Raw genomic sequence first — 71,796 nt, 5'->3', positions numbered from 1 at the left:
AAGGAAAGTAGAGTAAGCATTAAGTTCGTTAGTCTTAGTGCCCATATCTGTATTCGGTTCCTTTGCTCTTCTATAAGTGTTTCCTTCTTGTAGAAATGACGACAAAGTTTAACAAAGGTATGTACGAGAAGATGCGGTCCAAGAAGGACGAACCACTATCCAATATTGGAAAAAAGGTGGTTTGTGTCAAAGGGAAGGTTTCCTTCGTCACTTCGACTGCTTCAGCTACTCTAGTTGTTTCTAGCGCCGAGACGACGAGGACGACTTCTCTTGCCACCTCGGTTGAAGAGATCCTGACCCCTGCTTCTAAAAGGCCTCGCATGTCTTATAGGGGGAAGGACGATGCTTGCTCATCCATTATCTGGGATGACGAGAGGTTGGTGACGGACAGGGCTCATGAGGTTGCGACCGCAGAGGACCTGAAGGTGTTCTCAGGTTTTCCTCTAAATGAGCTGATGGGTCGTCATCTCCATATGCTCGTCCAGGTAACCCGCTGGTGCTAAGTTTCTTTTTTATTATATATAGGTGTACTAAGGTTAAATTCCTTTGTGTGTTTCCTTCTCTTTTTTTTTTTTTTTTTTTTTTTTAAGTGTTAGGGGAGACCATTCATCTTTCCTCGGAGTACCTTGCTCAGGGGGCTAAGGTTGAGTCCTCGCTCTCTCGGATTAAGGTCTTGGAGATGGAGAACTCGAAGTTGAAGAAGGATTTGGTAGCTTCGATGGAGGATGTTCATCATGCCAGGTAGGAGGTCAAGAAATTGAACTACGAGCTTAAGGTCGAGCAGCAGCTGGTTTTGGAGAAGGACGAGCAGCTTGCAACCGCTAAGGAGAAGATCAAGGTCGTCGCTTCTAGGGCCATTGAGGGTTTCCAACAGACTGAGGAGTACAACTCCATACTCTTCAGCTAGTATTTCAAGGGGTTCGAGCTTTTGAGGAGATACTATATCAAGCACCCTTCTGGAATAGATTTGGAAATGCTGGACATGGAGGAAGTGGACAAGGAGATTTCTGCTGACGAGGCTGCTCAAGCAACGACTACTGACGCTCCCGGAGACACTCCTACCGTTGATGTCCCAGTCGTTGAAGCTCATGCCCTTGGTGCCCCCGCTGACGAAGATGCTGCTCCGGACACTTGAACTTTTCACTTGTTCAAAATTCCCCCCCCCTTTTTTTTTTTGGTGTCTGACGTGTTTTAGGCTCAAATTCCAGAACATTTTTAATTTGCTTTTTGAGAAGAATATTTTTTGCCCAGTGTTTATGGGTTTTTAGATGTAAAAACAAAGGTAATTGCCCGTGGTTTTTGGGCTTTTATAACATCGTATTTACTTACATATGTTGTACTTGTGTGTGCTTCGAGACTCATTAACCTCTTTGACCCGTCAGCAACTTGTATTCGTCAAGGTTGGATCTCTTCTTTTTGACTCAGCCAGTAATGCACATCCGTCTAGGCGGAATCTTATTACTTTAGTGGTTTTTTTTTTTTTTAATCTTTTCGCCTTCTCCAGTAACACACATCCGTCTAGGCGGAATCTTATTACTTAGGCCTTTTTTTTTTTTTCGCCTTCGTCAGTAATACACATTCGTCTATGCAGAATCTTATTACTTAGGCTTTTTTTTTTTTCGCCTTCATCAGTAATGCACATCCGTCTACGCAGAATCTTATTACTTAGGCTTTTTTGTGTTTCGCCTTCGTCAGTAATGCACATCCGTCTACGTGGAATCTTAATACTTAGGTTTTCTCTTAGAGGTTTCCGAGACAATCTCTTGGCTTCGTCGACAATGTACATCCGTCTAGGTGGAATCTTATTGCTTAGCCATATAGGGTTTTCGGGGTTTACTACTGACGAGACCTGTATGAAGACATTAGTTGAATCTTTATTTCATTAATTTTCAGGAATGAGTACATTTTTGTGTTACATCTATTGATGGTATTCCTTCAATTGCTCAATGTTCCAGGGTTGTGGGAGTCTCTGCCCATCTAGAGTTTCCAAGTGATAGCTGCCTTACCAGGACTAATGGACGATTCTATAAGGTCCTTCCCATGTAGGATCGAGCTTTTCTTGGGTGGAATTTTTGGTCGCCGTGGTGACCTTGCGTAGGACGAGGTCGCCTATTTCAATTCGTTTGAGCTTGAACCTCTTGTTGTAGTACTCGGCCATCTTCCGTTGGTACTTCGCCGTCTTGCTGGAGGCCTTGTCTCTTATTTCGTCCAAGCAATCCAGATTGATTTGCAGTTGGTCGTCGTTGTCTTTCTCGCGGAATACTTCTCGCCTGACACTGGCCACTCCCACCTTGACTGGGATTACTGCCTCAGTGCCATAAGTGAGCCTGAACGGTGTCTCTCCCGTTGGGGTTCTTGCCATTGTTCTGTAGGCCCACAAGACATTGGGCAATTCTTCCGGCCAGGCGCCCTTCGCTTCGTCCAGTCTGACTTTGATAATTCTGAGCAGTGTTTAGTTAGTCACCTCTGTCTGTCCTTTCGCCTATGGATGTCCCGAGGACGAGAATTGGTTCCTCATGCTTAGTCCCGAGCAAAAGTCTTTGAATCCCTGGCTGTTGAACTGCCACCCGTTATCTGATATAATCGTCCTTGGAATTCCGAACTTGCAAATTATATTCTCCCATACGAAGCTACAGATCCAGGCCTTTGTGATAGTTCCTATTGCTTCTGCTTTGACCCACTTTGTGAAGTAATCAATAGCAATGAGTAGGAACCTTACTTATCCTTTTCCTAGGGGCAATGGGCCGACGATATCAATTCCCTATTGTGCGAACGGCCACGGGGAGGTTATCGTCGTCAGTTTCTCTGTCGGCAGCCTCTGGACATTCCCGAACCTCTAACACTTATCACACCTCTTAACGAGCTCCACTGCGTCTACCTACATGGTTGGCCAGAAACATCCTGTTCGAATGACTTTGCTTACCAGAGATCTAGACCCAGCATGGTTTCCACAAATTCCTTCGTGGACTTCTTGAAGGATGTACTTGGCTTCTTCTTCGTTGACACACTTCAAGTAGGGCATGGAGAAGCCCCTTTTGTATAAGGTGCCATTCAAAATAGTAAATCTAGCTGCTCTTGTTTTAATCCTCTTGGCCTCTAGGGTGTCGTGAGGGAGGTGCCCATCTTGGAGAAACGACATGATCGGTGCCATCCAGCTATTCACGCTCTAGATGGAAAATATTAGGACTTCTTCGATGCTGCGGCGTTTCTAAATCTCCATGAGTAATTCCCCATTCGTCGGTTTTTCTTCTAACAAGGCCATCTTCGCGATCTCATCTGCCGCCATATTCTGGTCTCTTAGGATCCGAAAGAACTCCAAGTTATCAAACTCCCGGGCTAGATGTTTCGTCAGCTTGAGGTATAACTGCATTCTCTCCTCTTTTGCCTCATACTTTTCCCTGATCTGCCCTATTGCCAATTTCGAGTCACTCTGGATGAGTAGGTTTTTAGCCCCAAGTGTTTTCCCGAGTCTCAATCTCGTCAGTATCCCTTCGTACTCGGCCTCATTGTTGGTTGCTGGGAATTTCAGTTGAACTCCATATCTGAGTTTTTCTCCATCAGGGGTGTTAATGATTACCCCTACTCCCCCCCCCCCTCTTTTGGAGACGAACCTATTAAGTGCAGCAATCCTCCCTGTGAGCTTTTGGACTTCTTTGACGGTCTTCGGCGATGTCATGTTGAGTATTGCTTGTACCTTCTCCGAATTTGCTTCTATCCCTCTTTGGGACACCATGAATCCCAAGAATTTTCCTGAGGCTACCCCGAAAAAACATTTACTAGGATTCAGCTTCATCTGATATTTTCTAAGGGTGCCAAACGTCTCTTCCAAATCATCCAGGTGCATCAATTCGTTTTTGCTCTTGACGAGCATATCGTCCACATACACCTCTATGTTTTTGCCAATCTGCTTTATGAACATCTTGTTTACTAATCTTTGGTATGTTGCCCCTGCATTCTTCAGTCCAAGGGGCATCACCTTATAGCAGTAGAGCCCTTGGCTCGTGATGAAAGCAGTTTTTTCCTGATCTTCCTTAGCCATCTTTATCTGGTTGTATCCTGAAAAAGAATCCATGAACGTCAGTAGCTTATGCCCGGCCGTAGAATCTACCAGCTGGTCTATCCTAGGTAGGAGGAAACTGTCCTTTCACTAGCACGACGTTGGCCAGCCACTCGGGATAATAAACCTCCCGAATGAAGCCTTCTTGCAACAACTTGTTAACTTCGTCGGTGATCGCTTGGCTTCGTTTAGGGGCAAAGACTCATCGCCTTTGTTGGACTGGCTTTCTCCCGGGATCCACGTTCAACTCGTGCTGGATAACCTGGTGTGATATGCCGGGCATATCCTCGTGACTCCATGCAAAGACATCCAGGTTTTCCTTGAGGAATTGAATGAGTTTCGTCCTTATCTCGAGGCTTAAGGTTGTTCCTATCCTCGTTATCTTGGCAGTCTCTCCCTCGACGAGTTCCACTGCTTCCAAAGCTTCTACTTTGTCTTCTTTTTCCTCCTCAATTGTCCACGTGTGGTCCTTCGCAGCTAGTACAGCCTGGTAGCATTCCCTAGCCAAGACTTGATCCCCTTTCACCTCGTCGACACCGTCCTCAGTGGGGAATTTCACCTTTAGGCAGTAGGTGGACGTAGCTGCCTTCCACCTGTTAAGCGTGGGTCTCCCAATGATTACATTATATGAAGAGGGGAAATCTACCACCAGGAAGTCCAATTGACGTGTCAGCTGCTTCGGGTAGGTCCCTACTGTGACTTTTAGCGTCACTAGGCCCTTGGGGTATACCCTATCCCCACTGAAGCTGACGAGGGGGGAGTCAAACAGGCGCATTCTCACAGGATCTAGTTTCAACTGTTGGAAGTCTGGTAAGTACATGATGTCTACGGAGCTACCGTTGTCTACGAGGATCCTCTTGGTGTTGAACCCTTCGATTGTGAGTGTTGTAACCAGGGGGTCATTATGTGGCTGCCTTACTCCTCGAGCATCCTATTCGTTGAAAAACATGTCCCGGTTTGTCCGTCTCTGCTTGAATAGGGGTTCCATATGGACGCTATAGCAGTAGAGCCCTTGGCTCGTGATGAAAGCAGTTTTTTCCTGATCTTCCTTAGCCATCTTTATCTGGTTGTATCTTGAAAAAGAATCCATGAACGTCAGTAGCTTATGCCCGGCCGTAGAATCTACCAGCTGGTCTATCCTAGGTAGGAGGAAACTGTCCTTTCACTAGCCCGACGTTGGCCAGCCACTCGAGATAATAAACCTCCCGAATGAAGCCTTCTTGCAACAACTTGTTAACTTCGTCGGTGATCGCTTGGCTTCGTTTAGGGGCAAAGACTCGTCGCCTTTGTTGGACTGGCTTTCTCCCGGGATCCACGTTCAACTCGTGCTGGATAACCTGGTGTGATATGCCGGGCATATCCTCGTGACTCCATGCAAAGACATCCAGGTTTTCCTTGAGGAATTGAACGAGTTTCGTCCTTATCTCGAGGCTTAAGGTTGTTCCTATCCTCGTTATCTTGGCAGTCTCTCCCTCGACGAGTTCCACTGCTTCCAAAGCTTCTACTTTGTCTTCTTTTTCCTCCTCAATTGTCCACGTGTGGTTTTCCTTCGCAGCTAGTACAGCCTGGTAGCATTCCCTAGCCAAGACCTGATCCCCTTTCACCTCGTCGACACCGTCCTCAGTTGGGAATTTCACCTTTAGGCAGTAGGTGGACGTAGCTGCCTTCCACCTATTAAGCGTGGGTCTCCCAATGATTACATTATATGAGGAGGGGCAATCTACCACCAAGAAGTCCAACTGACAGGTCAGCTGCTTCGGATAGGTCCCTACTATGACTTTTAGTGTCACTATGCCCTTGGGGTATACCCTGTCCCCGCTGAAGCTAACAAGGGGGGAGTCAAACGGGCGCAATCTCCTAGGATCTAGTTTCAACTGTTGGAAGTCCGGTAAGTACATGATGTCTGCGGAGCTACCGTTGTCTACGAGGATCCTCTTGGTGTTGAACCCTTCGATTGTGAGCGTTGTAACCAGGGGGTCATTATGTGGCTGCCTTACTCCCCGAGCATCCTCTTCGTTGAAAAACATGTCCCGGTTTGTCCGTCTCTGCTTGAATAGGGGTTCCATATGGACGCTATAGCAGTAGAGCCCTTGGCTTGTGATGAAAGCGGTTTTTTCCTGATCTTCCTCAGTCATCTTTATCTGGTTGTATCCTGAAAAAGAATCCATAAACGTTAGTAGCATATGCCCTGCCGTAGAATCTACCAGCTGGTCTATCCTAGGTAGGGGAAACTGTCCTTTCACTAGCACGACGTTGGCTAGCCACTCGGGATAATAAACCTCCCGAATGAAGCCTGCTTGCAACAACTTGTTAACTTCGTTGGTGATCGCTTGGCTTCGTTCGAGGGCAAAGACTTGTCGCCTTTGTTGGACGGGTATTCTCTTGGGATCCAAGTTCAACTCGTGCTAGATAACCTGGTGTGATATGCCGGGCATATCCTCGTGACTCCATGCAAAGACATCCAGGTTTTCCTCGAGGAATTGAACGAGTTTCGTCCTTATCTCGGGGCTTAAGGTTGTTCCTATCCTCGTTATCTTGGCAGTCTCTCCCTCGACGAGTTCCACTGCTTCCAAAGCTTCTACTTTGTCTTCTTTTTCCTCCTCAATTGTCCACGTGTGGTTTTCCTTCGCAGCTAGTACAACCTGGTAGCATTCCCTAGCCAAGACCTGATCCCCTTTCACCTCGTCGACACCGTCCTCAGTTGGGAATTTCACCTTTAGGCAGTAGGTGGACGTAGCTGCCTTCCACCTGTTAAGCGTGGGTCTCCCAATGATTACATTATATGAGGAGGGGTAATCTACCACCAGGAAGTCCAACTAACGGGTAAGCTGCTTCGGATAGGTCCCTACTATGACTTTTAGCGTCACTATGCCCTTGGGGTATACCCTGTCGCCGCTGAAGCTGACGAGGGGGGAGTCAAACGAGCACAATCTCCCGAGATCTAGTTTCAATTGTTGGAAGTCTGGTAAGTACATGATGTTTGCAGAGCTATCGTTGTCTACGAGGATCCTCTTGGTGTTAAGCCCTTCAATTGTGAGCGTTATAACTAGGGGGTCATTATGTGGCTGCCTTACTCCCCGAGCATCCTCTTCGTTGAAAAACATGTCCTGGTTTGTCCGTCTCTGCTTGAATAGGGGTTCCATATGGACACTATTTACTTGTCTCTAGCATGCTTTCTTGAGAGACTTGTATGATCCCCCCGTAAATGGCCCTCCTGCGATCGTACTTATCTCTCCGATCACATCCTGTGGTGGTTGGGATGGACAGATCTCATACTTGGACGAGGATTCGTGCTGGCTCTTGTTGCTATCTCTGAACCTACTAGACTCTCCCTTCTTCACATACTTCTGCAGTTTTCCTTTCTGTATCAACTCCTCTATCTGCCCTTTCAGGTCTCAGCAATCCTCCATGTAATGGCCGTGATCCTTGTGGAATCGGCAGTATTTTTTCTTGTCACGCACATTAGGGGACGAATGTAAAGGTTTCGGCCACTGAAGGTAATGTTGATCCTGAATCTGTGTCAAAATTTTGTCAACAAGCATAATTAGAGGGGTGAATTTTACCGTTCGTGGAGCTTTTTCGTCCTTCCGTTTATCTACGTCACTTCCTCGACGGCTTGGGCACTCCTTTTTTTGCCCCCTACGTTCGTCCTCCTTCCTTTACTCCTTTCTCGGCCTTTCCTCGTCCACTATAGCTGCCAATGTGTCCTCGGCATTCATGTACTTTTGGGCCTTTAAGAGCATCTCTGCCATCGTTCGAGGCGGATTCTTTGCCAGCGAGACGATGAATTCTCTAGACCTAAGCCCTGCTTTAAATGTTGACAGTTGTACCTTGTCGTCTGCATTGTCCACTTCTAGGGTCTCTCAAGTGAAGCGTTTCACGTATGACCATAAGGTCTCCCTCTCCCCTTGCTTAATAGTGAGTAGGTGATCCGCTGGTCTCTTAGGACGTTGCCCTCCGACGAAATGGCGCAGAAAGGCGCTATTTAACTACTCGAAGCTGTCAATGGATGAAGTGGGCAGTCTCGTGAAACATTCTCTTCCAGCTCCCTTCAACATAGTAGGGAAGGAACGATACATTATTTCATCAGGGGGCTGTTGAAGGCCCAGTGTCGTCTTGAAGGTATTAAGGTGATCTTGGGGATCCTTAAGCCCATCAAAAGGCTCAAGTTAAGGCAACCGAAACTTTGCTGGTACCGGTCGTTCTAAGACTGCTATGGTAAAGGGAGAATCCGTTGCCATGACCATTCTATCTAGGCTCCGATCCATCTTTTCCTTGATGGCATTTCTCAATTTGTCCATCTCCTTTCTCATTTCCTAGAGGAGATCAGAATGCTGTTCCTCTGGAGTAATGGTCCTTCGTCAGTCACTTCTCCCATGACTATTCCCTTCATCCTCTTGGACAGCTCTTGATCGGTTCTCCTCTTGCTGAAGCCTTTGTCTCATCTCCTGATTCTGTCTGGTGAGTTCTTCGACGGTGGCCCCAAGAGCTTGAACTTGCTGAGCCAAGGCCGTTGAATCCTGGTTGGATTCCATCTGGATATCAAAGTTGGTAGGAACTGCATTTTCGAACCATAGTACGAAAATTTCATTCCCATAGACGGCGCCAAACTGATGAAGCAAAAGTTTATCAGTCGTTATGAGTTCGTCCAGATAGGGCCGACCACACTCTTGCGTCACTACGGAATTAAGAGCTCATTCAAATGGTCACCGGTGTGGTGCCTGCCACAACGCCTCCGATGCCAAAGTTAGTGCGAAAGAGGGTTTATAACAATAAAAACCAAATAACTCAGTATATCTTGTGACTATGTCTGTACCTTGTATTGGCGTTGTGAGGGCTTTATATATCCTTCTGGATTCTAGCCATTGTGGATGGTATTGTGGTGTTAATGTCTTTCTTGATAATGTCTTCAACTGAGTAATGGGATTCAATACGTTTCCAACGGTTCGTCCAGCTAGTTTCATAACCGTCCGGGACATTATTGGCAGCATTGAATGGTCTTAACATCCTCATTAGTGATGCGGATAATCGGTCAGGTTTGTTTGTGGAGGCGATCTCGTCCGTGTTTGACTTCGTCAGTCCCATCAACAACTTTTTCAAATACTTTTTCAATTTTCCATAAAATGCTTTCAAAAATAGATGGCTTAACCAGACCCTATTTATAATATGATGTCGAGACTATTCTTTCCACGTGAGTAATGATGTGATAACTGATAACTGATAGTTTGGTAGATGGAAAATTATTGATAGGCGGAAAATTATTTCATATAATATCAAATACAACCAAAAAGAATGAGAAAAGAGAAATTAAGAAAACAATAGAAAAAAGGGGGACTACTCATTTCTGTAAAGATAAAAGTTAAAACTCATCTTTTATGATGAAAATTTTAAGTCTCGCTTTGTTTGTACACATGAGCTAAGTTACAAACGCCAAAAAAAAGAAAAAAACCCTTAGAAAAATTGAGTAGGCAAGGTTTTATTAGTTTTTATTTAGACTTATTACTAACATTACTTTTTTTATCTGCCATTGATAATCTACCAATTTTTTTCCTATAAATTCCTCTCTATCACCTATAGAGAATGAACAAGATCATATCAATCATTACACATGTGAAATCCCAATACAAGTTGAAATCGACCAAAACACACCAAAATAAACTGGAATTTAGAGGATTCATGGTTAATAGATGCTCTTAGGCCATTTGTGAATAAACTATTTTAGAAAAAAATTTATACCACTTTCATGGAAAATATAAAAAATTATTAAAAATAATTAGTTATTTTTTTTTAAACATTGACATTTAGGATATTTATTAGCTTTTTCCTATATATATATATATATATATATATATATATATATATATATATATATATATATATATATATATATATATAAAGAATAAAAGAAAGAAAGGGGCAACCGTGGCAGAGAAAACAAAGATTAATAAAAAGAACAAGAAAAATAAGAGGAGTGGGGCAGGGAAGAGGGAAGACTTGCGAAGTCTTGAGGAAGAAACCAAAATGATTGGAAAAGTGATAATGCACTCCAAATGTTTATGTTTTTGGTTTCTTTTATGGTCAATACAAAAAAAGCTACAAAGATAAGATCATAAACGAAGAAAAGAATACACGGACACAAAGAAGAAATTTGGTCTTCGGCAGAAAAGGCTCACTACGACTTAACATGTGTTCCACGCCCTCAAGAAAATTGCACTGGATAATAAAGTCCTTAGAGTCAAGCAAATTGTCTTGTGGAAGATTTTTGATATGATGGATATTTTATGCAATAATAATTCTATCTAGTTACAACAATTTTTTATAAAATTTTTCACAATTATGACACGGTATATTAAGATTTTTTTATTATTATTGAAGAATGAAGATATATTATGCTTGATGTATAATGAAAAAAAAAAAATCACATACCAACAGAGACGGACCTAGGATTTTAAGCTAGCGGGAGCCAGAATATAAAGAAAATAGAAAACTCCAAATAGACATACATATAGTATAAAAATTCATAAATACACAAAATCGTTGTCTTTAAATATATTAAGATGCAATCATCTACAAAAACAAAAAACAAAATAATGTTTCTTTAATATTAATCTAGCAAGGATTTTTATTTTTTGAAGTTAAAGCATTCACAGTAGTTGTGCTAAAAATTTTAGCTTTTAGTACGTCAAATAACTATTTTATCTATTTTACTACCTCACTTTACAATGCACCTAATATCAATTTTTTTTTTTTACTTCATTTCAAATAATATAAACAACTCATTAAAATAACAAGGAAGATAGAGAATTTGAGTTTTTTAATTAAAGGAAGAGATATAATCTTAATAAAATATTGTATTTTATTTTTAATAACTTGCTACAGCCAACTGGTATTTATACTATTTTACTATAGTTACAAAAAATTTAACTTTAGCTTCTCCAATAACACATGATTTTTTTGTTCTTTCGTGGTAAAATTATTTTTTTGCTAAAATACAATCACCATTGTGAATATTTTTATTGTTTTTGTTAAGTATTTGGGTTGGATAGTCGCTATTTGAGTTAGGATAGCTAGAATGATTGGAGAGAAGGGAGTCCCAACTACAAAAATGAAATATAGAATAACTATATAAAAAAATAAAATTGGACCCGGGGGGCCAAGCCCCCTTGGGCCCCCAGGTATAGACTGATTTTTTTATTTCTCGCCCCCACCCTTTTTCCCCCACACCTATCCCCTGCCCTCTCAAATTTCTACTTCTATCTACTAAATATATAAAAAGAGCCAATAGCTCTTGCTATAGTACTTTCGGTTTATTCAACTTTTGTTTTTTGTAATAAGCCAAAAAGGTGAGTTTGATGAGAAAGAAAAATTTTTAATATTAAAAAAATATTATACCTACAATATTTTCATAATAAATCTAAAGTAACAAGTTATTATTGACTCATTCTAAAAAAAAAAATGTTATTATTAACTATTATTGGTGGGCAAAGTAATTTTAGTGGCGAATTCAAATTAGAATCATTAATAACTTACAATCAAAGATTTGTTGTAACCCACCGCACACCCTTGGTGCGATGGTCACTCCATAAGTATAAGTGTCTGTGGGATGTGGGGGGCAAGGGTCGGGTTCAAGTCTTCAGTAGGAAGCTCCACACACGTATAAACTTAGATTAGACTAAAGTAGAAATTCTATCTTGTACAAAAAAAAAAAGATTTGTTGAAAAAGTATTTTAAAAATATTGTAAACGTAATACTTAGTATTTAATATTATTAGCACAACTAAAAATAAAGGTATTGTGAAAAAAAGTACTGCATTCACAACATTTTTCACAACATTTTCATAACAAATCTTTGGTGATAAATTGTTATTATAATTTAAACTTACCAATGAAATTACTTTTTTGACCACCAATAACAACATGTAACAACCTACTACTTATGATTTGTAACGAAAATGTTGTGGATATAGCAATTCTCTTGTAAAAAATGTTAAGGCATCTTGTTGTCGTCATAATATTTTCACAACTGTTCAAGTGTCAATTCTTTACAAGTCAAAGTAAAATATAAAAAATTTATAAAGGTATTATGAAAATGTTGTGTCATTCTTTGTGTTTCTAGAAATTATTTTTTATTAGTCAATTTTTGTTGAGCCAAAATTCACTATTACACATACTGTTTCTTAGGTTGATTTTTTGTATTTTTTTTTCTTTTATTTATGCACCATTTCACGTAAAAGCAAATAGTTTCACACACCCTCACACAAACACAAAAAAAAAAAGAAAAAGAAACAAACAAACAAATAGAAAAAAACAAAAACAAAAACTTAGGATTAAAACACTTTTCATCCTTTATGTTTTGGATAATTCACAATTCCTCCTTAAACTTTAAAAATTAAGAAATTTCCCCTTTGATATTTTGGAAAAAAGAAATATGTCATATTGTTGTTCTCTCAATTAATCCCTAATGGAAGCTTATGATTCTTAAAATATTTCATTGTGTAATGCCAAAAATTTTATTAATGTATTTTGAGTTTTAGATGGTAGTAATGCTTAGAAAGTTGGAATGGTAATATAAGATATTTTATTTCCTTGCCTTTTGTTATCTTTTTTTTTTTTTTTCCTCTCTCTCTTTTCTTGCCTAAAATGGGTGTTCATTAAAAACTAATGATGCTAAAGATTGCACCTAGACTCAAGTAGAATGATAAAGAAGAAAGTATGAGTGACAAAATTTTCATTGTGTATGGTTGAAGGTATTTGATGAAGAGTTTCAATTGTAGCAAATGATATCTTTCATTGCAAAAATTTAAATATTGTGACATGGTTTTAACAAAATGCAATTGCTTATTGTTGCAAGATGATAATACTTGTTATCATTTTTAGAAGTTTTTAATGAGTAGATATTGTCTTTAGCAAATAGGAATTAAAATTCTTATACGAATGAGATTAACTTTGTATGACATACATTTTTTATTTATATAGTTTTATACTTCTTTAAATAAAAATTCTATCTTAATTTTTTTTACTCAAGAGGTAGCATGTGTCTTGCACGTGCCACCCACACTAGTGTTTTTTAAACTCATAAACATAAATAAATAAATAAACAATTGAGTCCTAATATTATAAAAATTTCTAAAACATAGCAATACAATAATTCAAGTATTAAAAATCATAAATAATTAAAAAATAACAATACAGCAATAAAATTTTATAAAAAAATTTAAATATTTATCATAAAAATATTAATTTAATAATATAATACCAAAAGACTTCAATATTTAAAGTTTGAAAGTTAAAAAGTATATTTTTAGTATAAATAAAAACCTATAAAATTATTTTAAAAATAATATATTTTAATTTTTATATATAAATAGAGCAAGTTCTTCCAATACCCACTCCTACCCCTGAACCCATTTCGAGAGAAGGATTTAACCCCCATCCATGGTCCTATTTGCCATGCAAATGGGTAACACCAAGAGACATCATAAATTTAAAGTTTGTAAGTAAAAGAGTAATGTACATTCCCAACATTTTCGAAAAAAAATCCCTACATAGCAAGCTATAACTAGTAAGTAAAAAAATGATGTTAATAGTGGGTTCAAATTATAACCAGTAGCAACTTGCCTCAAAGGATTTGTTGTGAAATTGTTATAAAGATATTGTGGACGCAAAATTACTTAGGAGATATTTGATTCGCCGTAATGTGATACACATTTCAGTCATATTACTGTAATATTTCTGTAGGGACACGATTTTTAGACCAAGCCCAAAATGTAAGGGATCTTGGCCCAGCGAACCCAGTACAATAAATTTGTAGAGAGTGGGCCAAAGAGTTAGGCTTTAGTGTATGGATAACAGTTAATATGATTTTGGATGATGAGCCAACAAGAATTGAACCCGGTTTGTGTGAGAAAGTTTGTTCTCGGCACAGTCCGAGGAGCTCTATTCTAGTATATATTGGATGACAATGGTTACAAGAGTTGTTGAGATTGCTATAGTGCTTTCTCTTCTCCTTTTTTCATCCCCTTTTCATGAAGGGACTCTTCCATTATATAGTTCCTTTTAGATGATTTTAATCCTACACTTGTTGATCTTTAGAGCCACCACTTGAGTGCTTGTCCCATCAGACACCCTTTATGGCCTTTTGTGAGTTATGGTTGCCAATGTAGCACTATTCAGGGGTCTTTTCCATATAAATGCGGTCAGAAAGTTAGCTGTAGGGCATTCAATGCGGTATAGCAGCTTTCCCTTAGATATTTTTGAGTCCTTATCCCTCTTGTACGTTCATGATGCTCGTCCCTATCACTAGAACTTTTTGGAAGGTCACTTTGATCACTAGGATCTATACCTAATCTGCGTTTAGCTTATCCGATGAGATATTCTGATGTGCATTGATAATAGCTTAATTTTACATATTTATATCATTGTTAGAAAGCATTACCATACTTATTTTGAGGTAATTCATGCATTTTATAGTTGGTTTTGGAATAATGGTGAATAATCAATTTTGTGCTTAATTAAATATTATTGTGTGAATTTATCTTTTGTAGGAGAATGGAATTAAATAAGTGGATTTGTGCAAGAAGAAAGCTAAAGGACTTTACTTTTACAAGGGCTATGATGAATTTAAAGAAGACCAACCCAATTAAATTTAAGTCCAATTGGAGTAGGGAATCAAAGGAAATTTGCATCAAATCCAAGTTCAATTCGGATTAGGATTTCAGACTGCACATCAGTTAGTATTTTTGGCATAACTTTTGGCTCAGATGTCCAATCAAGATGATTCAAGTTGAGTTGGAAAGTTAAATTAAAGGGCTACAACTTTGTTGTTTACTTAAAGTCCTAATTATGGAGTTAAATGGGCCAAAATTGTCGGTTAAGTGAAGCCTAAAAATCTAGAATTTTCTCCAAACGGGAATTCAACTTGTAATAGGATTCCTTGACCTATTTAAAGACTCTTTAGGGCAAAATTCAAAGGGGGCCAGTGCTAGGACTGAGGGCTGAACATAGAGAGTGCGGCTACTTCTTTGCTTTTCTTCCATGACAGTTAGTTTTATTTTATTTGTCTAGTTTAATGTTTAGTATTTTATTCTTGTGTTTTATTTTAATTACTATGAGTAGCTAAATTTATAATTAGGGTTGAGGAACCTTGTTATGGATTATCAATAATATTTATGTGATTTGATTTTTTCCACAATAGTTGTTCTTTAATGATTTAAATTGTTCTTGCTTCATATCAATTGACTGAGATGAGATTCTAGATATGAGTTCAATCATGTTTTTCTTATGATTTAGGATTTTTCTTAATTAATTGAATGCTTGGTTTATTAATTCTTAATTATAAAATTGGATATCGCTTGTGATTTATCTGTCAATGGATACAATTTATGATCTGATTTTTAGAATTGGATATATCTTGTGATTTGTTTGGCTATAGATACAATTGATGATTTGATTTTATACTTAAGAAGTGAAGAAGAACATGCTTTTGATTTTTAAAATAAGGATTTTAATGAGAATATTTTCCATGATAGGAAGATTGATTTCTAGATTATCATGTAGTGAGTTGGGAAAAATTAATGATCATAAATATATGCTGATATGATTTACAAGGCAGATTCCAAAACCTTAATCCTTTCCCTTGATTGTTTGCATCTTTTTATTGCTTTATATCTTTTGCTTAGTTTAACTATTTGCTTAGTTTATTTAATTTCAAAACAACTAATTTTTATTAAACTAGATTAGGATTAATTTTGTTAAGATTTGATTAATTTTCCTACGTTCATTCAAGTCTCTGTGGGTTCGACATCGTTCTTGTCAAACTATACTTCGGTACGGTTCGTACACTTGCGAGTATTTTAAAATTTCACAACAAGTTTTTGGCGCCGTTGCCGGGGACTTGGTTAGGAAAATAAATTAAGTCTTAATTGAATTTTTTTCTTCTACTAGTTGTAGATAAATTTTATTTTATTTTAAAAAAAAATTATTTCTTTGTGCATGGTGTATGAGAACTTGGATACGTGATAAAGATAATCGTCTTGTTAGTTTTGATTATTCATCCACAATGGGAGAAACAGGAGATGATTCAAAAACTCTTAGGGAGTTGTTCTCACCCATAACCACCAACCCTCCATCTTGCATAGTATTACCTGCAACCACTGCTGCACATTTTAAGTTAAAGCCACAAATAATCCATCTTCTGCCTACTTTTCATGGATTGGATAGAGAAGATCCTTATATGCATGTGAAGGATTTTCTTGAGATTTGTGCTACTTGTGAGTTCCAGAATTTCACTGATGACTCTGTTCACTTGCGTTTATTCCCTTTTTCCTTGAAGGATAAGGCAAAAGCATGGCTTAATTCTTTGTCACCTGGATCTATCACTTCATGGGAACTATTGGTCACAAAATTCCTTTCTAAATTTTTCCCAATGGCCAAGACCAATGCTTTAAGGAGAGAAATTGCAGATTTTTATCAGGATGAACAAGAGAAATTTTATGAGAATTGGGAGAGATTTAAGGACTTGATCTTAAAGTGTCCCCATCATGGTTTTGAAACATGGAGACTAGTACAATATTTTTATAATGGTTTGACTCAAGCATATCGTAACATGATTGAGTCCATGAATGGTGGTGGATTTTTGAGTCTTGTAGATGATGAGGCATACAAATTTCTTGAGAATTTTTCTGAAAGTTCACAACAATGGGATTTTTCCAACCGTAAAGAGAGATCTGCCCTTGGAATTAAGAAAGGAGGATTGTATGAAGTTAGTGAAGATTTAGACATAAAAGCTAGGTTGGACAATCTCACTTGTAAGGTTGAGGCTTTAGCTTTAGGTAGAGGGATGAATTCTGTCAATCAAGTTCAAAGTAAAACATGCTCTATTTGTGCAAGTCCTATGCATACAACACAAATGTGTCCCTCTGTAGTTGGGTACCCTGATTTTTATACTGAGCAAGCAAATTCACTGAATAATTATGGAAAACCATTTGCTAGTCCATTTTCAGAGACATACAATCCAAATTGGAGGAACCATCCTAATTTCTCATGGAGGCAAAATCAGCCTCCCACAAATGTAGGTGCATCAACAAGTTCCACCCATTTGAATACTCAAGCTATTTCAAAGTTGGAAAATTAAGTTGGCTAGTTAGCAACCCAAGTTGGAGAGAGGGAAAAAGGAAAGTTTCCTAGTCAACCTGTACCTAACCCAAAAGGACAGTATGCCATCAATGGTTCTTCTAGTTCTACTCATGGACAAGAACATTTTCAGTCTATTACTACCCTTAGGTCTAGTAAGCAAGTTGATAATCAAGTGAAAATGCCAGAAGTGGAGGATGATGAAAATATTGTGTTAAAGGAAAAAGGTACTCATAGTTCACATGATGATCATGGAGAAAAGAAGGACAACCCACCCTCCATTCCAATTCAGGATCTTAGTTCTCCCTTTGATAAGAGGTTTGTTCCTAAAGCTCCATTTCCTCAAAAGTTAATCAGTCCTCAGAAAAGTGGACAATTTGGAGACATTTTAGAGGTTTTTAAGCAAGTGCAAATAAACATTCCGTTTCTTGATGCAATTCAGCAAGTTCCTGCTTATGCCAAGTTTCTAAAAGATCTTGTGACAATGAAGAGAAAGACAAATGTCCCTAAAAAGGCATTTTTGACAGAGCAAGTTAGTTCAATTATTCAGAATAAATATCTAGTGAAATGTAAGGACCTAGGATCTCCTACAATTTCATGCAAGATTGGGGATCATCTCATTGAGCGAGCTTTGCTAGATTTGGGGGCAAGTGTGAACTTATTGCCATATTCTATATACTTACAGCTAGGTTTGGGGGAGTTAAAACCAACGACCATGACACTTCAGTTAGCTGATAGGTCTGTGAAAATCCCTAGGGGTATTGTTAAGGATGTGCTAATTAAGGTGGATGCATTCTATTTTCCTGTTGATTTTGTTGTGTTAGACACTGAGCCTGCTCTAAATGCCAGTACACAAATCCATGTCATTTTGGGTCGCCCTTTCTTAGCCACATCCAATGCTTTGATCAATTGTCAGAGTGGTGTAATGAAGATTTCTTTTGGGAATATGACCGTTGAGCTTAATATCTTCCACATAAATAAACAAGTGCTAGACAATGAGGATATCTGTAAGGTTGACATGATTGAGAGTCTAATCCATGATACCTTCCTACAATCGAGTTATGGGGATCCTCTAGAGGCTTGCTTAAATATTTTTGGTTGCAATTTTGATATTGAACACTCAATTGAAGAGGTCAATGCATTGTTAAATTCTGTTCCTCTCTTAAGTACTGATAGCTGGCAACCAAAAGTGATCCTTCTTCCACTTTCTTCATCCCCACTCCCATCTGCTGTGGAACCACCAAAGTTGGAGTTGAAACCATTACCTGACACACTTAAGTATGCCTTTTTAGGTTCTTCTGAGACCTTACCTTTCATTATAGCTTCAGATTTGGATGACCTTAGGGAACGCCAATTGATAAGTGTACTTCAAGAGCATAAGGAAGCTATAGGTTGGTCAATTGCTGATATCAAAGGTATAAGTCCATCTGTGGTTATGCATAGAATTCACTTGGAAGAGAATGCCAAAACTTCACGTGAACCACAGAGATGTCTAAACCCTATTATGCAAGAGGTAGTGAGAGCTGAAGTTTTGCTTTTGGATGTGGGTATTATTTACCCAATTTCTGATAGTAATTGGGTGAGTCCAGTTCAAGTTGTACCAAAGAAATCTGGCATAACAGTTGTCAAGAATGAGGATGATCAGTTAGTCCCAACTCGTGTGCAAGCGGGATGGAGAGTATGCATTGATTATCGTAAGTTGAATGCCATGACAAGAAAAGATCATTTTCCTCTTCCTTTTATAGACCAAATGTTGGAAAGGTTAGCTGGTCATGCTTATTATTGTTTTCTTGATGGATATTCTGGATATAATCAAATTCCCACTACACCAGAAGATCAAGAAAAGACTACCTTCACCTGCTCCTTTGGGACATTTGCCTACCGTCGCATGCCATTTGGTTCATGTAATGCTCCTGGTACATTTTAGAGGTGCATGATTAGTACTTTTTCTAATATGGTGGGATGATTTTTGGAGGTATTTATGGATGACTTTTCAGTATTTGGGTCCACTTTTGAAGAATGTTTGCACCACCTATCCTTAGTGTTAGTGCGGTGTAAGGAGAAGAATCTTGTTCTTAATTGGGAGAAATGTCATTTTATGGTGAGAAAGGGAATTGTTCTTGGGCATGTCATATCAGAAAGTGGTATTGAGGTTGATAAGGCCAAAATAGATTTGATTTCTAACCTTCCACCTCTTCGATCTGTTAAGGAAATTAGATCATTTTTGGGTCATGCAGGATTCTATCGAAGGTTCATCAAGGATTTTAGTAAAATCTCAAGGCCCTTATGCAACTTACTTGCCAAAGATGCCCCATTTGTGTTTGATGATGAGTGTCTCCATGCATTTAAGAGACTAAAAATTGAGTTGACTTCTGCACCTATCATTCAACCACCTGATTGGAATGTGCCTTTTGAGATTATGTGTGATGCCTCTGATTATGCAATTGGTGCTGTTTTAGGACAGCGGGTTGGAAAGGTTCCCCATGTGATTTATTATGCTAGTAAGACTCTAAATGATGCTCAAATGAACTCCTCTACAACAGAAAAGGAGTTGTTGGCAATTGTTTTTGCCTTGGATAAATTTAGATCCTATTTGTTGGGGTCTAAGGTCTTAATTTATTCGGATCATGCTGCACTGAAGTATCTTTTCTCCAAAAAAGATGCTAAAGCTCGACTTATCCGATGGATTTTATTGTTACAAGAATTTGATCTTGAGATTCGGGACAAGAAGGGAACTGAAAATGTAGTAGCTGACCATTTGTCTAGATTAATCGCTGAGCACACTGATGACAGTTTACCTATTCTTGAATCTTTCCCTGATGAGCAGTTGCTGCATGTATCCCAAAGACCTTGGTATCCTGATATTGCAAACTATCTTGTCACTAATCAAATGCCTTCGCATTGGACTAAACAAGATAGGTCTAAATTTCTGGCTGAGGTAAGGTATTTCTTTTGGGATGATCCATACTTGTTTAAGTACTGTTCTGATCAAATAATTAGGAGATGCATATCTGAAAGTGACCAACAAAATGTTATATCCTTTTGTCATGATCATGCTTGTGGAGGTCACTTTAGTTCAAGAAAGACTGCTGCCAAGATTTTACAATGTGGATTTTATTGGCCTTCCATTTTTCATGATTCCCATGCATATTGTTCAGCTTGTGAGAGATGCCAAAAGTTGGGCAGTATTGGAAAAAGAAATATGATGCCATTGAACCTTATTTTGATTGTTGAGGTATTTGATGTTTGGGGTATTGATTTCATGGGTCCCTTTCCTAATTCTTTTGGTAACTTATACATCCTTGTTACTGTTGATTATGTTTCTAAGTGGGTTGAGGCCATTGCATGTAGAACTAATGACCACAAGGTTGTAGTCAAGTTTTTGAGAGAAAATGTGTTTGCACGGTTTGGTACACCATGTGCCATTATTAGTGATGGAGGAAAGCACTTTTGCAATAGAGTTTTTGAGCAACTAATGAAGAAATATGGTATCACTCATAAGGTTGCAACACCTTATCACCCACAGACAAGTGGTCAAGTAGAGATATCTAATAGGGAAATCAAGAGAATATTGGAGAAAACAGTTAACCCTACTCGAAAAGACTGGTCTTTAAGACTCAATGATGCACTGTGGGCATACCGTACAGCCTTGAAGACTCCCATTGGAATGTCTCCCTATCGAATTGTGTATGGTAAGGCTTGTCACCTCCTTGTTGAGTTAGAGCATAGAGCTTATTGGGCTATTAAGCGGTTAAATTTTGATCTTGACAAAGCAGGTGCTGAAAGGAAACTCCAAATCAATGAGTTAGAGGAAATTCGCAATGATGCATACAATTGTACCAAATCGTATAAGGACCGAATGAAAAGGGTTCATGATAAAAACATCTTGAGAAAATCATTTGAACCTGGTCAGAAAGTTCTTTTTTATAATTCTCATTTGCATCTCTTCCCAGGCAAGTTACGATCTCGATGGACTGGTCCATTCATAGTTCGCACTGTTTATCCCCATGGTGCTATTGAGATTGAGAATTCTAAAAATGGTGATATGTTTAAAGTTAATGGCCAACGTTTGAAACCATTTTTAGAACTTGAGCCTCCAGAAGTTGAAGAAGTCCTCTTGGATGATCCTGTTTATCAAGATTGATCCCAGTTATGTTTATTAGGTTTGCAATTTTTTTTCTTTCTTTCTTTCTTTTTCTTGTTCAATTTCTGTTTTTAGATTAATATTTTTGTTTATTTTCTTGTTTAGTTTAATTCTCTTTTGCTCTAGCTGATATTTGATAGAAATTAAAATTTATAACAATCAGCTTGATCAAGGTATGTCTCCTCCTTCTCCTTACCTTACTTGTTTCTACTTGGTTCTCATGTTGCCTATTAATTTTTTTTGCTCTCTTTTCATTCAAGACATATATTTGAGAGTATCATTTTTAACATGGAGGACAATGTTTGGTTTAGGTTTGGGGGGGATGTATATAGATTTCAATCTTTTTTTTTTTGTTTTGTTTAGTTGTGTTGAAAAAAAAAAAAAAAAATCTTTTGCCTAGCTTGAGATCTATGTTTTGAGTTTGTTATACTACTCCTGCTTAAATAATTTCAGTGCTTGCATGCTCAATTCATTGCACATGCACGTAGCCACTCAGACACAACTTGTTGTTGAAGGATAAAAATGATTAGAAAATCTTGATGATAACAGTGTGGAGATTGTAACCCTTGTGAGTTTTGAGCCAATCATTATTTTTTGAGGGCTATTTATTGTTTCTAATCTTAAAGTTCATTTGGAAGTGCATAACATGTTTCCCTTGTTGTAGTCTCATTGTTCTTTCTTTTGGCCAAGAAAAAAAATATAATTTTATGCCACACTTGAATCTTTTGAAGTCATTGATGTTGAATGAACTATACTAGTCTTTGAGAGATGAGATTAGGCCATTTTTGTGTACTTTGAGCCATATATGTGTTTTTCTTTTTCTTTCTTGATACATTATCGCTAGTCACCCCGTTGAGCCTTTTAATTAACCTTTCTTTCTTAAAGCCCTTATCCATAGTGTTTCAAGATAGAATTTGATCAGTTTGTTTCAATATGGTGGTTTGTGTGAGAATTTAAACAAGGAAGAAAAAAAGAAGTCAAAAGAAAAAAAAAATTCAAGAACAAGGAAAAAAAGAAAAGAAAAGAGGAAAAGTGTCAAAAAGAAGAAAATAAAAAGGGTTCTCATCAAATTTTGAGAAGTGAGATGTAAGGAAGGAGTACTACTTTGAAAAAGAAGAGTTAAAAAAAATGTTGAATGGAAATTCCAAAAAGTGTTGACATTCCAACTATCTTGAAAACACTTCTTATATTTACCTTCACCCAATTTTATTTCATTCCCTTTGCTTTTACCCTACATTACGTCCTAATAAAGTCCTTATTTGATCTTGAAGATTGTGTAGTTCAGATATTGATATGACTGAGAAGAAAAAGGTGTGGTAAAAATATTTTTGGCATCCTTTCATGAGACTACTTGTTCTTTCTTGATTAAACATTTTTCATGTGATTTATATGTGAGGTATTTGATTTTGCTTACATTATTCCGCTCACATATGTTTTTGAGAGTGTTACACCCCATTTCAGAGTGATTTCATTTGTTGAGTGATAACACCGGAAAGATTTGAGTTGAAGCATACTTTCAAATAGAGATTCGAGTCAAGTTTATTCTAAAACTAAGAGTATGTTTAGGTTGGCTACGACTTTTCACTCACATTGAGTTTTGATGGCATGAGAAATTTCTTTAGCATTTTTAGTATTTTTGAACTTGAACTAATCCTCTTTGCAAAAGGCAATTGAAAAAAAAAATGTTTGATTTTCTTTGTTCTGTTTATTTTAGTATTCATTCTCAGAATTTTGTGGGTATATTCCCTGCAAACCCTCACGAGACTACAACTCGTCCACTAGTGTAAGCTAGAGGTTTAAAGGCTTGTTGCATACGCTAAATGCAATCGAAATTTCCAGCGAAAGTGGATTAGTTAGTATTTTCTTTTTCTTTGTTTTTTATTTCTTTGTTTCGTTTTACTCTTTATCTGTTTTGCTCGAGGAGTAGCAAAATGTAGGTTTGGGGGTATTTGATGTGCATTGATAATAGCTTAATTTTATATATTTATATCATTGTTAGAAAGCATTATCATACTTATTTTGAGGTAATTCATGCATTTTATAGTTGGTTTTGGAATAATGGTGAATAATCAATTTTGTGCTTAATTAAATCTTATTGTGTGAATTTATCTTTTGTAGGAGAATGGAATTAAATAAGTGGATTTGTGCAAAGAAGAAAGCTAAAGGACTTTACTTTTACAAGGCCTATGATGAAGTTAAAGAAGACCAACCCAATTAAATTTAAGTCCAATTGGAGTAGGGAATCAAAGGAAATTTGCATCAAATCCAAGTTCAATTCGGATTAGGATTCCAGACTGCACATCAGTTAGTATTTTTGGTATAACTTTCGGCTCAGATGTCCAATCAAGATGATTCAAGTTATGCTGGAAAGTTAACTTAAAGGGCTACAACTTCTTTGTCTACCAAAAGTCCTTATTCTGGCGTTAAATGGGCCAAAATTGTCAGTTAAGTGAAACCTAAAAATCTGGAATTTTCTCCAAACGGGAATTCAACTTGTAATAGGATTCCTTGACCTATTTAAAGGCTCTTTAGGGCAAAATTCAAAGGGGGCCAGTGCTAGGGCTGAGGGCTGAACATAGAGAGTGCGGCTACTTCTTTGCTTTTCTTCCATGACAGTTAGTTTTATTTTATTTGTCTAGTTTAATGTTTAGTATTTTATTCTTGTGTTTTACTTTAATTACTATGAGTAGCTAAATTTATAATTAGGGTTGAGGATGAAACCTTGTTAAGAATTATCAATAATATTTATGTGATTTGATTTTTTCCACAATAGTTGTTCTTTAATGATTTAAATTGTTCTTGCTTCATATCAATTGACTGAGATGAGATTCTAGATATGAGTTCAATCATGTTTTTCTTATGATTTAGGATTTGTCTTAATTAATTGAATGCTTGGTTTATTAATTCTTGAATATAAAATTGGATATCGCTTGTGATTTATCTGTCAATGGATACAATTTACGATCCAATTTTTAGAATTGGATATATCTTGTGATTTGTTTGGCTATAGATACAATTGATGATTTGATTTTATACTTAAGAAGCGAAGAAGAACATGCTTTTGATTTTTAAAATAAGGATTTTAATGAGAATATTTTCCATGATAGCAAGATTGATTTCTAGATTATCATGTAGTGAGTTGGGAAAAATTAATGATCATAAATATATGCTGATATGATTTACAAGGCGGATTCCAAAACCTTAATTCATTTCCCTTGATTGTTTGCATATTTTTATTGCTTTATATCTTTTGCTTAGTTTATTTAATTTCAAAACAACCAAATTATTAAACTAGATTAGGATTAATTTTGTTAAGATTTGATTAATTTTCCTACGTTCATTTAAGTCCCTGTGGGTTCGACCTCGTTCTTGTCAAACTATACTTCGGTACGGTTCGTACACTTGCGAGTATTTTAAAATTTCACAACATATTCCTCCTCGGACTTAGACTACTCACGATCTCGGCCAAAGTCCCACGCTCTTGGCCGGAGCCCAAGACCCCACAATTTCCATATGATGTTTGCTTTGTTTATTTTACCTAACATTACCATAATCTAAGATTACCAAAAAAATTCACATTACAAAAACTTATAGAAAAAATTATACCTACCCATAGATTTTTAATTATAAAATTATCCTTGGATATAATTTCAATTTTCAAGAACAAAATTGAAATCTCGTATCCTAACCTATTGTTCTCTGTCTCTGTCTCTGTCTCTCTGTGAAGAAATTTTTTGTCTATGACTTTGTGTGTGAGTTATGTATTCTAGGGTTTGGAGCTTGATGTGATTCTTTTAAGGAGGCAAATTCAATGGGTTTTCATCATTTATTTGGTTCCTGAGTTAATTTTTTAGGACCATCAAGTGTGATTGTCAACATAACACGAAGATAACTTTGCTTTGATTTGTTGCAATTTTGCTCTAGAGGCAAATTCAATACCATTGTCCGAGAGAATGAAAGCAAAGCAATAAGCTACTAGAGCTCCAACCTCCAACAATGGAATAATTAAGGAATACTCATTACTTCTTTAGTAAAAAATATTTTTCCTTTTATGTCAAGGAGAATCCTTGTTTTCCACACCAAGTAAATTAATTTTCTTCTACAGTAAGGAAAAACCTTCCCTTTTACACCAAGGAAAAACCTTCCCTTCTACATCAAGGAAACCCAAACCAAAAATAATTAGGAATTTGAGGCAAATTCAACAAATCTCCTCATTGACTCGAATTACATCAAGCAATCTTCATTCTTTATCAAAAGAACTTTGCCTTAATCCAAGCAAGCTTTGCTTGAACAATTTGTTCATTGATTCCACATCTAAGCCAAAACTTGTGTGCACATCTACCTTGAAACAACGTCAAAGATGCACTAGACCTAATTTCCTCTTTAAATTCACCAATATCCAACCTTGAGTTTTGATACCAATTGTTATACAACAGCGGAAGCCATAACATCAATTATTGTGATTTGAGTCTTGCATAAGCATATTCACATAAACAATAAAATAAAACATCTACAAAAGACAACAATATTTAATGTGATTCATCCAACTCCATGCCCATATCCATAGGCAAGGCTAACCAAAATATTCACTATCAATGATATGGATTACAACAACATTAATCAACACTCACAAGCCCAAAGCCCAAATAACTCTCTTACACTCACAAAACAAACAAACTCTCTACACACAACCATGAGTAATCTTAATTTCAACCCCCCAAAAATCTACCAAATTACTCTGAGAAACCCACTTATATTCTTCTAGCAGTTTTTTCCCTCTTCCTATATGGGAGGAACATTGTCATAAGCCACCAAACCCTTTGCAATAGTACCTATTTATAAGGTTTCAAAAAACTCTATATACTACTTTTGTGTTCGTGTGTTCTAAGAAGTATTATTGTTTCCTTAAAAAAAATGATGTTTATCCCACATCGGTTGTGTGTATTAGAGTTTCAATTCTTATAACCTCAGGCTACTACTACAAAGGTTAGGTCATTTTGTAGTGGTACTCTGGTTATGTAATATATTATAAGCTTGTTTTAAAAACTCCATATACAACTTCCGTGTTCTTGTGTTCTAATAAGTAATATTGTTTTCTAAAATAAAAAAAAAACTCATTCCTTGATGGATAAGAAATACTCATTACTTTTTCAATACTGAATTTTTTTTTTCTAATATCAAGGAGAATCATTGTCTTCCACACCAAATAAACTCCTCGTTTTCTACACTAAGGAAAAACCTTCCCTTCTACTTCAATGAAATCCAAACCAAACTAATTAGGAATTTGAGGCAATATTGAACCATTGTTAATATTTTTTTGATAAATAATTAAATTGGTTATTACTTGTTAGTTGCAATGCATGAATTTATGAAGCAAGTTTGATTTACTATAATGTCTTTTACATTGTAATTGTAACTTTACTAACTGTGCCCCTCTTGATTCTAGGTTTGACGGGAATCAAATAAGAGGCTCACTGGTCATTTCTATGAATAAAGTTAACAACATCTGAAATAAGGTTCCATGTGGACTAAAATGCAAGGCAATGCAGATATGATATTTGGTGGCATTACAGTTATTTGTGGACTATTGAGAACAATAGTTGAAGGCTTTGTTCTTGATTTTGTGACTAACACCATTCTAAATGCTTTTTTTTTTTTTTTTTTTTTAAAGGTAGGTGCTTTCGAGTTTAGAGAATGATCTAGAATTACCTTCCTTGATACTTTTCTTAACCATTCATGTATTATTTTCTTTTTCTTGGGCTGTATGGCATAGAAGAGTCAAGAGTGAGATAATCAAATATTTGTTATAAGGCAAGTTTACTTAAATTGTACAAAAGCTTTGAACAGTTGAGCATGTTGCCAGGCTTTGTGGAGCTTAGTTATGTTTGATCTGGATTTTGACTTGACCCGAAATAATATTGTTATAGTTTTTAATGAGAGATTTTTTTAGGCTTATTCCATGGAGCAAAATCCTGGGCTGATAGGCCTAAGCCATAGAATAGAAAAAATGTTGTTTTGGAGATTAGGGTTTTATGTTGTTTTTGAGAGAGAAAACTGAATTGTCATATCTTATATTTTTTTCTGAAAATAATGAAATCCATGCAACTCCGTGGACGTAGACAAATTGTCAAACCACATAAATATTGTCTTGTTTGATTGTTTTCTTTGACGGATATTTTTTTCTCTATTTTTGCATCTCACAAATTTGAGAATTTCGTGAATATTCCCCTTCACATGCTGTGAATTTCATTGGCTTGTGTTGAAATAACTTTAATGTTACAAATTCTTCTTCTTCTTCTTCTTGGTTATATTTTCAAGTTTGATCTAGTGAAGTCGGACCAGATATAATATTGTGTCACTTACTATATAGATAAAGCTTTAGGGAATTAAGAAAACCTCTAAGAAGGCCTTATACAATTCAAATATTCATTATCGGTACAATCATCATGCCAAAAAAATTTCACCTTACCTTCACCACTAAAGTTTGTGATCTTATGTGATGCTTCATATGCGTGCTGTTAATTGGAAATGTAGATTATGTGTACTCATATATGGTTATTGGGCCTGAGAGGTATTTGGGCTCACAACCCATTTGTATGGTGGGCTTTTGGATTTCCTACAATGGGTGATGCTACGCTCATCGAACACGGTACCCTAATTCCCCTTGTTATCCTTGTCACTCTCCCTCTCCTTACAGGATGATCTCTCACTCCAATCTCACCTCTCCGGATTTGCCAACCCCCTTAACTGAATCTTCCTTGCCTATTTATAGCCAAACTTAGTGGAATGGCCATGATTATTCCCCTGGTGGGTGGAAGGAGGGGTCCAATACTGTTATCCCTAAATGGGGGTTTAGTTGGGAGTGGGAAGAGGTGAGAGTGGCATTGGAACTAGTTCCACCGCTGGCTGGACTGCTTAGCAGTGATATTTCCAAAGCTTTCACTGGACTCACGAGGACATGACTTTTCGGGCGATCAAATTCCCCGAAGAAACAAGGTTTTACATTTACAGTCTATCATCAGTGCTTTCCTAATTTCGAGTTGGGCGCCGAGGATCATCTAGACGGTGTTCGTGGGCTTCATGTACGTGGCATTGTTGTGATAGGCTTTGGGGAGTATTGGGCCCGTTAACAAATAGCGCCCCGTACATAGATAATTGAACTTTTTATGTGAAATTATCCAATGTTGTTACACATTATCTTGCAAAAAGATATTGTAATGATGGGTGTTTCATGGTTCTTTTGTACATGTTAATTTGATTTAATCATCTTCGATGCTCAACATTTCCAACAATTGTTTTCTAAATTGTTGCTTAGGTGGTTTGCCCTTTTTTAAATATGCTCTTAGAGTGATATTGAACATCGACTTGGTGCTATAACATTTTTCAAAGGGTCATGTGTACAGTATATCTTTATGCATAAGATTTCATGTCGGAGGTTTGGGCATGATCTTAATATGCTCATCCCTTTTATAAGTCTTGTAGTGAAATTGATATGTCATGTTGACAGTTGTTGGGGACGTTTTGCTACAAGGGCCAAAAATGCAAAAATAGCCTAAATCTCCCCTTAGGTTCCTTAGAAATGATTGTTTGTGGAGAGTATCCAAACAAAAATTCCAATATTTAGTGAGTAGAGGCTAATGGTGTTTTAACAAGTGAGAAATCAAAATGAGTTGAAATACAAGAAAATGTATAAAAAAGAAATACAGAGATCTAAAACTTTGACCCACAATCAGCCAAAAGAGGAAATTAAGAGAGGTTGTGGAGAAGAGAGGGAAGGTTCTCTATACCCATATTTCCACCCCCAAGTTTCGGAATTGTTAGAATGCATCTTGGTTGAATTGAGTTTTTGCTTTAAGGTTTAATAACAAAAGTGCAGAAAAATACTTGAAAACAATAGGTTTGAAACTTCGATCCATATTCAGCAAGAAGAGTAAATTGAGAGAGGTCCTGAGGAAGAGAGGGAAGGTTCTTCTGTGCCCATATTTTGCACCCCCAAGCTTCAGAATTATGAGAATGTTAGCTGACTAAATGAGCTTTTGCTCTAACGTTTCAGCTCCTGGGGTAAAACATGGTTGACCTATTTTGAATCTAATTGGGGCTTTTTATATTGAGTTTTAGGTGCGTGACTGGTTTTGGGCAGGGAGAGAGGCTTTGGACCTCCTAAGTGCTAAATTGATATTTGGTTCAGATTTGCTTTAATTGGGTTTAAGAATTAGCTTGCTTTATGCATAATTAAAAAAAGATTTGACTAAGGCCTCATTGGCTCCTCATTTTCAGTTGTTTCAAACTTTTGGGAGGCTCACCTAAGAAAGGGCTAGCAGCTAGAGTTAGCCAATGAGAACCAACTATGTTTTAAAGGCAAAAATGGATTAGGATAGAACCTTTGGGCCACAATCAGCCATAGTATAAAAACTCTTTTAGGGATGGAAATTTAGGGTACAAGATCTTCTCCATGAGCTTAAGGTGCTACCAACGTCCCTTGCCCACTTGGTATCATGCTTGAGTTGGGCTCATGCAAAAAGTTCAAAGGAAATCAACTCATACCTTCCAAACCACACTTCTTTAATTTCTCCAATAAGTTGCATGGATTTGAGGCTTTGAGCCATGCTTAAAATAAAAAAATAAAAATATGATACTTGAATTGAGCTTGTAGAAAAAATGTATCACTAAATTGGGTATCAACAATGATCTTACAGTATACTTTGCTTAGCCTTCTGCTTGAATTTTTTTCATCCCTAGTGACCATGATTTGGTCAAGTATACATACCACACGTGGCATATGAAAACATGGATTAATATATGATAATTGAAAATAATATGACAAAAATTCACCTCCAAATATCCATCCGGCTTAACCCTTTTGCATTGAACTCAAAGTTTATCTATCCAAATATAGTATCAATAAGCAATTTCAGATTTGATAATAAATTTTTCTTGTTTACCTTGATTAACTGCAATAACTTTCTTTTAAATATCAAATTGTCCTTTGCTCAAATATCGCATTCACTTTCAGGGCTTTTACCTGGATTTTCTTGGCTAGGTTTGCACTTCTTAGTGCTAGCTTGGCTTTTGCTTTTTATGAACTACGTACCGAATATTTTGTGTTTATTGAATAAATACATGCTAAAATTGATCAGAGATTGAAAGAGAGACCTAATGCTTCAGCACTATGGTTGAAACTGTTTGTCAAAATGCATTGTAGTATAGTACTTAAAACTAGCTTCAAATCAAATTGTCCATATATCTATATTTATACATAATACATGTAAGCTGTGCAGAGAACTCATAGTTCATGTCTATACTTTAGTCATTGAGATCGTTTGCGTGTGATTTTGATATGAAGTTTACGTTTGAATACACAAGTTGGGAGAGTATGACAAATTACTTGCAAGTATTTTTAGATGCACTTCAAAAGTTGGAAAATAATTTCCCATAACCTCTCTGTGGTAATATCGTTGCAAAGTATATTGACAATTTTAATGCTAAATACTCTCTCTCTCTCTCTCTCTCTCATGTTTGCGAGCTAGGTGGCTATTATTTGGTTGACTCACGTTAACCATGCACTATGGGTTTTTTTTTTTTTTTACCTCCATTCTGTATTGAGAGATTCAATATACAAGACTTTTGAGGTGGGAGTTGTCCAATGGGTTCTAAAGAACTTTTCAATTACATACATTCATCTCTTTGCAATGTAATTAAAAGATGTTTTGGAATTTAAAATGCACGACTTTCAATTTTATAAAATGATGGCTTATTATAGATCATGTCACCAAGGGAATGTAATGAGAACTTGTTGCACACTTCATAACTTCATTCAAATGGTAACAAGAAACAATCACTAGCTTGTTTACTAAATTCAATGCATATAGAGGGGCTCTATTTTATTTAATACAATTTTATTACTCATCAAAAAGGATGTTGAGCCCTATTATCGACATCGAATGTAGGAATAACATAAGTGAGTCATAACACACTATTACCATCTTCCCTCAGCTCCCCCTTTGCCCCTGGTTTAACGAGAGTCATTGCTCCAGTTTTGCCCTTATAGCCAAGCTCCATTAGATAAGTTTCATACATTACTAATTGGTTGAGAATGTGTGCTTAAGATACGAGTCCGGTAAAAAATAAAAAAATAAAACATGGGTTTATAATTAATTGTTTAATTATCTTGGAAATTATGATAGTGCTTTTAATATTTATTTGAAATTGTGGGTTCCAGTTAACTTAACTGGTATAATTTCAAATAATTGAATAAGAAATTAGGTGTTCAATCCCCCGCTAAAACTAAAAACTGGTTGGTGTCTTAATCTAATGATAAAAAACTATCATAACAAGAAACAACATTGGTTAAAACTCTCTCAAAAAAATATTTATACGAGACTAACACGTAAAATTTAAATTGTTACTATGCCAACAACAACCCAACTCTTTGTTTTGTTATTTGCATTATTGCTCTAAGGTTTAAAGATCAACTCCAGCGTCTTTGTGGCAATAATAAAGAACTTCTTTCACGTGCTGGTTAGTTTTCCACACTCTTTGTAACTTTAATTTTAGTGTGCTTTTGACTAATAATTAAAAATATTATACATGGAGTGCTTTTTGACGAATACTTTTACTAATCAACTGAGAAGTCCCACCTTTTGGCTCTCGTAGAGGACCAAGAGTCACCAATCTCCCATTTCCAAAGAATAATTGTAGCCATCTCTACATCCAAAAAGAAACCACACGGTTCTCTTGACCATCCACGCGGGCTTCCCCGCGCATTGCTCTGTACACTTCCACTCCGATGTACATGTTTTATATCGCTCGCAGTCGCAGCTTCGCATACACTTCTAAGTTTTGTCACAGTCTACCATGCAAAACTCTTGTAGATTTTACGTTTACCTATTCTCAGTGTCCTTCTTCAGTTACCTAACAATTTCAGTCACTGCTAAGCCCTCCCCTACATACTCCTCCATCAATGATATCATGCTTAACTGTGGCTCCTCCGGCATCTCAACTGACCCAGATGGCCGAGAGTGGACTGGAGATGTAGGTATTCACTCAAAATTTGTTTCCTTAGAACAATCTAATAACACCTCTATACTCTCCCATCCCCATGGCTCATCCATTGATCATGACCCTTACAAAACCGCTCGAATCTTTCATTCTCAATTCACCTACACATTTCGTGTTAGTCCTGGCCAAAAATTCATAAGATTGTACTTTAACCCTTCTACATACCATGATCATTACGATATGTCTAAGGCCTTTTTCACTGTTACTACTGGTCCCTTCACTCTACTTAGCAACTTCAGTATAGGATCAAAATCCCTTGTCAAAGAATTTTGCGTGAATGTGCTGCAGAATCAGACACTGAACATAACCTTCACTCCATCTATAAATACTTCATACGCATTTATAAATGGGATTGAAATTGTCTCGATGCCCACCAGCCTTTACTACAGTCAATTTGGGGATAAAGGTGTACGTCTTGTCGGCCATAACTCTCAGTTCCATATCCAAAACAACAGTGCTCTTGAGATGATTTACCGACTAAACGTAGGTGGGCACTCCATTTCACCAATAAATGACTCCGGCAAGCTTTTACGGAAATGGCTTAATGACACCGACTTCTTTCCTGCTTCAAATGTAAACTCTATTAGTAATGGGGCAATTCAGATCAACTACACAAGCATACCTCCTTACACAGCACCAAAGGAAGTCTATCAGACCGCCCGAACTACAAGAACATCCGAAGACAACAAACGGTACAATCTTACCTGGAGATTGCCAGTGGACTCGGGGTTCAAATACCTCGTGAGACTCCACTTCTGCAAAATCCAACCGGAGGTAAAGCAGAGAAGTAACAAAGGGTTCCGAATTTCCATAAGAAATAAGACAGTGGAGATTTCTGCTGATGTTATCACTTGGAGCGGTGGGCAAGGCATTCCGGTATATAGGGACTATGTTGTGATGATACCAAATAAAAAGAGTAATGTTAAGACCCCTCTCTTTATAGAGCTTCATCCTAATGCTAATTCAAGCTCTGGTTATTCTGATGCTATCCTCAATGGTCTCGAGTTGTTCAAATTGAATAACTCTGATGCCAATCTCGCGGCTCCCAATCCTGAAGTTCCACACCCTCCTTCCGCTTCCCCTTCACCATCTCCGCTCAAATCACCTGCCCCACAACCACTACCTTACAAGAATTCCAAGAGCGGCACAAAATCAGTAATCTTCATTGAAGCCACTGCAGGTGTTATATCTGTCATATTTTTCTTGGGCTTAACAATTATCTGGCGAAGGATGAGAACAAAGTCCGCCAAAAGTGAAACACCGCCAATTCTACAAGCTGTCGGCCGTCGCTTTACTCTCCAAGAAATCAAGACTGCCACAAACAACTTTGACCGGGACCTTATCATTGGAAAAGGCGGCTGTGGTTATGTATTGAGAGGTTACATCGATCATGAACATACCCCTGTTGCGATCAAGGTTTTCCGGCCAACTTCAAGTCAAGGGTTTCGCGAATTTCAGACAGAGGTCGAAATGCTTTCAATGCTTCGCCACCCCCACCTGGTCTCGTTGATCGGTTACTGCAACGATGAACGAGTCAAAATTATTGTATATGAGTTAATGGCTCACGGAGCACTTCGTGATCATCTTTACAAAACAGATAATCCTCCATTGTCATGGAAGCAGAGGTTGGAGATTTGCATTGGTGCCGCTCGGGGAATATTGTACCTTCATGAAGGTGAGGAGCACGCAATCATACACCGCGATGTCAAGACCAGCAACATTCTTTTGGACCAAAATTGGGTACCCAAAGTTTCAGACTTTGGGCTTTCACGATTGGGCCCTAAAGGACTGTCACATAGCCACGTCACCACTGAAGTGAAGGGTACATTCGGGTATATGGATCCAGAGTATTTTTATACTCATCGTCTATCTGTAAAGTCTGATGTTTATGGGTTTGGGGTGGTGTTGTTTGAGGTGCTGTGTGCTAGGCAAGCCGTGGATATGGGCCTAAATGATGAGCAACAAAGTTTGGCATATTGGGCTCATTCGTGCTTTGAAGAAGGTACACTTGACAAGATCATTGATCCTCATCTGATTGATCAAATATCACCAGAGTCTTTGAAGATGTATGCAAAAATCGCATATAAATGTGTGTGTGAAGTCAGAGATCAAAGACCCAAAATGGTTGAAGTGTTGAGGGCTCTTGAGTTTGCAAAGGAGTTGCAAGAAATTGCTGATGATGGAGGCCACGGGGTCATGATTAATGAGGAAGTTCCACTACGTTTGGGAGAAAATCAGGCGGTGTCAAGACCAAGGAAGAAAGGTGAGACGGGGCAATCGTGTCCAACATTTTGGAACAAAAGTACATCAAATAAAGAGCTTCTTAGATTTTTAAGTGAGAAGGTGGGGCTGAAGTGGGTCAAATCACCAAAGCTAGGTTGTTTTTTTGCAGCCTCCGAGTACAATGTCTTGCCACGTATTGAAGTGCAATTGCCGGATCTAAGTAGGTGCGGACCATATACCACACCTGAGAAGTTTGTAACTGAAATCTCGAAAGTTGAAGAACCATAATGCAACAAGTGCTTTCTTTGTTCAGTGCTTTCTTTTTTTTCTTTTTTGGGTAAACATGCAACAAGTGCTTTCACTTTCACTTTCTTTTCTTTTTTATTTTTTGCCAAATAGTGGTTGAATTAAAAAAGAAAGTAACTATAGGATCAATAATGCAAGCACTCTTTCCATCAAATATAAAAATAAATAAATAATACAAACACTCGTTGCTTTTTGGTTGACAAGGACGGTTTGAAGAAATGGACATGTTCTTGTACCTTATGCTCAAAGAAAGAACTATATTGAAAAACAAACCAGAAATAATATTCCCCTCCCAAAAAAAAAAAAAAAAAACCCTTAAGCAGGAAATTTACCTGGTATTTTTTTTTTAGAACAAAATTTACCTACAATTAAAATCCCATTAAAATTATATGTTGGTTAAACATGCGTAAGTCTTTTTTTTTTTTAATTTAGAAAAATGTGCAGACCATTGACCTAGGGTGAGCACGCTAAAAAGTGTTATGGGCTGAAGCAAATAAATTTAAGGCATTTCTTGTGTGACACTTCCCTACGCTAAATTTGGAAATTAGTTTTCTTTATTCCCTCTTTCTATTAAAAACCTACTAAAAATGATTTGCCACTTAACGTAGATTTAGGAAAATAACATGTTTCTTCTATATAAAAAAACGGAAAATAACATATTTAATAATATATATATATATATATATATATATATATATATATATATATATATATATATAAAAGAACATTCCCATCAAGTGTGTCAAATGTCAAATGTAAGGGCTAGACTTGGCTCCCTGAGCCCAAACGATTGGAGGACTCAGGCCTAAATAGCCCAACACAATGAATTTGTAGAGAATGAGCTATAAAACTAGGTTTCTATGGATTAGATAGCATTCACTATGGACCAAAAATAACAAGGAAGCAAGGAAAAGTAGGAGGCAACCACAATATTGTAAAAGAAGATTCTCCTCGGCCAAGTCTAAGGAGAATGGATTTTGAATATATCATTATAAGACCGGTTTACAATTCCAGTTCTTTGTGCTACAATGTTTTTCTCTGATGTTTTTCTGATCCTCTTTCTCTAGGGGACCTTCTATCTTATTTAGACCCTTTTAGATGACCTTGGCCTTCTATTTGTTGATCACACAGACCACCACTTAAGTGCTAGTCCCATCAGGCACCTTCCCTTAACCCCTGTGAGATGCGGCAACAAAGATAGCACTGTTCAAGGGTCTTCTCCACATAAATGTAGCCAAGAGGTTTGGTGGGATGCATTAAATATGATGGCAGCCTCTAGCTCTTCAATCACATCAGTGCTAGCCCCCTTCCCCAAGCTAATTCTGTACAGTAAGGCCTCCTTTGATGATGTATCGATGACATGATCATAAAATCCGAGGGTGTGGCCTCCTCAGCATAGTAATTTTCCTTCTTGGCTATGCTATGACACGTGGTGTGATTATTTTACTTGGAATTCTTGCACCCCACAATAACCCCTTAAAATTCCAATTTGTTTCCTCCTATCCGAGGAGAGAAATGGGGTTTTGACTTCAGGTAATTAATTTAATATGTGTCCCTGACCCCCATGTGTGGGAATGTCGTTTCGCGTGTCCCGTAACTGTGCTTGACGCTTCGGAGTCCGCAACGCTTCATTAAATGCTCCAAGTGGCGCTCTTTTCTCCATATCTAGTGGTGAGATAAAGACCCAATGGTTGACATTTCTCCTCGAATTTTGGGCAGGATAACTCCCACCCAAATTCTGCCTCCTATGAAAGGCGCCTAGAGAGTTTATTTCCCCCATTTTACAGATCTTCGAACTCTCCAAACTTCCCACACTCTCAAGCTTCCAAGACTTCCCAAATCATCTTGCCCTTGAGAAGCTCCTGAGGCGTTACTCACCCTTATTTTTGTAAGTTCTTCACTTTTAGGCTATTTTCTTCTCGGCCAGTCTTCTCAGCCTTCTATTTTTTACCTCCTTTTCTCAGATTTCTACTTTGTCTTTCTCTCTCTCTAGTCTGTTAGGATGGGTAGATTCACTCAACTTGTAGATTCTCCTGCCGGTATGGAAGGATTTAGGGCAAAATACCATATTCCACCTAGAGTCTTCCTATGGTACTGTGCTTCGGGGCAGTGGCACTCCGATAAAAAGGAAGGGGAGGTGGTCATTCTCATGATTGCCTTTATAGAAGGGGGAATGACACTTCCTATGGGTAGTCTAACTAGGGACTACCTGCTCACCCATAATCTGTGCTCCCACCAATGTGCGCCTAACCTATTTAGGGTATTGGGTAGCGTGGACACTCTCAATGTGCACATGGACTTGAACCTTACTTGGCATGACATTGTCTAGATGTCCAAGTGCCATTCGCTCGGTGACGCGGGGTATTACCTCAAGTCTAGGTCCTTTGCTGTTAGGCTTGTCTCGTGTCTTCCCAAGTCTAACAAGGGCATGAAGGATGACTATTTAATTGCCTCTAGAGATTGGCATGACGGTCTTCACTGCCCAACTCGGGAGAGGGAGCTAGGTGGGGTGCCTTAGTTTGACGGTTTTTCTCTTCTTCTTTTTTTAAAACCTAAGTGTTCACCTTTCTAACTGTGATTTTGCTTCTCAGCTGTGTTTGTAGATAAAAGATACGTAGCTCCTAACATCAGGTTTGTCAACGTTGATGATCTCAACAGGGTGTTAAGGGTCGAAGTATTCGTGAGCGAAGACAAGCAACTAAGGGCTGTCCACCTCATCCTTGATTTTGAGCCTTTATCTAATACCTTTTAGAAGGTTAGCAACACAATTTGAGTAGGCGATCCTTTGCTTAACCACATAGACGTCATGGTGCTAGGCTTTCTAGCTCGAGAAGATGTAGTGCAAGTCGTCCAACCTCCCCAACGTGCTCCCTCAGAAACAGCGGCTCCAAGGGAAGAGACTGCTTCCTCTTGTCTATCTCTTGAGGAGGAAATCGACCAATTCTGACTTGAGGAAGAAAAAGAGGAGCCGGGAGAGCTTGTCATCCACCTCTTGGACAAAGAGGACAAGTTGTATAAAACGTCGGGTGTTCATACCTTCGACTTCGTAGTCACATGCATAGATAGCAACACGGAGGAAGAGGAAGAAATGGCCCTAAACAGGAGGAAGAGTTTAAAAGACCTCCTTGCAGATAGGGCTAAGGGGCAGACATTTAAAGATGCTTTGGCGTCTCAGCCCCTTCCTGCTTTCCCCCTCCTCCTCCTCCTCCTCCAAGTAGTGTGCTCCCCATACCCAACTTATGGAAGAAAAGAAAAGAGAAGGACGAAACCAAGAAGGGGAGCTGGTTCGGCATAAGGAGCCTAAGTACAGAAAACGGCCAAGGGCCAGGTGAGGGCTTCTTTTATCGAAAGCCGAGAGGAGCATGAAGTGGCTAAGGTGCGCCACCACAACCCCAATTGGGCCCCTCAACTGGAGTTGGACGGGGCCGCTATTCCCCAAAGCTCCACCATAAGGGAGTTCCAGAAAGGGCATGCCCATTACCTGGCCGAAGTACTGGAGTAGCCTATCCTTCTGCCTAAGGACATGATTACTCTAAAGAAAATGAGGTAACAAGACCTTTTCTTATCTCTGAAGAGGGATCTTGCCTTGTTAAGTTCCTCGGCCATCATTATTGACACCCGGTTTGGTTATCCTTTTCTGCTTTTTCTTTCTTTTGAGTAACGTGTTTGTTTGCCGCCTTTGTACAGGCCATCCAGAAGGTGTTTACCACCGAGGAATGGGTAAATGACGCTTGAAATGTGGCTAAAGCCGAGGCCAGCCTTCAGGCCGATGCTGACAAGGCCCTATGTGCAGCTGAGTAGAAAATCCAGGAGCTTATTACAAAGCTGACAGTGGAGGAAAGGGAGAGATGAAGCACTGAGACCGGGCTTAAAAATGCTGAAGACCAAGCTGAGGAGCAATGCAAGAAGCTCCATTATGATGAAATAGAGCGAGCTACGGTGTAGCAGCAAGTCCTGGAGCTGAAGGCGGAGCTGGCCAAGGCCAAGGAAGCAGCTCGGAATATTAAGGACACCGCGGAGGCCTCAGCGCAGGCCTCCTAAAACCTTGAGGTAGAAGAGATTGAGATCCCACTGGCAGAGGAGCTCACCGAGGTCTGCAGGGACTACTGCTAGATGGTATGGACAAAAACCCTCAATATGGCAGGAGTCTCAGCTACCTCGGAATGGAGGAAGGCTGAGAACGTGTGGTTTGCCCCAGACATCCGTGCGGTTCCAGCTACCCTCCCACCTCCAACTGCTTTTGAGCCCATTCCCCCTGAGCAGCCTTCTGCCACCCAGAGCTCTCTCCCTCCTCCCAAGGTCTTCATAGGGCTTGGACAAGCTGGTGACCAAGGCTAGGGGGCTGAAATGGCCTAGAGCAAGGGGGTTGGTCAGGGTGGTCCTCGACCAGAAGAGAAGGGCAAGGGCAAGAAAGCTGAGTCCTTGCCAGAGGTCAAGGGTCTAGAGGCTGCCCTCAAGCTCAAGGAGGTTGCTCCCAAGATCAAGGATGCTAAGGCTAAGTCCAAGGAAGATTCCCCTCCCAAAGCCAAGGATGCAGAGGTAAGTCCAAGGAAGATCCTTCTCCCAAAGCCAAGATATAGTTATATGATCCCTTTCTTTTCTTCTTTTTTTATTGTAATTATAATTATTTTGTTTTACTTTCCTTTTTTTGTAATTTTCTTTCTTCTTGATAATCTACCTCTATTCGTAATGTAATTATTCCTTTATGTAATGAAAAGACTTTGACTTATATTATGAGATAATCTCTTTTTGTTCGCGATATTTATATTTGATTAACTATATTTTTCACTTCCCCCTTTGCCGAGGCTTCAGGTTAGTGCTGCCTTTAAGTGTGAATACCCTTGTTTCAACAACGATTAGTGTTGATGATTTATGGTTCACTCAGACAGAGTAGCATCATGTAAATGATAAGAAAGAATAGCTAAATGTTAATACTGAAAACTGCGTAATAAAAATGGGAGGCCTAAGTCCTCAAAAGCAAGCAGAATACTTAGTAGGGTATGAGTACCTTATCTTAAAAGCACCTTAAGGTATCCTTAGAGTAGCTTTGCTAAGGCCCATGCTAGGTCCTTGTTTTTATGTGATGATGCATAGGCTGGGGTTCCACCCTTGGTAGATTTACTAAGTATTAATTTCCTCAGGGCAGGTAATCTGAGGGTTCACATAAGTAGTGGATAGTGTTAATTCACCCAAGGCATGTGGTCTAAGGGGCCAGGCATAGCCAAAGTTCTATTTAACACTTAGAGGAATAATAAGAAGTATTAATTTACCCAAGGTATGTGGTCCAAGGAGCTAGGCATGACCAAGGTTCTATTTAATATTCGCACAAGTAATGAACTCAACACACAATGTTATAAATAGAATCATGGTAGAGCTGCCTTTCATTAATAGGAGTACCTTCGCAAGTTATTTACATTCTAGGGTTGTAAAAAAATCTTTCCGTCTAAGTCTTCTAAGAAGTATGCTACTATCCCAACCACCGAGGTGATGCAGTATGACTCTTCCCGATTGGGTCCTAACTTTCCCCACACTAGGTTCTTGGCCATACCCAAAACCTTCTGCAACACCAAATCTCTAGGGGCTAGTGGCCATAACTTCACATTTGAGTCATAACCTTGCTTAAGCTTTTGCTGATAATATGCTAACTGGACCATGGCATTTTCTCTCCGCTCCTCAATCAGATCCAAGCTTTTTTCTAGTAGGTTGTCATTGCTGTTTGGAGTGAACAAGCTTGTCCTCAATGTTAGGAATCTAGTCTCCAAAGGAATCATAGCCTTAGCCCTGTAAGTAATTAAGAAGGGGGTTTCCCCTGTGGACCTTCAAGGGGTGGTCCAATATGTCCAGAGGACATGTGGTAGCTCCTTTACCCACCTGCCATTTAAATTATCCAACCTCTTCTTAAGTCCACTCACTATAACTTTATTGACAGGCTTAACCTGGCCATTTCTTTGGGGATAAGCTAGGGTCGAGCACCTATTGGTGATACCTAACTCCTTACAATATCTTCTAAACGTTTTATTATCGAATTGAAGACCATTGTCCGAGATGAGGGTGTGAGGGATCCCAGACCAAGTAACAATGTTTTTCTATACAAATCTCTTGGCGCCCACATCCCTAATGTTTAACAGGGGCTCAACTTCAACCCATTTGGTAAAGTAATCAGTGTCTATCAGTAGCCATCTCCTATTTCCTGCAGCCTTGGGGAAGGGCCCCACGATGTCTAAGCCCTACTAAGCAAAGGGCCAAGGGCTGGATAAGGGATTAAGGACACCTCTTGGCTAATGGATTTTTGAGGCGTACCTTTGACATTGGTCGCACTTCTTCCTGTATTCGTGCATGTCCCTTTGCATATTTGGCCACCAATACCCTTGGGTTAGGGCCTTGTGAGACAATGACCTACCCCCTGTATGACTTCCATAGATTCCCTCATGCAACTCCTCCAGGAGGGGGTACACTGCTTGAGGATGAATGCACAACAAATACGACCCAGAGAAAGAGCATTTGTACAACTTTTGATCCTCGAATAGCCAGAACCGAGGGGTTTTCTCCGTACTTTATCAGCCTCCTCCTTTTCCTTAAGTAGGATGTCATCCTTAAGAAACACCACTATAGAATCCATCCAACTAGGCCCTACCCTAATTTGGTGAAGGAGGATCCTCTCCTCTTCCCTCTCAGTGAACTTGTACAGATCTTCGATTAAGATCACCCAAGGCAAACCTTGTGTCGAGGAGGTTGCAAGAGTGGCAAGGGAATCAGCATGAGTGTTTCTGCTCCTCGGGACTTACTGTAGGGAGAAAGGCTCAAAATCTGCCTACAATGGCTTGACTCGGCTCATGTAGTCCTGCATTCTTACATCTCGGGCTTCCAACTCTCCCTCCAGGACTCAAGGAGCAATTGTCCCCACAGCTCGACTCTTCAGCTCTGCCCTTGTTTATTCAAGTTTTGATTTGATCCAAGGGTGAATTTGCATTTTTCATCCAAGAAAGAAATTGCATCATCAAGACACTATTACATTGTACACCCTCGTGTCAAGTGCTAATTCAATAAGAATTCATCTCTTCGTGTTGAGATTTCTACAATTTGATATTAAGTAATGTTACAAATACAAAAAATTCCATTATAATTGAGTTTTTAAATTTTTATCACTTCTTATTTAAGTCCATCATTAATATCACTTTTTAATCAATCAATAACAACATGTGACGGCAGTAATTGTGAAATTTGTTGTAACCCTATTCTCTAGGGCTATTGTTTGATATTATATCTTAAATAACCATATTATGGACTGAACACGAGTGTTGAGCTGTAGAATTTGACTAATTGGGCTTACTGAATGGGGCCTCCTAAGGCTAGTAGTTGTCCTAACTAGCCCAAGTTTTATACATTTATGTGTAAGGCTTTTTTATTTTTTTTCTCAACAGTTAAAATATGTAGAAAATATCATTTTGGTCATTATAGTTTGATGTTATAGGTAATTTAGTCTTTATTATTTTCAATTTGCAGTCAATTTGATCTTTATTATTAATTCACTAATGGAAATGCTTACGTGATAAACGGTGTACTCTGCTACCATACTTGAAGCTTACATGGTTATTAAAATAAAATATTTTTGTAGAAAGTTTATATCTTATTCAACAATCAGAGATTTTACCAGTTGAGTTAAGTGGAATCCATAATAATTTTTTTTGATATTTTAAAATGTCACGTCAGCATCTAAATGAAAAAAGAAAAACATAAAAAAATAACAATTTTTATTCCAAATTGAAAAGAGTAAACACTAAAGAAGTGGGTGAGTACTGTTTGGTGAGAACTGAAAGTATTGTTTGGTGAGAACTGAAATAATAACACCAAATAAAACGTATCACATTACACTAGAAAAGAGGACATCAATTATTAGAAAATTTGCAAGTGGAAAAGAATTTATATAGTCATAATAGAATTTATATAGTATATGACTGATTTCTTTATAGCAAAAAAAGAAAAGAAAAAAAGAAATCGACTTCGATCGATATAATATATATCCTTAGTTATTTCATACTAATTAGCATTCTCTAATCTCTACTCTTTTGCTTTTTGTTTTTGTTTTTGTATTACTAAAGATAGAAGGTTCGTTGTACATAAAGCTTAGTTAATTCATACCAATCAGCATTCTCTAATCGCAACACTTTTGTATTTTGGTTTACTAAACACAGAATGTTCATCGTAATTGGTTACAGCTAGTTAGAGAGTGAAACCTAGTATCTAACTCAAATATATAAACATCGAGTGAAAGGAAAATTACATTTTTAATTTGCTGACAGTTTTCCATTGGTTTTTCATCTAAAAGGCACTCACCAGAGACTACAAGAAAAACGATCTATTGTGGCGGGTGCTAAAACTGCCGCTATATGTCGCCTATTGCGGCGTGTTTCTGGCCCACTGTTGTACATGAAATCTATTGTGGAGGGTCATTGGCCCGCCGCAATAGTTCTAGTATTTTGCGGTGTACTACTGCGGCAGGCCAATGACCCGTCGCAATAGATTTGTTTTAATGGCATTGAGCTTAGATATAGCCGTAATAGATCCTTAAATTGTCCCCACCTAGTCCTAAATTTTCTCTCTGTTTTTTTCCCCCTTTTCATTTTTAGGTCCTTTTTCGTTTTTAGCCCTTTCATTAGTCCCCCATACACACACTCTCTCTTAGACACACACACACGCACACACACACACACACACTCTCTCTCTCTCTCTCTCTCTCTCTCTCTCTCTCTCTCTCTCTCTCTCTCTCTCTCTCTCTCTGACACTTCGAAAATATCTTCACTGTCTCATCTTTACCACTACCCACAAACCCACAGCCACAGCCACCACCACCACCCAACCCCAACCACCACATCACAAACAAAAACAAACCACTGTAAACCCACAGTCACCACTAGCCAACCCAACCCATAGCCAACCCAACCTAGCAAACCCACAGTCACCACCAGCCACCATCACCCACCCACTTGCCACCACTGTAAACCCCAACCCAAAATCAACCCATCACTAGCCACCGCCACCACAAAACAACCACCAAATCACAAAAGCCAACCATCACAAATCACCAATTAAAAAACAATCACCAAAATCCATCCATTACAATTTACAAATCACCAATCACAAAAAAAAAAAAAAAAAAAAAAAAAAAACCCAGCCACCAAATCACAAATCACAAAACAACCATCATCACAAACACAAAATCCAGCCATCACAAAATTCACCCACCACTAAATCCGATCCACCACCAAACTGTGACCCACGACCCAGACCCACCATGACCAAGTGACCCACAGTGACCACACCCATGGGAAATCAGTGAGAGAGAGAGGGACGAGCAAGAGAAAGCAAGGGCAAGAGGGTTGAAGAGAGGAAGAAATAGAGAGAACTAGATCTGGTGGGCTGCTTGACTTCCAGCATGATATCGCCGCTCTCAATCCGGTGGGCTTCCTATTTTTTAAGAGGTAGCCAAACACGTCTTTTCTTCTTCTTCTCTCTTTCTCTCTCTCCTTCTATTCGATCGCTCTCAAGGTATCGTCTCCAAACCCTAGCTCAAATCCACTTTAGATTTAGATTTAGGTTTCTCTCTTTCTCTCTCTCAATCTGCGTATAGATTTATGAGTTTTTCTTCCTAGATTCGCTGATTTTTAGGTGCTGAATTGCTTTTTGTTTCGTTTTACTGTTTAATCAGCTTTTAGATTCTAGCTCTTTCTCTGTTTCTAGGTTTAAAGCTTTTTGTGTTTTTTGGAATTTATTGGTGAGAGAGAATCTGGATTGATTATGGTGGAAAAGTTTGGGTAGTTTGTTAGTTTTGGGATTGGATTGACGTTGATTCGATTACTTTCTTCAAGTAAAGTGTGTGTGTGTGTGTGTGTTTTTTTTTTTATGTGGTTCAAATAATGTAGATTTGTAATATATAATTTGATTATTCAGAGGAGGATTTGATTAATTGTTTGATATGCATTGAGTTGCTTTAGTGTGGTTTTTTTTTTATTTTTGATTATTCTATGTTGCATGTTTGTGTATGAAATTATTGTGTAATAGTGCATTTGGATTTGATTTGCTTTTGTTGTTGCTGAGATTATTGCTGCTTGTGTGATTGCTAGCTTGATTCTCAGTTGCTTAGGCTCGCCGGTGTTCATGATCTTAAGTGCCAAATGTTTTCACTTATGCATGTATTATGTTTTAATTGCTTTAAGATCATTAGAGAAAGTTTTTATTTTTATTTTTTACAAGATAGAATTTCTACTCTAACCTAATCTAAGTGTATATGTGTGTGAAGCTCCCTCCTGGAGATTTGAACCCCGGCCCTTGCTCCCCACACCCCATAAGTAATTATACTTGTGGAGTGGTCATCTCACCAAAGGTGTGCGGTGATCATTAGAGAAAGGTTTTAACTTGTTGGGAATGTTATTGATAACGGGGTTTATCTATTTTGTTTGGAGTTTTTCTTTCCTGGGTGATGATGTTTGTGTTGTTAGAAATTTTTTTGAAATTTCTCCATGTTTCTAAGTGTTTTTAATTGTTATAAATTAATGTATTCTGATTTGAGCAAAAAAGAGAGAAAAAAAAAAGGTATTCTTAATGTGACTCAGCTATGTTACTGTTCAGGTTTCTGTGTCCTTGCCACCTACCAGGCCAATTTTAAGTTATAAGTCGGTTTTTTATTTGTGAACATGAGTGTTGTCGATTTTGATTTTGGCAATGAGAGCTGCATTGTGGCCGTTGCAAGGCAGAGAGGAATTGATGTTGTGCTCAATGATGAGTCTAAGCGGGAGACTCATCATTCAAGTTTGACCCTTGATGTGTTTCTTTCGAAGCTGTTTTGACTCTTGATGCTAAATTTTGATTCTTGATGAATGAAACTTAATATGTGAATGGAAATATCATCTGGGTTTTGTTCAATTTGCTTGATTATTTGGGAACTAACTAATTTTGTAGTCAAGAAAGAATCTAATAAGAATATAGGAATGTGTTTTATTTTTGGGGAAATGAATGTCATGTGGGGGAATAGAAAGTCGATTTTTTTTGGTCAATGTTGTCTCTGCTGACTACTTTTTCCAGGCTTGGTTCCATAGATGTGAGTAAATAGCAGAGCTATGCATGTCTTCTTGTAGTGTCAGCGAGTCTGAGTGCCTATGCCTATGTTCTATCTAATGTAATTGTTGCTATTTCCCGTGAGTTACTCATTTTAAAACATAGATCAGATCAAATTTATGTGTTTTTATTCTTCCTCATTTTTGGCCCTTTTGTAGGGTCTCTTATAATTTGTATGCAGATTGAATAATCAAAATCAGTGCCTGGAAACTTAGGTGATGTTTGGTTAGTACAAAGTACTTTTTTCTGCTTCTTCTTAAGCAAGAATCAACATTTTTTTTTCCCTTCCAGAATGCTATATCTTAGGTTATTCTGTTTTCTGGAAGAAAAATAGAGAGGGCAGGGCAAGGTGTGTTCCAGCAGTTGCTCTCTCAACAACCTATTGCCACGATTAGGATGTCATTAATTAGCATATTTTTAAATTCTACCGATAAGGGGGTTGTTCTTTCTGAACATATCATGTTACATTTGCGGGTATAATCTATTAGTATTGAAACACTTTGTTGATATCAAGGAGCTGCTGAGAATGGTGAAGTGAAAACAATGTTGCTGTTGCAAGCACGCCAAGGTGGAAGACCAGAGTACAATACAATTGTATCTATTCTATAACTGATATATGTGCCGGTGTTCAAGTTCGTGGAGTAGCCAGAAAACAATGAAAAACCAGAAAAGGGGTAATAAGGCTGTCCATAAAAGGTTTTAGCCTATTAACCATAAGCTTGGAAATCACTTTATAAATGACATTACAGAAGCTAATAGGTCTAAACTGGGACACCTCTTCTAGAAAGGATACTTTGGGAATAAGGGTGATGTAGGTATGGTTTAGGGATTTTCAAGAGGAAACCAGAATGGAAGAAGGCATGTACAATTCTACAAACATCATTCCTGACTATATCCCGGAATTCTTGATAAAAGAAGGCAGAGATGCCATCAGGTCCAAGGGCTTTATGAGGTCGTAATTGGAATATAGTACATTCAATCTCCTCATTAGTGATAGGCTTATTTAGACATTGAAGCTATTGAGAAGACAGTTTAGGGATAGGCAGTGAGGCTAGGTCTTCTAGGATGGATTGGTAATCCCTGTCTATGAAATCTCCATAGGCAGACCTAAAATGGTTGGATATGGTATGTTCAATGAAAATGGGATCCTCAGTAAAACAATCTTCACTGGTTTTAAGCTGTAAAATTCTGCTTCTAGCCCTCCTATGTTTGACAAGAGTCTGGAAGTATTTAGTATTTCTATCCCCCAATACTATACCCTTGTTTCTAGCTTTTTGGGCCCATTTCATTTCCTCCATATTCATGTAAGTCATCTCTAAGAATACTTTCTCTCCTAACATCATCCTCACTTCAGATTGAATTATGAATATGCATTAATTCCTCCTGCTTCTGGAAAATTTCCTTTTCAACCCTCCCAAAGACATCCCTATTCCATTTAATCAAGTCTGATCTAAGCTTAGCATTTTTGTTACAGAGTTGAAAAGCCATGGAACCATCAAAATTGGAATTCCAAGCACCTCTGACCACCTCCTTACAAGAAGGATGTGTGAGCCACATTTGCTCAAAACGGAAAGGCCTGTTCCTAAAGGGTAGGGTTACATCAAAATCAAGTAAGATAGGCCCATGATCAGAGTGAAGGATTGGTTGATTCTTAAGACCATAATGGGGATATGCATGAATCCAATCAATGCTTGCAAAGGCTATATCCAGTTTTTCCATAACAAAACCCTCCTCTGTCCTATTATTAACCCAAGTGAATTTTTGCCCCATGGAAGCCAATTCACACAATTCTAAATAAAAAATAAGCTGTTGAAAGGCATCAATACCAGGAGATTTCCCCCAATTGAAGCATAACTTATCCTCAGAGGACAAAATTTGATCAAAATCTCCTATACACAGTCAATTTCGGTGAGACTGGAATTTAAGTTCTCTAAGCTTAGCCCAAACAGAATCTCATTTTGAGTGATCAGGTTGACCATGAACAAAAGTAATTGTTAAGGGGTTACCTTTGTTGTCCACCACTTCAGTATGCACCAGATTCTATGACTAAAAAATGATTTGAACCTTTTGTCTTGATCTCCAAGCGTGACCGTTTTTCTTAGGAAAAAAAAAGCATCAATTTATGATTGATATCAATGTATTAAAGATGATGAACTTACAAGAAGGCTCGCCGAATTAGACTTGTTATTTTTAGTAAAAAATAAAGAATAAAAACTTGTTTTTTTCCCCAACATACGAAACTATGTGACAAATATTTGTTATGTGCTTGCTTGGTAAGAGATTTTTAGTAACGTTGCTTGTATTTTTTGGAAATATGTGTGGGTGAAAAAATGTGTAATGTTATTTAAACACTGAAAACTGTTGTTTAACAAACGGGCCCTATATTAAATTGCCTTTCAAATTTATTTACAGTAAAGTTTATTTTATCACGTGACCGGCTTTCTTAGAAAAAAAAAGCATCAATTTATGATTGATATCAATGTGTTAAAGATGATGAACTTACTAGAAGGCTTGCCTAATTAGAAAACTTGTTATTTTTAAGAAAAAAATAAAAAATAAAAACTTTTTTTTTCTTCCCCCACATACGAAACAATGTGACAAATATTGAAAGCAGGGACAGACCCAGGAATTCAAGCTTGGGGGGAGGGGGGGGGGCGGAGATAAGCGGATTTTTTTTTTCAAATACACATCCATATAGTATTAATAAACTATCAACCAAGAAAAATACCTAAAAATCATTGTTTCTTAATATATTAAGATACAATCATCTACTAACAAAAACAAAAGACATGAAACACTATTGTTTTTTAATACAATCATCTATAAAAAGGGAATTCGAAACTTTTTCAAATCTTTGAAATCATCTACGATTGAATCCAAACTAAATGTCAAAGCTATATTCTTTTCAATGTATAACATCAAAGTGTCCATAAAAAAAAACATTTTTCATTTGCTTCAAAGGTTAGTTTTGACAACTTTTATAGCTAAAAATGCTCGTTCTGTAGTAGCAGTAGAAGCTGGAATAGTAAGCACAAGTCTCACCATTTTATAAACAAGTTTGTAGTGTTCTAAATTTCTAGTTCTCACTAACCATTGACACAATTCAAATAAACTTTTCAATTTTTTGAACTCTGGATCCTAGACTACATTATGCTTAAAATAATAAAGCTCTTTCTTCAACACTTGTTTGTCATAATCTGTGAAAACTTGTGGATAGAAATTCTTTACCAACAAACAAAGATCACTACTTCTGAAAGATTTTAATGCCTCTTGAGGTTCTAAAGCTGAGCTAAGCCTAAGTAACTCCATTGCATTTTCATTAAACCGATGATTTCGTTCCTGTAGTTGAGAATTTATTGCAGCATACAAAATATTTACTCGATAATGATGCTCAATTGTAACGTCATCTTGCTAATTACGAGCTCAACCTCGCCTCACAACATAACTAGCGTTCATATCTAGGACATCAATGCAATGCTTCTCACAAAATGATATCACAGTGGTGAGTAAGCCATCCCATCCATCATCTCTAAATTTTTGGATAAGTGCTTTTGTAGATGAAACTAAATGCATGGAATTTAAAATGTCTTGAGATTGGCTTTGCAAAGCTTGCCAAAGTTTATGAGTGATCTCCATAGTTTCCTTCTCAAGATGCAAGATGAAGACAAATTCAAATGAAGTTAAACCATCATAAGCTGACTCTGCTTCTGCCCAATGTTCTACATCAATTATATTTAGTAAAACTTCAACAGTTGAAGTAAACATCCTTAATAAGCTAGAAACTGATCTAAAATGTGAACTTCAACGTGTTTCTACAAGTCGTTGTAAAGTGCCAATTTAATTAAGTCCATTTCCAGTCTCAAGCTCTTTAAGATCAATCTAATGTGCTATTTCATTAGCATTGACAACTTTCAATTGCTCATTATGCTTGCATGAAGCATTAACAATTTTGATTAGAAAAGCAATTTAAGAAAAAACCCACTAATGGGAAAAACTTGTTTTGATGCTTTTACTAATGCCAATTGTAAGCGATGTGCAAAACAATGGATGTAGTAAGCATATGGGCAATCATTCAAAATCAAAGCTTGTAATCCATTCCACATACCTCGCATGTTGCTTGCTCTATTGTATCCTTGTCCTCGAATATTTTCTATATCTAAGCAATGTTGAGATAACAAAGAATATGTCCTCTTCTTTAGAGTCAAAGCTGCAGTGTCAACAACATGTATAAGCCCAAAAAAACATTCTTTCACAAAACTTTCTGTATCAACATATCTAAAAACCACAGCCATTTGCTCTTTCATAGACTCATCATGAGCTTCATCAACGATTATGCAAAACTTTGCATCACCAATTTCTTCCCCAATGGCCTTCTTCACTTTGGTTGAGAAAACATGTAGAGTTTCCTTTTGAATCCTAGGTGATGTGTAGGTTGCATTTTTGGGAGCTTTTTCTATTATTTCAGCAACCTTCTCATTCCAAAAAGTCACAATACCCAATGATTCAAGAAAGTTCCCACGATTTAATGAACGAAAACTTTCATCTTGACCTCTAAAAGCTACAGCTTGAAAGGTAAGATATAGGACAATAAAAACTGAGGCTTTCAGTTGCAACTGATTATTTGCAATTTTTTTAGTAGTGAAATGATCATCTACCCTTTGTAAATGTTGCCATTGGTTCATCAAATCCTTACACATTTGCTCGGCAACTCTATGAGTTGAGTTAGGATATTTTCCTACATGACCTTGAAAATAACAATCTTTGCCCCCAATTTTTTTTCCAATTTCTAAATCCACCAACAGTGAATGTATTTTGTCCCACAACCCCATTTGGATTATGAAAGATAGAGCAGGGTAGAAAATAAGCTGCATCTGTCGTAGGAGAATATTCAAGCCATGTTTTATTATATTCAAACCAAGAAGCTTGAAAGCTACGATTGTACTTTCCACTTTTTTTGTATGTCTTTAGAGGAGGTTGGTACGGACAATTTTTAATGTAAGCCCATTGAATTTCATTACGTTGATTAACATGATATTCCTATATTTGTTTGCGTGTTCCGGGATCATAATCCAAAGAATCAAGATCAACTCTTTGAAATTGTGTTTGAGAGATTAGAACATTGACATTTTCCGGAATTAGAGAATGCATATTTTCTAGAATTTGAACATTCACATTTTCTAGAATTGGAATAGCAACATTAATTGTTGGCAATCTCACGTTGACTTTGGAAGAATTTGAATCTTTTCTTTTGAAAAAATCAAGCATTGTAGTTGATTTTTTCATCATCTACAAATAAAATAAGAATCATATATATTAAATTTGTGTGACAATTTTCTATATCATATGATTTTTTTTTCTTTTCGTCTTTGGTCTGCCTTTATTTATCTTTGTCTTTGTGTTGTCTCCATCTTTCTAACATTGACCCACTAACCCAATCCCACTACGGCACTACTGACACTATAAATTTATTTTGCACTACTAACAAAAACTTTTCTTAACTTTACTCTTTTTTTTTTCTTTTTTTTTTTCTGGTCACTTGTCCCTATTATGCCCAACTACTAGTCAACAAAGAACGAATAAACAATCAAACAAATATTCTCTAATCTGAGTAATCTCTACAAACTCTACTCTCTCTCTCTCTCTCTCTCTCTCTCTCTCTCTCTCTCTCTCTCTCTCTCTCTCTCTTATCTATATAATACAAGAGAGAGAGTCACAAACACAGAGTGACAAAGAGCCACAAAGCCAAAAAGCCCAAAAAGAAATAGAAAAAATCCATAGGTCGCAACACAGATTCAATTCACAATCACCAACATCAGTAATTAGTTCATCACTCACCACTCATCACACAGCAGTAAAAACACAAACACTCCACAAGCACAGATTGTTAGATTTTGAGATTCACAAACATTTTATTAGGTTTTGAAGGAAATGATCATAGATTAAATACCTGTGAAGGCTCGAGCAACTGGCGAGGGCGGCAGGATAGGGCTAGCGTGGGTGGCGGCGACAGCTGAGACTCTCACACGATGATGGCGGTGTCGGCGTGGGTACTGCTGTATTGGGTAGAATCTCACATCGCGTCGCGTTGGCATAATGATAATGATGGCGTTGCGTCGGCGTTTGGGCTCATTATCTCTTTGTCTCGCCTCTCTATCTCTCTGTCTCGCCTCACTATCTCTCGGTTTCCTTTCCTTTCTTTTCTTTTCTTTTTTCCTTCATCTTTCACTTCTCCTTTAGGTTTACTGCTGAGTTTATTTTATTTTATTTATTTACATGGGTTATGGGCTCTTGCCTCCTGGGTTGGCCAACGGGGCTTGGAATTCATGATTTTTGGTAGGGGGGCTTAAGCTAAAAACTAAGGGGGGCCCAAGCCTATATATATATATTGGAAATTTTAACTTGTTAATTTTTGTTTTGGCACTTGGGGAGGGGGGAAACTCCCTTAGGCCCCCACTTGGGTCTGTCCCTGATTGAAAGAGGTTGGTCTGATGAAAAAGAGAGGTGTGTGTGGGGAAAGGGCAGTGAGAATAAGAGAGTGGGAACAACAGCTAGTGGATTAAAAAGGAGAGAGGAACAATTTCTTTTTATTTAATCCTATATAGATAGGTTGGTGGGCTAGGGTTTTATAAACAAAGTCCAATCTCTTAATTAATTTTGTTTTCAGCCCAAAGTTGCTACTCTCAATGCAAACCATTTATAAAAATTTTAATCTCCTTTTTATATTGTGTAAAATACGTAATTAATAAAATAATAACCAATATGTTAAAATTTGCAGGGTATTACACTAGTGTTGGATGGATTCCATTTTACTGTTTTTGCAATATCTTGCTGGTTTCAAGTCCTATTTCGACTTATGAGCTATTGTTTTTAAAGAGAATTCAATTATTCATAATGTGAGTCCAAATTTATCAATACTGAACAGTGAGATCTTGGTCAAACATTGGTTAGACCTAGGTCAACTGTGGCCAAACTTCGGAAAAGTAGTAGAATATGTCAATTTTAATGCAAAATGATGAATTTTAGTAGTTGAATAAAATTTTGAAGTTGTTTGACCCTCAGTTAATTCGATTAAACTTGATCAACAAAGGATATTTTGGTCATTTTCTCCTCGGCATTTAAAAATGATAATTCCAACATTTGGTTGGGATAAGTGACATCAAATCTAACATTTTCCTGATCTTGGGATGAAAATTGTTTTTTTGTTTTTTTTTTTTGGGTGCTCAAATTGGGATTTTACTAGTAAAACAAAGGTGAACAAAATATAGTATCAATAACCACCTTTGAGCTACTCTAACTTCTTTGGCTCTTGATTAACATGTATGCTCCTTAGATCACTAGTACACCTGTTGACTATGACAATTGCAGTGACATTCAAATCACCCATAATGATGTTTTTCATTACCAGACACATTGAGATCGATTGTGATTTCATTTGTCAACACTTCTAACAAGGCAGTTTTCACATACCCTTATAGTTTCCTCTTAAGACTAACTGTTGACTTGTTCACCAAGTCTCGCCCATTTTTCCATCTTCAGGATCTTGTCTCAAAAGTCAAGATGGATTCCTCCTTAATTAATTAAGACCTCGAGTTTGAGAGGGTAATTTAGTATATAGAGGACTATATTTTAAATGTCTATTCAATATTTATCAGATCCATGATTTAGCTAAAGTTAAGGAGCATTAATATAATCTTTATGATGAAGCAGTATCTCGTCGGTTCCTCTGAGATTCGTCCAGATGATTCCCGGCAGTACTCTGACAACCTTGAACGAGCAAGAACTTATTCGGGGGGTCACCGGTGTGGTGCCTGCCACAACGCCTCCGATGGCAAAGTCAGTACGGAAGAAGACAGTAGTTGAAATATCAAGAATAAAAGTAGTTAAAGTTGTGATGTTGTTTTTTTGTACCTTGTTTTGGTGTTGAGAGGGTTTTATATACCCTTGGGGATTATACCCGTTGGGGCATTAATGATTCTTCTGATAACGTCTTCAGGGGAGTAATGGGCTTTAATGCCTTTCCATTGGTTCGTCCAGCTGGTCTTGTAACGGTTGAGACTTTATTAGCAGCATTCAATGACATTAACTCTTCCTCTGATGACGACGCTAACTGGTTAGGTTCGTCCGTAAGGCCACCTCGTCTATGTTTCACTTCGTCAGTCCCATCAGATGCCCCCCGGGTTTCACGGTCGTCAGTAACGATCGTGGAAATCGAACAGTTTTTTTTTTTGGCTCATGGGATTCCGTGCCGCATTGAATGCGTGGTGGCGGCGTTACGTGGGTTGTGGCAACGTGGCATGATGTGGTTGGCGGAGAATTATGTCCCTTGGGTTTCCCGCCGATTTTCGGTTTCACCTCCATTTGGTTTTTAAACTTCTTCTCCCTTGCTTTATCTTACATTTTTTTCTAATTCTCAGTTTGTCCTAGCTTTTTCTCTCTCACCTATTTCTTCATTTCCCTCTGAGCTGGTGCGTGTTGGGCTTCTTGTCTCTTCTCTTTGAGGTATGTTTCCTATTCCATTTCTCTTTGTTTCCTCTTTTTTCTTCTTCGTAAGCGTTTGATTCCCTTTTCTTTTTGGTTTCTGCTTGTTTTTTTTTTCCAGTACTTTCCTATTTACCTGTGCTTTGTCTGGGTGTCCATGGTCGGTAGCTTAGAAGTTAGACAAACTTGCCCTTCGATTTCCTTTCTTTTCGCTCGTTTAGGAGGGTACTTAGGTGTTTTTCCCAATTTGGAGGGTTTCGTTTTTGCGGGTAGTAGCTTAGGCATTCTTTTGGGCGATTTGTTTCCCCTGCTTCGCCAGTCAGTCGATTGGTTTGAGGGTTTGGTGAGGGAACAACGGCCGATGTCTGAAGTTAGGTCTAGTGATCTAGAGACGGGGTTATCGTCTAGTGGTGATCTTATGGAGGGGGATACTGTCGCGTCGTCCTTTAGAGAAATTAAGGCTTTCCATGCCCTCGTGGAGGCATGTGGGCTAGATTCCGATGCCGTGGGTAGGTTTAGGGATAGGTTTCAGTTCCTGGAGCGAGTTTGGGTTCGTTGGCCTACTGACGAGGAGAGGGCTTGTCAGTTTTTCCCAGGTGAAGTGTGCTTCTATGAGGCCGCTTTTACTTGTGGATTAAGGCTTCCCGTTCACCCGTTTGTAATGGAGCTTTTAGCTTATTTGGGTATTGCTCCTGGGCAGCTCATGCCCAATTCGTGGAGGATAGTAGTCAACTGTATGGAGATATGGTTGGCTGCTAATGGGGATATGATCAAGGTAAACGAGCTTGTTTATTTGTACCGTTTGAAAGAGTCGAAGGAGTATGGGTATTATGAGCTAGTACCTTGGGAGAGAAGAACCAGAATCGTCAAGGCCTTACCCTCGTCCTTCAGATACTAGAAGTCCAGATTTGTGTTTGTGTCAGGGGACGACTTTGAGACCCCCTCTAACCAGGATTGGGGAGATATCCCCCGATTGCTTCGTCGGTGGGGAACCCCGACTTTAGGTGCGTCAGTATCCTTTCCTTTCCTTTCCTTGTTGAATCCGATGTTATCGTTGCTAATCTCTCCCTTTTTTCTTTTTCTTTTTGTGCCCTATGTTTTAAGGCTTACTTTCCAGAACATTTTAAAAGTTTCTATGTGTATTTTTAGCCCAGTGTTTATGGGTTTCTCTTTTGTTTTTCGTACGAACAATGGCCTTTGGTTTTTAGGCTTTTATAATATCGTATCTACTTTCACATGTTCTGCTATATGTCAATTTTTTTGTATCCGTCAGTAATGTACGTTCATTTGATGGGAACGTTATTACTTAAGCCTTCTTCTGTACTTAGGCTTTTTTTTTTTTTTTGCTTTTGTCTTCGTCAGTAATGTACATCCGTCTATGCGGAATCTTATTACTTAGACAAAATTTCTTTGTTTTTGTTTTCGTCAGTAATGTACATCCGTCTATGCGGAATCTTATTACTTAGACAAAAGTTCTTTGCTTTTGTCTTCGTCAGTAATGTACATCCGTCTATGCGGAATCTTATTACTTAGACAAAAGTTCTTTGCTTTTGTCTTCGTCAGTAATGTACATCCGTCTATGCGGAATCTTTGTCTTCGTCAGTAATGTACATCTGTCTATGCGGAATCTTATTACTTAGACAAAAGTTCTTTGTTTTTGTTTTCGTCAGTAATGTACATCCGTCTATGCGGAATCTTATTACTTAGACAAAAGTTCTTTGCTTTTGTCTTCGTCAGTAATGTACATCCGTCTATGCGGAATCTTATTACTTAGACAAAAATTCTTTGCTTTTGTCTTCGTCAGTAATGCACATCCGTCTATGCGAAATCTTATTACTTAGAAAATTTTTTTTTTTTTGGTAGCGGGTCTTCGGGACTTTCTATTGATGGTACCTGTATGAACATATTATTTGAATCATTATTTCATTTAATTTTGAGGAATCGGTACACTCTTGATTTACATCTGTTGGTGGTACTTCTTCAAATGCTCTATGTTCCAGGGTCGCGGGAGTTTTTGTCCGTCTAGGGTTTTCAAATGATAGCTACCCTGTCGGGAGTAGTGCACGACCCTATAAGGCCCTTCCCACGTGGGGCCGAGCTTCCTGTGGGCGGAGTTTTTGGTTGTAGTAGTCACCTTGCGTAGGACGAGGTCGCCAATTCCTAGTCTTCTGAGCTTGACCCTTTTGTTATAGTATTCATTCATCTTCTGTTGGTATTTCTTCGTCACGTCCGAGGCCTTATCCCTAACTTCGTCTAAGCAATCCAGATTGATTCGAAGTTGGTCGTCGTTGTCCTCCTCATGGAACACTTCTCGCCTGATGCTGGACATACCTATTTCGACGGGAATCACAGCTTCGGTGCCATAAGTGAGCCTGAAAGGTGTCTCTCCCGTTGAGGTTCTTGCAGTCGTTCTGTAGGCCCACAAGACACTGGGCAATTCTTCCAGGCCACAAGACATTGGGCAATTCTTCCGGCCATGTGCCCTTAGCTTCGTCTAGCCGGGCTTTGACGATCCTGAGCAGGGTTCAATTAGTCACTTCTGTTTGTTCGTTTGACTGCGGGTGTCCAGGCGATGAGAATTTATTCTTGATGCCTAGCCCCGAGCAGAAGTCCCTAAATCCCTGGCTGTCAAACTGTCGGCCATTATCTAAAATAATTGTTCATGGAATCCCGAACCTGCAAACTATATTTCTCCACACGAAGCTACGGATTCTTGCGTCTGTGATTGTTGCCATTGCTTCCGCTTCGACCCATTTAGTGAAGTAATCGATAGTGACGAGCAAGAACCTTACCTGTCCTCTTCCTTGGGGTAATGGGCCGACGATATCAATCCCCCATTGTGCGAAAGGCCACGGGGAGGTAATCGTCGTCATCTTTTCTGCTGGCAACCTCTGGACATTCCCGAACCTCTGACACTTGTCGCACCTCTTGACGAGCTCCGTGGCGTATGCCTGCATGGTTGGCCAGAAGTATCCTGTGCGGACAACTTTGCTTATTAGGGATCTAGGCCCGGCATGGTCTCCATAAATCCCTTCGTGGATTTCGTGAAGGACATACTTGGCTTCTTCCTCGTCGAGGCACTTCAGATAAGGTAGGGAAAACCCTCTTTTGTATAAGGTATCGTTCAAAATTGTAAACCTAGCCGCCCTCGCTTTAATCTTCCTAGCTTCCGCTGAGTCATGAGGGAGATGCCCGTCTTGGAGATATGAGACGATCGGTTCCATCCAACCACCTCTGTTCTAGACGGAGAATACTGAGACTTCCTCGATGCTGGGGTGTTTCTGAACCTCCATTAGAATTTCACTGTTCGTTGGTTCTTCGTCTGACGAGGCCATTTTGGCAACCTCGTCTGCCTCCGCATTCTGGTCTCTCGGGATCCGAACAAAATCCAACTTATCGAACCCACAGGCTAAATATTTAATCAGCTTGAGGTACTTCTGCATCCTCTCTTCTTTCGCCTCATATTCTTCCCGGATCTGCCCTATTGCCAACTTCGAGTCACTCTGAATAAGCAGGTTCTTAATCCCGAGGGCTTTGCCAAGTCTCAGTCCCGTCAGTATGCCTTCGTACTCAACCTCATTGTTGGTTGCGGGGAATTTTAATTGGACTCCATATTGGAGTTTTTCTCTGTCGGGGGTGTTTATAATGACCCCTACTCCTCCCCTCTTTTGGGTTGACGACCCGTCAGTCTGGATCGTCCACCGTTCCACTTCTTTTTTGTCGTTGTCATCTTCTGGAAGGGTGAATTCGGCTATGAAGTCTGCCAGAGCTTGCGCCTTGATTGCCGTTCTGGGATGGTATTCGATGTCGAATTGGCTGAGTTCAACTACCCACTGGACCATTCTCCCCGCTGCTTCAGGCTTGTTCATGGATTTTCGGATAAGTTGGTCCGTCATTACAAGGATAGGATGTGCTTCGAAGTATGGTCGTAGCTTTCGTGAATCCACTATTAGGGCGAAAACGATCTTCTCGATCCTGGGATACCTGGCCTCTGCTCCTTGGAAGGCTTGACTGACATAGTAAACTGGGAGCTGCTTCTTATCTTCCTCTCTAATCAAGGCCGCACTGACGGCCGTGGCTGATGCTGCCAGGTACAAATAAAGGCTTTCCCCTGGTTTTGAGGGACTCAAGATGGGCGGGCTATCGAGGTAACGCTTGAGTTCTTGAAAGGCTGCTTCACATTCGTCGGTCCAAGCGAAAGCTTGCTTCAATGTTTTGAAGAATGGGAGACATTTGTCCGTCGCTTTAGAGACGAACCTGTTGAGTGCAGCTATCCTTCCTGTGAGCTTTTGGACTTCCTTGACGGTCTGGGGTGATGCCATGTTGAGTATTGCTTGAACCTTCTCTGGATTTGCTTCTATCCCCCTTTGGGATACCATAAACCCTAAGAACTTTCCTGAAGCTACCCCAAACACACACTTACTAGGATTGAGCTTCATCTGGTATTTTCGGAGGGTGTTAAATGTCTCTCCCAGGTCGTCCAGGTGAGTTAACTCTTCCTTGCTCTTGACGAGCATATCGTCCACATATACCTCCATATTTCTCCCAATTTGCTTGCTAAACATCTTGTTTACCAATCTTTGGTACGTTGCTCCTGCGTTCTTCAGTCCGAAGGGCATTACCTTATAGCAGTAGAGTCCTTGGCTTGTGATGAAAGCAGTTTTTTCCTGATCTTCCTCAGCCATCTTTATCTGGTTGTAACCTGAAAATGCATCCATGAATGTTAGTAACTTATGTCCGGCCGTAGAGTCTACCAACTGATCTATCCTCGGCAGGGGAAAACTATCCTTCGGGCAAGCCTTGTTCAGGTCTGTGAAGTCCACACACATTCTCCACTTTCCATTTGCTTTCTTCACTAGCATGACGTTGGCCAGCCATTCAGGATAGTAAACTTCTCGGATGAAGCCTGCCTGCAACAATCTGTTAACTTCTTCCGTAATTGCTTGGTTTCGTTCGGGGGCAAAGACCTGTTGTTTCTGCTGGACGGGTTTTTTCTCGGGATCGGTCTTCAATTCGTGCTGGATTACCTGGCATGGTATACCCAGCATATCTTCGTGACTCCATGCAAATATGTCCAAATTTCCTTTAAGGAAACGGACGAGTTCATTCCTCATCTCGGGGCTTATGGTTGTACCTATCCTCGTCACTTTTGAGTTTTCCCCTTCAACAAGTTCCACCATTTTCAGGGCTTCTATGTTGTCTTCTTTTTCTCCCTCGATCGTCCACGTGTGGTTTTCTCCTGCAGCCAACACGGCCTGGTAGCATTCTTTGGCCAAAACTTGGTTTCCTTTTACCTCACCGACTCTGTCTTCGGTTGGGAATTTTATCTTCAGGCAGTAGGTGGACGTTGCTGCTTTCCACCAGTTGAGTGTGGGTCTTCCAATGATCAGATTGTATGAAGAGGGGCAATCTACCACTAGGAAGTCCAGATGACGGGTCTGCTGCTTCGGGTAGGCGCCTATTGTGACTTTTAGTGTCATAATGCCCTTGGGATATACTCTGTCCCCGCTAAAGCTGACGAGGGGGGACTTAAACGGGCGCAATCTACCAGGACCTAGTTTCAACTGTTGGAAGGCCGATAGGTACATGATGTCTGCAGAGCTACCATTGTCGACGAGGATCCTCTTAGTGTTGAACCCTTCAATTGTGAGTGCTATCACTAGGGGGTCGTTATGGGGCTGCCTGACTCCCCATGCGTCTTCTTCGCTGAAGAATATATCCTGGTTCGTCCGTCTTTGTTTCAACCGGGGTTCCATGTGGACACTGTTTACTTGTCTCTGGCATGCTTTCTTGAGGGACTTGTATGATCCCCCCATGAAAGGTCCTCCTGTTATTGTGCTTATCTCCCCGATCACCTCTTGTGGTTGAGATTGACGACTCTCATTCTTGGACGAGGGCTCTCGTTGGATCGTGTCGTCCTCCCTGAACTTGCTGGAGTCCCCCTTCTTTACGTACTTCTAAAGTTTTCCTTTCCGTATCAATTCGTCTATCTGTCCTTTCAGATCTCGGCAATCTCCTGTGTAATGGCCGTGATCCTTGTGAAATCGGCAGTATTTGCTTTTGTCCCGCACATTTGGTGACGAGTGCAAGAGCCTCGGCCACTTTAGGTGGTGTTGATCCTGGATCTGTGTCAAAATTTTGTCAACAGGCATAATTAGAGGTGTGAATTTTACCGGTCGTGGAGCTTTCTCGTCTTTTCGTCTGTTGATGTCACCTCCCCGGTGGTTTGATCGCTCCCTCTTTTGTCCCCTGCGTTCGTCTTCCTTCATCTTCAGCTTCCCCTCGTCTATGATGGCCGCCAGTGCGTCCTCAGCATTCACGTACTTTTGGGCCTTCAATAACATCTCTGCCATTGTCCATGGCAGATTCTTTGCCAACGAGACTACGAATTCTCTGGACTTAAGCCCTGCTTTAAATGTCGTCAGCTGGACTTTATCGTCTGCGTCGTCCACCTCTAGGGTCTCTCGAGTGAAGCGTTTTACGTACGACAGCAAGGTCTCCCTCTCTCCTTGCTTAATAGTGAGTAGGTGATTCGCTGGTTTCTTTGGACGTTGCCCCCCGACAAAATGGCGCAGGAAAGCATTACTTAACTGCTCAAAGTTGTCGATGGACGAAGTTGGTAATCTTGTGAACCACTCTCGTCCAGCTCCCCTCAGTGTAGTGGGGAAAGAACGACACATGATCTCATCAGGGGGCTGTTGAAGGCCTAAGGTCGTCTTGAAGGTGTTGAGGTGATCTTGGGGATCCTTGAGCCCGTCAAAAGGCTCGAGCTGAGGCAACCGAAATTTCGCCGGCACCTGTCGTTCTAGGACTGCCATGGTAAAAGGGGAGTCTGTCGCTCTGACCATTTTATCTAGGCTTCGATCGGTCTTTTCTCTGATGGCATTTCTTAATTCGTCCATCTCCTTTCTCATCTCTTGGAGGATGTCAGAATGCTGTTCCTCTGGGGTTACTGTTCTCCGCCGGTCACTCCTTCCATGGCTATCCCCTTCGTCCTCTTGGACAGCTCTTGACCGGTTCTCTTCTTGCTATAACCTCTGTCTCATCTCTTGGTTCTGTCTAGTAAGTTCTTCGACGGTGGCTGTGAGATTCCGGACTTGCTGTGCTAAGGCCGCTGAGTCCTGGTTGGATTCCATCTGGAGCTGGTAGGGACCGCATTCTGGTTGTATGAGAAAAACGTTCCCACAGACGGCGCCAAACTGATGAAGCAGTATCTCGTCGGTTCCTCTGAGATTCGTCCAGATGATTCCCGGCAGTACTCTGACAACCTTGAACGAGCAAGAACTTATTCGGGGGGTCATTGGTGTGGTGCCTGCCACAACGCCTCCGATGGCAAAGTCAGTACGGAAGAAGACAGTAGTTGAAATATCAAGAATAAAAGTAGTTAAAGTTGTGATGTTGTTTTTTTGTACCTTGTTTTGGTGTTGAGAGGGTTTTATATACCCTTGGGGATTATACCCGTTGGGGCATTAATGATTCTTCTGATAACGTCTTCAGGGGAGTAATGGGCGTTAATGCCTTTCCATTGGTTCGTCCAGCTGGTCTTGTAACGGTTGAGGCTTTATTGGCAGCATTCAATGACATTAACTCTTCCTCTGATGACGACGATAACTGGTTAGGTTCGTCCGTAAGGCCACCTCGTCTATGTTTCACTTCGTCAGTCCCATCACTTTACATTAGTCTCACTCAAGGGATTTTGTGTTTTGATACATATCAACTCTATTGCGTATATAATCAACCCCTCACAATTTATCTGAATGTACAAAAACCATACAAATTATTTACAACACCGAACTTGTCAAATTAATGTCGAAATTGATTTCACAAATCAGCTTAATTCTCATCAGAAGATCGGCCAGAAGTCTTGAATCCGAGGCGATTTCGAGCATTCACGCCCTCCGCACTTGCCATCAGGTAGTGCACTTAATTTTACTTATTTGGGAAAAAAAAAATTCTCTCCATTCAAATGAAATTAATAAAATCCATTTCATAGTGTATATTTTGTCTCTTGTCATTATTGATGTACATGCTACTATGTCATTCAAAATATAAATGACGTTATATTGGAAATACATTTAAATTTATAATATAAATTTATTTTAGTTATTTGAATACAAAATTAGGTCAAATTCAGCTACCTATGAGGTAAAATCCAAATTCTCCTCAAAAATAGCAGATTTAGATATTTGAACCCAAAAATAAATTTTAAAATTCACAAACTGTACTATAAGAGTCAGGTTAAGTCCGAAAACTTACTAAACTAGATTAATTCCCATTCCTACATTGAAAACTTATAAATATAAATTCTGACATCCAGATGAGTGACACAAGCAGCTCTTTTAAGCAAATTCTTCACAAAAATGCAAATCCTACACTTAGTTATCCTTAATGAGTAGGTACACTTATGCAGTTGTGCTGATCATCCACGCAATCAAAACTAAAATGTTTGTGATCTTGCTTGATAAAATTTAAAATCTCATCAGCAAAATTAAAAGAAACGAGTAATAAAATTTCAGTTATAAAACAAAAAAAATGAGAAATAAATACAGATTTGCAGTATTGCGATATTAGTAGGGATCAAGCGGCAGGATTAATAGCATATTCTAATTATTTTTAAAAATTAATAAATAAATAAAAACAAAGTTTTTGTCTAAGGTCCTTTACAGCATCAAATACTAATGCAAAATATATATATTTCACAACCCCCACCCATGATACAGAATGAAGGTAAGTAAAATACTCAAACATGAACTGGAAAGCAAAAAGTGATAGACTAACAAACTTGAGTCACAACACCCCCACCCGTAACCTTTTTTTCTTTCATTAAGCTCCTTATCAGAGCTTGATCCTCGAACTAAATACGTATAAGATAACTTAAGTTGTAGCGTTGGAGTTATTTGTGAAGATGTCCCGCCTTATGCCAGTCACACTATCAGAATCAAGACTTCGATTAGTTGTCCATCCACTATTAAACGTAGATATCCCATCACCAGTTTCCGATTCCAACGTGGGTCCAACATTGTGAACGTTGATGTTTTGAGAAACACAAAATGATCTCACCTCCTGATAGGTAATATCACCACTAGGATTGATTTTTTCCTGCTCCACGTCTGCATTCTGTTGTAAATCTGATGCAAACTCTAGCCTTTCCATCACATCGTTCATCGTAGGCCGTAGGATCCTATGATCACGCACACAACTCTCTGCAACCTCCACGTAGACCTTGAAGCATTCTGGTGCAATCTTCCCCTTTAGATATGGATCAATGATCTCATAAATGGTCCCATTTTCAATGCATTTCCGAGCCCAGCTGGGTAGATGCAATTGCTCCTGCCCGAGTTTTGAATTCACTGCCTTTCTGCCACATAACACTTCCAACAACACCACTCCAAACGAGTACACATCGGTTTTCTCATTCACTTGCAGACGCCTTGCATAATCGGGATCCAAATATCCCGGTGTACCCTTAACATTGGTGGTAACAGCAGCTTGATCCAAACCCATTTTGGATAATCCAAAATCTGAAACCTTAGCCCCCCATTTGTCATCCAATAGAATATTGGTGGCCTTCACATCACGGTGGATAATAGGGTTTTTCAAGCACGTGTGGAGGTAGTGCAAACCACATGCGGACCCAATGCATATCTCGAGTCTTTGTTTCCATGTGAGAGGTTCGTTTTTGGTGTCAAATAGATGATCACTGAGGGTACCATTTGCCATGTATTCATAGATGAGGATCATCTCACCCTCATCATTGCAGTATCCAATAAGAGAGACAAGGTGGCCATGGCGAAGTTGAGAAAGCATCTTGATCTTAGTTCTGAACTCCCGAGCACCTTGCCGAGACTCAAGGTTCAAGCGCTTAATTGCCACAATCATACTCTCGTCGATGAAACCCTTATATACATACCCAAAACCACCTCGGCCGATAATCAATTCTTGGTGGAAGTTATCAGTCGCTATTTTGATTTGGTCTATTGAGAACCGGCGGCATAGTTCTTCGGGTAATGATGAAGCCTTCTTCCTTGTTGACTTTCCTTTGTATGGATCATGACAGCAAGAGCACTTAGATAGTTGATAATAATAAACATAGTGCCCGGACTTCCTTAGTTTCAAGAGAACCATGCAACACACTAATGACCTGTTTGGAAGTTTAGAGAGGGAGGAGAGTAGAGGGGAGTAGTGGGAAAGAGAGTAGAGGAGAATGGTTATCCTCTACCTTGTTTAGATGTTTTTAAAATTAGTAAGGAAGAAATGAGTAATTAGCCATTCCTCTTGTTTGGATGTTTTAAAAATTAGGATGGAGAAGAGAGAAAATGATTTAAATAGACAAATTTACCCCTATTTAAAAATGGACTTGCAACATTGTTCTATGATTAATTTATCAGTTTTGTAAAGTCTTGAACCTGATTATAATTCATCCAAATCTTAGAATATAAACACAAAACCATGTTTTAAACAACTAGTGTAGTTCATACATAAATTCTATTATTACATATCATACCAAAAAAAAAAAAAAATTGCTAAAAATAAATACAAAGCTTGATACAGATTAGCTTCCTAATCTCCTAAAATCAAATCATTATCGGTCAAAATCCAACTGTTCTCTGAATGTTTGAAAACAAAGTGTTCATAACAGTATTAATAAAAACTAAACAGTGCCTAATTTAGTAGGTTTTTGCAAACTCCAATCGATATCCAAATTCTCATTTCTTTTCCACATTTTCTGAGCAACCAAACACAGGCACAAGTAGAGGGAAAAAAAAAAAAAGAATTTCACAGATGCACAAAACGAATCTACCAAAATGCACACAATTAGAAATGACATTAGCTCTCGGAATCCATAGATTCCGTCTCCCCCAACCAGAGTAGCGCGCTAACCAAAACGCGCTTCTTCGATCTCAACCCCTCACTCTCTAAACTGGTTCTCGAAGCCCTAACCCAAGCCGGCTTCGAGTTCTGCACGCCGGTCCAAGCCACCACAATCCCCTTACTCTGTAGCTACAAAGACGTCGCTATCGACGCCACCACCGGCTCTTGCAAAACCCTAGCCTTCGTGGTCCCACTCGTCGAGATCCTCCGCTTCGACAAAACTCCTCCTAAACCAAACTAGGTTCGTTTCTAAATCCCTATTTATTTGCCAAGAAAGCTAAAGGAAAAAAAAAAAAAAAAACTAAATAGAAAATTGTTTCGTTTGTTTTTTCCACCTTAAATTTTCTCAGAAAACAAGCAAAAATTATTTATATAATCAATTTGTAATTTTGTTAATTTAAAAAGAGTAAATTAGAGAATTCATTTTGTCAATAATTTATCTACTCTACTCTCACTCCAAATCTCTCCAATTTGGGAGAATTAAAAATAAGAGGTTAGAGGTAGTTGAAACCCCTCCAATCCCCTCCAAACCCCTCCCCCCCCTTCCTTAAAAAATTTCCAAACAAGGTAATTGAATTACTCTCCCTTACTCTACTCTACTTTCCTTCATTTTTTAAACATCCAAACAGGCCATAAAGTAAGTACCACTAAGATTTCCACACCACTTCCAATTGCAATGAATACTGTTTTCTTTGTTTTGGACTCCTTGGTTGTAGAGGCAGCAGGTAGAGAGGGCAGCATTTGACTAGGTCCTGTGAGGTTACCATCTGAGTTGCTCAGTTTGAACACTTCCACACCGTTTAAAATTGCATCGTCAGAAGTAGCTCCTGTATCAGGGTGTAGATCAATGGAGAGAACATGGTTGTTGTCCTCAACTCCCTTCTTTTGGATTTTTACTACATAGTCCTTGTAAAAAGGTGTAACGCGTTCATCAGTCCACAATAATACATCAACACCTAATTCGGCTAACAGATAGTCTATATACATGATGAACCGTCTTTGGCCAACGAAGTATGTAAGTTTGTCTATTTCACAGAAATGGAGCCTCACCAGGTAATGAAATCCCGAATCAACTGGTAATTCCCATGTCAAATTAGACATCTTGTTCTTGTTGCTATCTAAGCCCATTGTCCTTGCAGACCGATATACATCATCTGGTGCTGTGTAATTTGCTATTTTAGAGTAGTTGGGTATGAAAGATGCATTATGAATAGTTAAGCCTGAATTTTTGAAGTACTTTATATCCGGGGACCATTTTCTAAATAAGCCAGTATCTTCCGTTGGTGATATCAAGTTCCCACCCATGTTTAATCGATAAACCATCTCGAGTGCCATGTTGTTGCTTATGTAGAACGTAGGACTTTGGCCTACATAAAGTGGGTTTATGAGTGCACCTTTTGGGCTGTAATACAGGTTTTCAGGCATGGACACATTCTCAATTCCATTAATGAAAGCATAGAAATTAATCGAAGTAGCTGAAAAAGGGATAAAGGTTAGATTCAATTTTTGAATTGCTGCAACATTGATGCAGAACTCTTTTACAATCTGGTTTTGCAAAAAATCAACAAGAATAACGAAAGTAGTGAAGTTTGTAAATAAGGTGAACGAACCTGCTTTGACAGTGAAAAAGGCCTTAAACCCCTAAAAAACATAGTAATAAACCGGGTTAAAGTGCAACTGAACAAATTTTAGGCCCAGGGTAACTGGGAACACGTACGTGAATTGAGCATAAGATACACATGCAGTCAATGGCAGAGCCAGAATTTAGTTTAGAGGGGGTTAGATTAAATATAAAGGTATATGTAAATTAACAGTGAAGTTTTCATGCTAAATCTATATTAGGGAACAAAAAATGATGATCCAACTTTTTGGAATCTCTTATTTATTTTTCTACCTTTACTTATAGCCTGCTTATGATTTATCATAAAAGAAAGAAGCAATTTTGACTTAATAACGTTAGAAATATTATTTAAAAAAAATACATATAGGTGTACAATACAAAGAATAGTAGAGATAACAACTAAAGTGTGGCAACAAATCAATACAGTAGAGATAATAACTGATGTGTGGCAACAAAAGCATAACTGAGTTTGATGTGGGGCTTAGGGTGGGGTCAGGGGGGGCAATTGCCCCTCCTCGACCTCCCCTAGCTCCGTCCCTGCATGCAGTCGTGTAGGGAGCTTTTGTTATGGTGCCTTCTTTCGGAGCTTGAGAGGTATTAGATTTGAGATTGTGTTTGTCTTTGGGAAAGAACTTGGACTGAAAGTCTCCACTCCAGTCTCGCCCATCCATATCCTTCGAAATGTTTGAAGTGGCACTGCCACAGTCGAGGGTAATGTCATCAACGGGGACACAACGAGGAGCTGTGAAAGAAGCAAAAGATGAAAAGGATAGGTGTGAGTGTGAGCATCGAGAGGTTCCTCATGGAAGCAAGAAACAAATTGGGGCGGAAAAAGAAATGAGAGGAGGAAAATCTCCTTTTATTCCTACCTTATAAAGGTAAATTAACTCATTATTGAACTAGGGCAATGATCAAGCTATCTACCCCCGTTTTCTTTTCTTTTTCTTTCAGTAAGTGGCACTTGAGAAGATGATCTTAGTGGGAGACATCTTCCTTATTTTTAGGGATTTCACAGATAAAGAATCTTTATTAGTGGAATGCAGGCATTGTTATCGATACTTTGGAGAGAATATAAAAATTTTAAAAAAGAGGCCCACCAATTATTAAGATTGTTCTTCCTCGTTCAGTTGCTTTGGTTGAGCGTTGGTTTCTGTCCGAGCATTGGTGTTTGCCCATGAAATTGTTCTTTTCGCCATCTTGTAGCTGATGCGACGGTAAATTTCTCCCATTCTCGTCAACAAGAAAATTTTATAGCTGATCCTAAAATAAAAAAAAAATTATATCACAATCTAGTTAGGCTAATATTTTATTGGTGTGGATGGAGAATCATCCATTCCTCAATGATATACTTTTAATCATTATAGCCAATTTTTCTTAATAATTTTAAAACTTTCTTATTCAAGAAAAGTAGTTTAAAACGTTAAAATTATAAACTTTTTATACAGAAATTATTAAAATTATATGGTTAAATACTTAAATATATTTTTTCAATATTTTAATTTTTTTTTTTGGAATACATAGATTTTAAAGTAATATTTAAGCATGAAGTTTTACCATTTAAAATCTCATCTACTCTATCTCTCATTTAAAATTTCAAGATTTAGTTTCTGGAAGAATTAATAATTTAACAAAAACCTTTCATATATAACAATTTAACATTTGTTTGAGGAGGTAATTTGTTATTAATTTCCCTTGAGCCCATTGTTGATAGCAATTTATTGTTTACCATATATTGAGAATTTGTCACCTTAGCAGTAATGCAAAAAATTATGAGAGAGTTTGCCTACGTGGACTTATTGTTTTTTTAACCATCATGCTAAAGAACTACCTAGACTCAATACCTCCACCTTGTTATTGACTCAATCAACAGCCTATAATGACTTATTTGGTTTGTGAAATTTCTTATTTAAATATTATATATTATTTGTTCTATCCCAGTTTGTTTGTCCTCTATTCTATTTTGAAATGTCCCAAAATATTGTCCTGTTTCTCAAAATAAAATCAATTAATTTACTAATATTCCTATTATACTTCTACTTTATTTTCAAAACTATTTGAAAACAAAATCAACAAATATTTAAAAAATCAATCTAATTAGAGCACCTTTTTAGTTGCCTCATTAAGAATAATTCTTTTTAAAAAAAAATTGATAAATTTATTTAAGGGTATCTTTGTAAACTTACACATTTTTATAAGGTAGATACGACAATAAATGATGTTTCTTTAAAAAGTTTGACTTTTCAAACAGGACAAACAAATTGGGACGGATTGAGTATATAATAAAAGTTGGGTCTTAGAAATGGTGATTTCACGCTAAGTAAATATTCTAATTAATTGCCATGTTCTTCTACTATATATTATTATAGTCCTATAACTAAAAGACTTCTAAAAAGCAAAATAGTACTCAATGAAAATCTTATTAATGTTAAAGTACTATTTTTTAGTAAATAATTTTGTTAATAAAAAATCATATATCATTTAAAAAACATTTCAAATAAATTACTCCCTCCGTCCCACTTCGTTTGTCCTCTATTCCATTTTAGGATGTTCCAAAATATTGTTCAGTTTCTAATAATAAAAGTCATTAATTTACTAATGTTCCTCTTATACCCCTATTTAATTTTCAAAACTACTCCATTTGAAAAGAAAATTAACAAATTTATTTAAGGGTAGTTTTGGAAACTAATACATTTTTAAAAGTTAGACAAGACGATAAATGATGTTCCCTTAAAAAGTTTGACTTTTCAAACAAGACAAACTAAATGAGACGGAGGGAGTATTACAATTTATTAAATTATCAATAATGGGGTCATTAATATCACCAAATTTTATGCAATTTCGTCATTGTCAACCCGTTGACTTCTACTTTCTGAATTTCTTGCTACTTGACTTGTAGCACTTACTATGATCTAGGAATTAGTTGTCTGTTTTGCATCACATAAATATTAACAGACCAAAAAGTAAGATTTTTTATCATAAGTTAAAATTAGCTTAATTGATAAACCCTTTTGTCGTCTAAAAAAATATCTTCTATCTGACAAATATAAAACCTAACAATATTGGCTAAGAAAACAAAGATTAATAAAAAAAACAAGAAAACAAAGAAGAAGAAAAGGACTAGAAAGGAGGAAGAGGGAGAGGTTAGTAGCTAGGGTACGAAATTCATTACTTTATAGTTGGCCAAAATGGGCTTTTGCCCTTTTCAAGAAATAAAAATCAGTATGTTACCCCATTTCCCAAACTAATTAGGAAAATGCCCCTCTTTTGTAACTCGATTTTCTCAAAATCGATTTAAACCCTATAGCAACGTTTTAAGGAGCCTATAGTGACGTTTTTAAGGACCAATAGCGGCGTTTTGTAACTCGGGCTGCATGAAGTCGAGTTATAGGTAAAAAAAAAAACTTGCATGTAACTTGATTCCATGGAGGGCGAGTTACAAAACACCGCTATAGGTACTTAAAACGTCACTATAAACTCCTTAAAAAATCGCTATAAGGCTCTAGAATTTTTTTTTAAAAAAACTCGATTTTGAGAAAATCAAGTTTCAAAAGATGAGTATTTTCCTAATTAGATTAGAAAATTAGACATTTGTCTATTTTTTTTGTGCGAAATGAGCATTTGCCCATTTTCGCTCTAGTTAATACCATCGTTTTAATTAGTTGGATGATGACCACGAATCACGAATGGTCAATACCAGCAAAGTTGCTGTCTACTCATGAGAAGTGGGGCAGGTGAGACTTGAAAAGTCTTGAGGAAGAAACTACAAAATGATTGGAAACTTGATAATGCATTCGAAAATCGAAATGTCTAATGATTGAAACGAAGTGGAAGATTTTTGGTGCGAGGGATATTTTATTAAGCAACAATAATTCTAGTCACAACAATTTTTTATAATTTTTTTCATAATTATGACATGGTATATTATGATTTTTTTAATCAAAGATATATTATGTTTGATGTATAATAATGAAAAGAAAAGAAAAAACACATAATCACCTAGCAAGCATATTTGATCTTCCACGTAGGAATGGCAACATGATAGGTACAAGGTTGGTTTTTTATTTTTTACTTCCACTTTTTCTCCTGACATCCGTTCCTCCCCTTTCCCCCAGCCCCGCTTAGGGACCCTTTTTTTTTTTTTTTTTTACTCCACCATCCTAGGTGGCACTCAAGGGTGCCCGTCCCACTCAATTGTTTTATTAATTTATTAATATTTGATTTATAATATATAATACATTAACTTAAAACTCATTAATATTTTTTAAAAAATATGTCTAACATTACAAATCTTTCTAAAAGCATAGCAATATAGCAATTCAACTATTGAAATATTAAAAATCATAAAAACAATTAAAAAAAAATATTAACACAACAACAACAATTAAAAATTTATAAACAATATAAATATTTATCATAAAAATATTAAATCAATAATACAGCACCAAAAGACATCATATATTAAAATTTGAAAGTTAAAGAACATATATTTGTGTAAAAAAAAAAAAACACAAAAGTTTTAAAATTTTAAATATAAATAGGGTAGGTCCCGAATAGGCAATCCCACCCCAAAGCCACTTTGGGGGGAAGGATTATTTAACCTCAATCCCCAGCCCCATTTGTCAAAAGTTCTCATAAAACACACATACACACACAAAAACCTATAAAAAAATATTTTAAAAAATAATTCATAATTTTTAAATATAAACTAGGTTCCAATACGCCCTTGTCACAAACCCAAATGCATTTAGGGGGGAAGGACTTAACCCTATTCCCAACCTTATTTGCCATAAGGGAC

The 71,796-nt window shown here is 38.2% G+C and overlaps 6 protein-coding genes, 1 non-coding gene and 1 pseudogene across 7 annotated transcripts; 2 read left to right on the top strand and 6 right to left on the bottom strand.

The window, feature by feature from the left end:
- Nucleotides 1–5,196: 5,196 nt before the first annotated feature.
- On the bottom strand, nt 5,197–6,123 carry LOC142631143 (uncharacterized). The gene has a single exon (XM_075805239.1). The coding sequence runs from the start codon at nt 6,121–6,123 to the stop codon at nt 5,197–5,199; it is 927 nt and encodes a 308-aa protein (XP_075661354.1).
- Nucleotides 6,124–16,114: 9,991 nt separating this feature from the next.
- Nucleotides 16,115–17,188, top strand: LOC142631138 (uncharacterized). Its single transcript, XM_075805228.1, has one exon. It carries the CDS (start codon nt 16,115–16,117, stop codon nt 17,186–17,188), a length of 1,074 nt encoding a protein of 357 aa, XP_075661343.1.
- Nucleotides 16,494–16,602, bottom strand: LOC142623007 (small nucleolar RNA R71). Its single transcript, XR_012842033.1, has one exon. It is a non-coding gene; the product is annotated as a small nucleolar RNA R71 (small nucleolar RNA).
- Nucleotides 17,189–32,012: 14,824 nt separating the features above from the next.
- Nucleotides 32,013–34,923, top strand: LOC142607287 (receptor-like protein kinase FERONIA). The gene has a single exon (XM_075778734.1). It carries the CDS (start codon nt 32,186–32,188, stop codon nt 34,898–34,900), a length of 2,715 nt encoding a protein of 904 aa, XP_075634849.1. The 5' UTR covers nt 32,013–32,185; the 3' UTR covers nt 34,901–34,923.
- Nucleotides 34,924–47,380: 12,457 nt separating this feature from the next.
- LOC142631123 (uncharacterized) lies at nt 47,381–47,800 on the bottom strand. Its single transcript, XM_075805207.1, has one exon. It carries the CDS (start codon nt 47,798–47,800, stop codon nt 47,381–47,383), a length of 420 nt encoding a protein of 139 aa, XP_075661322.1.
- A 1,653-nt stretch (nt 47,801–49,453) lies between these two features.
- Nucleotides 49,454–50,727, bottom strand: LOC142631114 (uncharacterized). Its single transcript, XM_075805200.1, has 2 exons — nt 50,136–50,727; nt 49,454–49,749 (listed from the first exon to the last, which is right to left on the bottom strand). The coding sequence occupies exons 1-2, from the start codon at nt 50,725–50,727 to the stop codon at nt 49,454–49,456; spliced, it is 888 nt and encodes a 295-aa protein (XP_075661315.1).
- Nucleotides 50,728–56,465: 5,738 nt separating this feature from the next.
- Nucleotides 56,466–56,966, bottom strand: LOC142631106 (uncharacterized). Its single transcript, XM_075805189.1, has one exon. It carries the CDS (start codon nt 56,964–56,966, stop codon nt 56,466–56,468), a length of 501 nt encoding a protein of 166 aa, XP_075661304.1.
- Nucleotides 56,967–63,376: 6,410 nt separating this feature from the next.
- On the bottom strand, nt 63,377–67,838 carry LOC142622731 (receptor-like protein kinase FERONIA; annotated as a pseudogene).
- Between the last annotated feature and the right edge of the window lie 3,958 nt (nt 67,839–71,796).

The sequence above is a fragment of the Castanea sativa genome, chromosome 1 (assembly GCF_040712315.1).
Source record: "Castanea sativa cultivar Marrone di Chiusa Pesio chromosome 1, ASM4071231v1".
Lineage (NCBI taxonomy): Eukaryota > Viridiplantae > Streptophyta > Magnoliopsida > Fagales > Fagaceae > Castanea > Castanea sativa.
This window is presented reverse-complemented; position numbering and strand designations above follow the sequence as displayed.

Excerpts from the sequence above, each read along its gene's own strand:
- LOC142631123 (XM_075805207.1), bottom strand. The coding sequence starts at position 47,800 with ATGGGGCAAAAATTCACTTGGGTTAATAATAGGACAGAGGAGGGTTTT.
- LOC142631143 (XM_075805239.1), bottom strand. The coding sequence starts at position 6,123 with ATGGAACCCCTATTCAAGCAGAGACGGACAAACCGGGACATGTTTTTC.
- LOC142631106 (XM_075805189.1), bottom strand. The coding sequence starts at position 56,966 with ATGTCTTGTGGCCTGGAAGAATTGCCCAGTGTCTTGTGGGCCTACAGA.
- LOC142631114 (XM_075805200.1), bottom strand. The coding sequence starts at position 50,727 with ATGTGTAAGGATTTGATGAACCAATGGCAACATTTACAAAGGGTAGAT. Across the intron at positions 49,750-50,135 it reads TAGAGCAAGCAACATGCGAG|AACATTGGGCAGAAGCAGAG; the intron begins GTATGTGGAATG and ends TAATTGATGTAG.
- LOC142607287 (XM_075778734.1), top strand. The coding sequence starts at position 32,186 with ATGCAAAACTCTTGTAGATTTTACGTTTACCTATTCTCAGTGTCCTTC.
- LOC142631138 (XM_075805228.1), top strand. The coding sequence starts at position 16,115 with ATGGGAGAAACAGGAGATGATTCAAAAACTCTTAGGGAGTTGTTCTCA.